Source organism: Lithobates pipiens, unplaced genomic scaffold, assembly GCF_037356315.1.
Source record: "Lithobates pipiens isolate NorthernLeopardFrog02 unplaced genomic scaffold, aLitPip1_a1.2 Scaffold_25, whole genome shotgun sequence".
In the NCBI taxonomy this organism is placed as follows: domain Eukaryota; kingdom Metazoa; phylum Chordata; class Amphibia; order Anura; family Ranidae; genus Lithobates; species Lithobates pipiens.
This window is the reverse complement of record NW_027507787.1, coordinates 104013742-104085830: the sequence shown is the minus strand read 5'-3', so window position 1 is coordinate 104085830 and position 72089 is coordinate 104013742. Positions and strand designations below refer to the sequence as shown.

The 72089-nt window shown below is 45.4% G+C and overlaps 5 pseudogenes; all 5 read left to right on the top strand.

The window, feature by feature from the left end:
• Window positions 1-43091: 43091 nt before the first annotated feature.
• Window positions 43092-43210, top strand: LOC143931713 (5S ribosomal RNA; annotated as a pseudogene).
• Window positions 43211-43968: 758 nt separating this feature from the next.
• LOC143931186 (5S ribosomal RNA) lies at window positions 43969-44087 on the top strand (annotated as a pseudogene).
• Window positions 44088-44619: 532 nt separating this feature from the next.
• LOC143931642 (5S ribosomal RNA) lies at window positions 44620-44738 on the top strand (annotated as a pseudogene).
• A 110-nt stretch (window positions 44739-44848) lies between these two features.
• On the top strand, window positions 44849-44967 carry LOC143932163 (5S ribosomal RNA; annotated as a pseudogene).
• A 96-nt stretch (window positions 44968-45063) lies between these two features.
• LOC143931575 (5S ribosomal RNA) lies at window positions 45064-45182 on the top strand (annotated as a pseudogene).
• Window positions 45183-72089: the final 26907 nt, after the last annotated feature.

Below are 72089 nucleotides of genomic sequence, written 5' to 3'. Positions count from 1 at the left end.
CAGTCAGCGGCGCATACCGAGGGGAATATCTCCTAAACCGTACAGGTTTAGGAGATATTTTTTTTTACCTACAGGTAAGCCTTATTATAGGCTTTCCTGTAGGTAAAAGTAAAAAAATTGATCATACAACCACTTTAAGTGGTTAAATAGATATGATGGTTTTAAAAATGTATGCCACCATCACCATGTGCATTGCTGCTGGAAATGACAAAGGGCCATGTAACTTTGTTAAAAAAAAAAAAAAAAATAGCCCACATTCACATTGAGTCGATTTGACTATTGCCGGAAATGGCACCGTCCAAATTGGTGCAATGCCGACTTTGTGGCAATGCACTGATTACCAAAAGTAATGCCTGTACTACTTTTGGCGAATTCAAGGGTGATTTGTAGGGATTTATTTGTATGAACCCACATAAATGTCTGTAAAATCACCCCAAAGTCTGACTGCATGCAGTTCCGTGCACTTTTTTTATGCAATATATGCATACACAGTGTTTTCCATGTATTCCAATGGCTCTAGTTCACACCAGTGCAGTCAGTTCCAGTCAGTTTACCATGCAGAAATTGACGAACTGACTGCATTGGTGTGAACTAGAGCCATTGGAATACATGGAAAATGTATTAGATAAATATGCTTTTTTAGCGCCGAGAAAATCACACGGAACGGCATCTGGTGTGAACTGGCCCTAAGCCTATGTTCACACTGCTGCAATGTAGGAACAAGTGCAATTCCAGCATTTGTTCCCACATCGCTCCTCTCCCACAGGCAGTTCACACTGGCTTCTGCAAACCACGGCAGATGTCATTACATTGTTATTGACACCACCGGATTGGTTCACAGATCGCAGTGTGAACTGTGAACTTGCATAGGTAAGAACACCTATGCCATCCGATTTTCAGTGTGGGAGGGAGTCCCATTACTTTTGTTTTTCCATGTGAATTTAATGTGAGTTCAGACATACAACTGTGTGCCTGTACTGGCATTACATAGAAATCGCATGTGATCGACACCTGCAGTGCGGGTGCGAATCACATGCTATGTCTGAGATCGCAGCAGTGTGAAACTGGGCTAAAACTTACAATTACAGGTACTAAGGCAGAAAACTAAAACGACATCTATTAAAATGAGTTCTATGATTTGCATATTTGGGGAGAATTGTTTTTGCGCGTAAAGAGATTAGACTTTTATAAAGTGACAATTATGAAGCAATTTGAGACTCAGATGTCTGTTTCAGTAGAACGTATACATCAACATTGAAGAGCAATACTGAACAGGTGTGATATATATATTTTTTTATGCTAATGAGGCATGATGTCCCGAACTTGTCACAGACAAAGGTGGAGACGAGAAATCAAAAAAAAAGATAGACTCAGACCTTAAGGCTCCTCATTTTCAGACATCAGTGTAAAAAGGGCTTAGCCAATCATTGGTAGTATATAAAAAAAGAAAAAGTCCTATTGGTTGTCCGCAATTCCAAACCTCTATAAATTCTACAGACACAGCCATTTCAAGCAGAACTCCCGATCCTGAGATCGCTTGCGATATTGGATTGCCATTTTGCAGATTGCCTCTTTTGAAAATCTTTGATTTTTATCCTTTTAATATTCACATTTGCATAGATTTATCTTGTCTTTGTCTATCCCTTTTTATAGTTATAGATATTGATTAGTTTATTATTACTGTTTATTATTGCCAGATACGGTGTACTGCATTAATACTGGTTAATATTTTTTATTTCCATTTGAACTTCTGTTTGTACTATAACCTGTTTTTGTATTTTAGGATTTCTAAAAAATCTACCATGGCATCAGAGGGGTAAGTGCATTTGATTTTATACTGTTCTTTGAATCTTCATTTAAGCCATTTATCTTCTATGCTAGCCATCATTGTTTTGTCCATGACATTTGATTGAGGAACATTTTCTGCACTATTGAGCTGCAGCCACATATACATGGACATGATTTGTGGGTCCCATAATTTTTTTTTAATATATATATATATCTTATTTCATGTGTATTTTATATTGGGTTAGATACACTTATGCGCTGGTGGGTATTTGTATTTTATATTTGGTATATTTTTAATTGGGCCATATTTATATATTGAGCAACTTGTGGATCATGTGTTTTTTTTCCCCTTTCCTTGTTCCCCCATAGACATATCTGTATTGATGGGGAATTCCATCCACAGCACTATTGCAGTCTGCCGGCTGGAAAGGATCCCTGCCAACAGAGCACAACTGGGTTGATTTATTAAAACTGGACAGTGTAAAATACAGTAGACAATCTGCTTTATAACTTTCGCTTGTTCAATCAAACTGACAAACCTAGAAGCAGATTGGTTTCTGTACAGAGCTCCACCAGATTTTGTGCTCTCCAATTTCAGTAAATAAACCCCAATGATTACTGCTAGCTGCTATAGACTATAGCTGCTATAAATTGCATGTAAAAACTCTGAAAGGCTAATTGCCCCAAGTCGATCAATGGATAGGCTTGGGTACAGCCAGCCTGCCCATCGATGAATTGAATCTCAACTGGTCTCTGCTGAACCGTTAACTTATGTGCCATGGATGGATTTTAATTTGAGTGTTTGTTTGTTTTTTTGTTTTTTTTTATTCTCATTGATGGGTTGAAAGGAGGAAAGTGGACGGTTCGGCAGGGATCAGCTGAGATTTTAACCACTTGCCGACCGCCGCACGCCGATGTACGTCGGCAGAATGGCACGGGCAGGCATAAGCACATACATGTACGTCCTTTGCCTCCCGCGGGTCGGGGGCCCGATCGGGCCCCCGCCCGGTGCCTGCGGCGGTCGGTTTTCGTTCGGGAGCGATCCCGGACGAGGGGACGGCCATTCATTCATGGCCACCCCCTCGCGATCGCTCCCGACGAATGGAAATCCCCGGTGACATCACTTCCTCTCCTGTAATGTAAACACAGGAGAGGAAGTGATGTATTCTCTCCTCCGTGTCGGTATTTTTCGTTCCGACACGGAGGAGAGCGGATCAGTGAGTTGCACCAACACATCCCACACACAGTAGAACATGCCAGGCACACTCACACCCCCCCTTTACCCCCCGATCACCCCCCCAATTACCCCTGCCCCCCAGTCACAGTGACACCAATGTCATTTTTTTTTTTTTTTTTTTTTTTTTTGCATTGGTGTCATTTGTGACTGTAATAACTGTTAGGGCAGTTAGGGTTAGCCCCCTTTAGTTCTAATGTACCCCCCTAACCCCCCCAATAAAGGTTTAACCCCGTGATCACCCCCCGTCGCCAGTGTCACTAAGGCTGGGTTCACATTGCAGCGGTTTATGAGAACGAATGTGATTCGCACCGCACTGCAGTGCAAATCACATCCGATCTCTGTGCGATTCGAGTTCAGCCATTCGCCGCACCCGCCGCACCCGCCACACCCGCCGCACCCGCCGCAAATTCGCACGGGACCCTTTTTTTGGCCCGCAGCAGAATCGGATCGCATGGGTGTTCACACCATGCGATCCGAGTTTGCAGATCGCACTGCGATATGCGAACTGATCTGGGGGTGTCAGTAACATTTCACTGACACTCCCAGCAGTTCGCATAGGGCAGTGTGAACTGCCGCCGGGAGGCATGCGATGCGGGAACCCGCCGCGGATTCGCGGCGTTTCCGCATCGCTCCAGTGTGAACCCAGCCTAATAAGCGATCATTTTTCTGATCGCCGTATTAGTGTCACAGGTGACGCTAGTTAGGCAGGTAGGTATTTAGGTTCGCCGCAGCTTTTTATAGCGCTAGGGACCCCCATATACTACCGCATAAAGCCCCCTGATTGCCCCCTAGTTAACCCTTTCACCAGTGATCACCATATAACTGTTACAGGTGACGCTGGTTGGTTAGTTATTTTTTTATAGTTTCAGGGCACCCGCCATTTATTACCTAATAAAGGTTTAACCCCCTGATCACCCGGCAGGTGTCATTTGTGACTAATAACTGTTAGGGCAGTTAGGGTTAGCCCCCTTTAGTTCTAAGGTACCCCCCTAACCCCCCCAATAAAGGTTTAACCCCGTGATCACCCCCCGTCGCCAGTGTCACTAAGGCTGGGTTCACATTGCAGCGGTTTATGAGAACGGATGTGATTCGCACCGCACTGCAGTGCAAATCACATCCGATCTCTGTGCGATTCGAGTTCAGCTATACAGATAGTATGGCTGAATTCGTGTCGCACCCGCCGCACCCGCCGCAAACTCGCACGGGACCCTTTTTTTGGTCCGCAGCAGAATCGGATCGCATGGGTGTTCACACCATGCGATCCAAGTTTGCAGATCGCACTGCGATATGCGAACTGATCTGGGGGTGTCATTAACATTTCACTGACACTCCCAGCAGTTCGCATAGGGCAGTGTGAACTGCCGCCGGGAGGCATGCGATGCGGGAACCCGCCGCGCATTCGTGGCGTTCCCGCATCGCTCCAGTGTGAACCCAGCCTAATAAGCGATCGTTTTTCTGATCGCTGTATTAGTGTCACAGGTGACGCTAGTTAGGCAGGTAGGTATTTAGGTTCGCCGCAGCTTTTTATAGCGCCAGGGACCCCCATATACTACCGCATAAAGCCCCCTGATTGCCCCCTAGTTAACCCTTTCACCAGTGATCACCATATAACTGTTACAGGTGACGCTGGTTGGTTAGTTATTTTTTTATAGTTTCAGGGCACCCGCCATTTATTACCTAGTCTCACTAGTGTACCCCTAAATTTAGGGGTGTCTACTTTCTAAAATGGGGTCATTTGGGGGGGGGGGGGTTTGTGCCATCTTGGCATTTTATGGCCTTCAAAACTGTAACGCCCTTAGAAAGCCTGAAGGCGGTGCTTGGTTTTTGGGGCCCCGTACGCGGCTAGGCTCCCAAAAAGTCCCACATATGTGGTATCCCCGTACTCAGGAGAAGCAGCAGAATTTATTTTGGGGTGTCATTTCACATATGCCCATGGCATGCGTGAGCAATATATCATTTAGTGACAACTTTGTGAAAAAAAAAAAAAGTTTGTAATTTTCCCGCAACTTGTGGCAAAATATAAAATATTCCATGGACTCAACATGCCTCTCAGCAAATAGCTTGGGGTGTCTACTTTCTAAAATGGGGTCATTTGTGGGGGTTTTGTGCCATCTTGGCATTTTATGGCCTTCAAAACTGTAATAGGTAGTGAGAAGTGAACTCAAAAAATTACGCCCTTAGAAAGCCTGAAGGCGGTGCTTGGTTTTCGGGGCCCCGTACGCGGCTAGGCTCCCAAAAAGTCCCACATATGTGGTATCCCCGTACTCAGGAGAAGCAGCAGAATTTATTTTGGGGTGTCATTTCACATATGCCCATGGCATGCATGAGCAATATATCATTTAGTGACAACTTTGTGAAAAAAAAAAAAAAAAAAAAAAAGTTTGTAATTTTCCCGCAACTTGTGGCAAAATATAAAATATTCCATGGACTCAACATGCCTCTCAGCAAATAGCTTGGGGTGTCTACTTTCTAAAATGGGGTCATTTGTGGGGGTTTTGTGCCATCTTGGCATTTTATGGCCTTCAAAACTGTAATAGGTAGTGAGGCGTGAAATCAAAAATTTACGCCCTTAGAAAGCCTGAAGGCGGTGCTTGGTTTTCGGGGCCCTGTACGCGGCTAGGCTCCCAAAAAGTCCCACATATGTGGTATCCCCGTACTCAGGAGAAGCAGCAGAATTTATTTTGGGGTGTCATTTCACATACGCCCATAGCATGTGTGAGCAATATATCATTTAGTGACAACTTTGTGTAAAAAAAAAAAAAAAATTTTTTTTTTGTCATTATTCAATCGCTTGAGGCAAAAAAATAAAATATTCAATGGGCTCAACATGCCTCTTATCAATTTCCTTAGGGGGTCTACTTTCCAAAATGGGGTCATTTGGGGGGGTTTTGTACTGCCCTGTCATTTTAGCACCTCAAGAAATGAGATAGGCAGTCGTAAACTAAAAGCTGCGTAAATTCCAGAAAACGTACCTTAGTTTGTAGATGTGACAACTTTTGCGCAAACCAATAAATATACAATTATTGACTTTTTTTTTACCAAAGACATGTGGCTGAATACATTTTGGCCTAAATGTATGACTAAAATTGAGTTTATTGGATTTTTCTAATAACAAAAAGTAGAAAATATCATTTTTTTTCAAAATTTGCGGTCTTTTTACGTTTATATCGCAAAAAATAAAAATCGCAGAGGCAATCAAATACCATCAAAAGAAAGCTCTATTTGTGGGAAGAAAAGGACGCAAATTTTGTTTGGGTACAACATTGCATGACCGCGCAATTACCAGTTAAAGCAGCGCAGTGCCAAAGTGTAAAAAGACCTCTGGTCATTTACCAGCAAAATGGTCCGGTCTGAAAGTGGTTAATGAATTCAATGCACTCTGGCTGCACTATTGTATTCTGAAAGTGGGGGGTTCCCTGTCAGTAATATAATCACTGCAGTGACCATAAATGCTTTCTGTACCAAAGTTGATTGACAACTGGTTGTACTGAAATCAATCGCTTTCATTACAAATGGCTGAGTTGCAATAGTCTGTGGATAGCTTTAACATATTTATCCCCAGCTGCTCAAATGTTCCACTGGGATAAATTATACCCCACCTTACCAGCCCCTTAACTCTAGGAATTGCAAACGATTTTACTCAATCTGATTCAAGGGTGGATTTGATTTGAAGAGCAACTGTCTTCTCTATCCTACAGCAGCTTCTCCTCTGACCCGCTGTTGAATCACCGCCAGTCCCATTCACTTCAATGGGATGGCTGGTGATGCAGCAGACACGGGACATGGTGGCAGCAGGTGAGTGGATGCCTGCTAACAGGTGCTGCCATGATGGATCTAAATGACAGGTTCTCTTTAAATGTCTTGTTCTTGCTGGTAGTTAAAATCTTTAATATCTGCAAACAAATTTAAAGGTGTTGTAAACCCTTGTGTGTTTGTTATTTAAAAAAACAAAAAAATCATGCTTGCCTCCACTGTGCAGTTTGTTTTGCACAGTGTGGCCCCAATCCTCATCTTCTGGGGTCCCCGGCAGTACTCACGGCTCCTTTTTCGCATTAGTAAATCCCCTGGGAGAAGCGCTCTCCCTGGGGGTTACCTTGCAGGCATGCTCCCAAGTGCAGCATTTGCACGCATAGACAAAATTCCAGACTCGGCACCAGCGCCTGCATCATTGGATTTGATTGACAGCAGCGGGAGATGATGGCTACGCTGCTATCAATCTATCAAATCAAGAGCCAAGAACCCCAGGCAGAGAGGTACAGCGCATCTCCACCGAGGGTATGAATGGGCTTAGGTGAGTAAAACAGGAGTCTAGGGGGCCGGTCAGTGTCCCTTTTTTTATTTTTTATTTGTTTTTGGCTGCATTAAGGTGAAAAAACAGGAGGGGTTACAACCCCTTTAAGGTTTCCAATCAGGTCTGCCTGTCAGTTTTTCAGATGGACCTCAATGGAGCCTCCATTCACTACTATGGAGCAACAGATTTCAGTGGTGCTTAAACATATTGTAGAAAATATCTCATATCAATATCATTAATATTCCATCAACCCCTTATATACATAAAATGACAAATGGCACTTCCTCGTAAACTATGTGCTATGATTCAAACTTGTGTCAGTGTTTAGGGCCCTTCACTCTTAAAAACAATGTGCTTCACTGCGAAAAGCTTCCAAATCGCTGTTGTGCTTCACTGCAAAAAGCTTCCAAATCGCTGTCGTGCTTCACTGCGAAAAGCTTCCAAATAGTATTAAATTAGTATAACGCCTATTTGGAAGCTTTTCGCAGTGAAGCGCATAGCTTTTAAGGGTGAAGGGACCTAAACACTGACCCTTGTTTAAACCTGTAGAACATTTAAGAGGGAGTGCTACTTTCAATCCATTGATGATTTTCGTGTTTTGGAAGCACCTGTGTGGTGGTGGAACACATAGTTTGTAAGGGTGAGGAGCCCTCAATACTTGCACCTTCCTTTTTTTTTCTTTTTTTCTTTTTTACTTGCTGTCATGTTTTTTGGATTTTTTTTTTATATGTCATTAAGTGTAGGGCTTGATGTCCCGTGAATATGATTTTGATATAAAAGATTTTCTGTAATATGTTTAAGCACCAATGATTATACCAGAGGTTGGTCATACAATTAGGCAATCTGTTTTAAGCAGCGCAAAATACACATTTTTTTTTTCAATCAGCACTTACCATTGTGGGAACAGAAATAAATTTGTATTTGTAGCAGCTTAGAGGTCAATTTTAAATAAGGTCACTGCATTTTATGTATCGTTTTGGCAGCATGCAGCTCCAATTTTCTTTTATGCGACATGTCCGCTAACACCCGCTGCTGTCCAATCCTGTCCATGAAATCCAGAGGGATGGTGACCTATTTTCGATCCATCCATCTGGCGGATCAGCTGAAAACAGACGGGTGATCCATTTTCATCTGATCTCCCCATAGAGTAGAGCAGGGCTCTGACAGGTCCATCTCTGTACAGTGAGCCGAGATGGACCTTTTCATCCACCTGCTCAGCGAAGCGATTCTCCCGCTAAGCAAAGTGGAGTCTGCCGGGTGGAGTGGCTGTGTGAAAGGGCCCTTTTTAGAATGAGTTGTCAGGTTAGTAAAACCACAATATCGTAACCAATTCAACCATACAGTTTGTAGTGCACATAGACTTGCAAAACAATAGGATAAAGGAATGTTCCCGAGCTTTTATCTCATGGTTGCTTTTAAATTGTGTTAGTGCATGTCATCTCAGCTTGCATAGCTTTGATTTATTGAATGAGTTTACCAAAAATTTAAATATTGAAGAATATACAGCCTCATGCTACATAACTAAGCTTCATTACATGCTGAATAAACTCAATTATTAATGTATCTAAAATAATCTTTACATAGCTTTTTTTTTTCTTCAAAAATATTAAACTTTTATGAAAATAAAAGCTACTTTTTAAAATTAAAACTTTTTTAATATTGTGTATGTGTGTATATATATATATATATATATATATATATATATATATATATATATATATATATATATATATATATATATATGATGTCCTCTCGGGGCATCTTTGGCGAGTGTGTAGGAAAAATGATAGTGAGGACGAGATCAAGAGGACCTGGTTGGGAACCTCGGTATTGTCCAGTGTGCTGATCTCGACCATGCTAGCAGTTCTAGCACACCGCCGGATTTTTTGGCACACTTTCTTGAGTCCAAGGGAAGTGTTGTTATACGTCAACCTGCAGGAAGACAGCGATAAGTGGTCAACATTTTAAATGGTTATAACGTTATTTTAACCTGTGACCCTATAATGGCATTAAGACCCCTTTCACACCAGGGCGTTTTGCAGGCGCTATAGCGTTAGAAATAGCGCCTGCAAAACGCCCTAAAGAAGCTGCAGCATTGTGTGTAGTGTGAAAGCCCTGCTCCTCCACCGCTGCTCCCCATTGAAATCAATGGGGCAGCGCTGTAATACCGTCGGCAAAACGCCACTATTGCGGCGTATTGCCGCCGGTTTTAACCCTTTTGCGGCCGCTAGCGGGAGGGTAAAATCGCCCCGCTAGCGGCTGAAATGTGCCGCAAATCCGGCGTTAAAACGCCGCTAAAAATAGCGGCGTTTTACCGCCCACGCTATCGGCAGTGTGGTGTGAAAGGGGTCTAAAAAGTAAACCTCAAGCCTCTGTTTTTGGCACCAATTTATTCAACTTTGGTGAAAAATGCCCGATTTGGAGCTATGCTAAAGGCGCTACAGCTTGAAGTTATAATTATTCAGTTCAGACCCAAATGGGCTATAGCCTACCTCAACTGTAATTACCGTTATAATTGTTTTTACATTACAGCTATATTTATCAGACATTTGCTCACCTTTTGCGAGTTCATGGATCTTTCTGTACTGATACTATTTTTATCCCAAGAAATTTGTAAAACTTTGCAATAAAAAAGTTTGCAAACAAGTTAAACCTCTCCTAAACTATATTCTAGATCTCAAGTTCCAGTGGAGGAAGTCCAGGACGATCCCACCGGAGGGGATGAAGCTCTGGAAGGGAGAAGACATCCAGGGTAAATTTGCTGTGGTTTAAATAGGAAGTTCTAGTTGTGCAAATAAAAAATAAAATTCAGAAGCTACAAATGTAGCTGCTGACTTTTGATAGGACGCTTGCTTGTCCAGGGATCCAGCATCATCCTCACCCTGGCTAGTTCTTCACTAGCCTACAGGTTCCTGGCACCCTAACTGTGGGCAGGCACTTATGCAGCTTTTGGCTTCAAAGCTAACTGTACACTGCACTCTGTGAATGGTCCTGCAGTCTTTGGTAATGTGTCCCAGAAGTCTGCAGGGAGGGTGGAGGGGAAGGAGCACTTCTTTATTGCCAATACTGGGTACCTGTAATCCCCCCCCCCCCACAAAACAAAAAAAATAAGATGCCAAATATGGGAGAGGAGGGCTCCAAAGCAAAATTTCCTCTTGGGTGCCATGTCCACTTTAAGGAGTGATGAATATAAACTAGCTTGTTTTTGATTGGATTACAGAGCTCAAGGTCTGGCAGAGGTAGTCAATTTTTTTTCCTATATTTTGTAGCCTGCCTATTTGGGTGGCATCCCGTTTGCTGGGACCTCAGTAAATTTCAATCTGTCTACGAGTCCGGATATTATAAAATCAAAAGATGGCAAAAATGTCAATATCCAAAAAGGAGGACTCCACTCAAATCCAATTGAGGTTTCGTCCAAAAAATACAGCACTGGACTCCATGGAGTGAGGGATTTCTTAAGTGTCAGTAGCTATTGTACATGTAGCCAATTTGATTTTAATTTTCAAACCTTGGGTGAAGGTATATTTATAGGGCTGGCCATACATTATAATTTTTTTTTTTTTCTGTCAATCAAACCGGAATCTACCTAATTGCTAAAATGTTTTCTCCCCAGAACCACAAGGATCCCCTTGGTCTGCAAGGTGTGCTTGAAGATTCAAACCACGCTTTCAACACACCTGAGAAGAGTTTGCGTAAAGAATGCGGATGAGGCTGAGATCAACCAACTTGTCGAGGAGGCCCGGTCGAAGATGCGACACGTGACCAGACGCCTTAGTATTGTCGCATACGAAGACCTGGAGCATCCAAGTGTGGTCAGGCCTTGTCGGTTTTGCGTAGGTTTTCTCGAGGCCAGGGGAAGCATCGTCCTTACGGAGTCAGGAAGACAGCAGTACGTATTAAACCAAGCTTTATTTAAAGAACGTTTTATAATGCCATAAAACTACATAGCCTCATTCCTGGCTCTATTAGCAGACCTGAAGAAGCACAGGAAATGGAGATAGAAGAGGAGCAGCCAAGGTAAAAAAAAAAAAAAAAATATATATATATATATATATATATATATATATGTACAGTAATGCATCTTCTCATTTCATATGCCTGATGTACAAACCTTTATTGTACATCCTCTTTCCCATCCCCTAGCACATCCACTCGTCGGTGCTTAGAAGAGGCAGGACTCTACAAGCAACATTCGGTGGATTCTCCCTTGATCCGAGGATTTCAGAAGTATTTGGAGACATCGGGATCAAAGGAATTCATCAGACGGCAGGTAAAAATGTCAAACGTTACACACTGCAAGGTTAGTTAAAGCGGAGCTCCACCCTAAAGTGGAGCTTCCGCTCATTGGAACCATCCCCCCCTCCGGCGCCACAATTGGCACCTTTCAGGGGGGAGGGGGGTGCAGGTACCTGTACAGTACAGGTATCTGCACCCACTTCCGGCATAGATATCCGCAGAATCTACGGATATTTACGCCCCTTTCCACAGGTCCCCCGCTGTCTGATGGGAAACACGCGGATCCCAGAGACAGCAGGGACCATCCTTATTGTGCAGCGCGACTCGCGCATGCGCAGTAGGGAACCGGGAAATGAAGCCGCAAGGCACCACTTCCTGATTCCCATACCCAAGATGGCGACGGCAGCACCCGAGAGATGATCGAGAGATCGGCTTCGGGTGCCGACATCGCGGGCGCGCTGGGCGGGTAAGTGTCCTTATTTTAAAAGTCAGCAGCTGCTGGCTTTAAAAAAAAAAAAACGGCGGAACTCCCGCTTTAATCTAGATACTTTATTAAGACTGCCAATTTTAAGTTTCTGATCTTAATCAATTTTAACCCCCATTTGTAATAACAAACATGTCATACTTACCTGCTCTGTGCACAGAGCAGTCTTGATGCACTAGTCAGGTTCCCCTGACGCTTGTGACTCCCTCCTTCACCGACTGCCCATCATGGCAAGCTGCTTGCTGTGTGGACGCTCCCGCAGACTCTATTCCAAGCCAGCTCTGTGTGTCTATAGCTACAGCACATGGCTGGGCACCATCCCACTCCTCAGTGGCTGTGATTGACTGTAGCCTTAGCCAAAAGGTTCCCACTTCTGTCACTGAGCCTAAAAGAAGGGAGAGAGCCAACGTGCACAGCGCTGGATCTAGATGGGGCTCATGTAATTTTAGGAGTGGCTGGGGGGAGCTACACATGTTGTTTACTTCAATGCAGAGAAAGCATTATGGTAAAAACAAAATTCAGCCTTTGAAAGCACTTTAAGATGTTTTTATTATCCATTTTTAGGTGAACTTTGTGACCAGGTACCTGTACTTCGTGGACAGCCAGGAGGTCTCGTTGAAGTGTCTTGACCAGCCAGAAAGGACCGTCGATTTCTTCAATCAACTGGAAGCCTCCGGAGTCAGCCAATCCACTGCGATCAACCATCTGGATAGCATCCAGAAGTTTGCAAGGCATATCTCCATGGAACCAAGATGCATGGACGATCCTTCTGCCAATCAAGCCATATCAAGATTTGTAGGACTTCTGAATGACATCCGTAAGAAGATCAACAAGAAAGCTGCCAAGGGCAGAAAGGAAATGGGGTTTGGCAATATTGATGGTAGTAAATATTGTATTGCCTTTATCCATTTTATTTATTTTTTAATGCATTTTATTTTGCTAAATATGCATGCAATCATTTTTTTTTCTCTTCCCCATAGAGATTGGGCTCAGGATCCAGAGGTAAGCCAAAGGATTCTGTCTCTTGCAAAACCTAATTTTCTTACCTTGATAGGTAGGGCAAATGATGGACTGGAGCTGGAAGACCAAGATCGGATGACCGTCATGTATTACCTTGAAGCTCTACTCACACTGGAGCATCTTCAGCGACCAACCGTCATTCAAAACATGACTGTGAGTGTTTACATGAGTCAATAGTGTTTTACACCAATGTGAGTGACACTTGCAACAACATCTGTTTTGTTATCCTTCAACAGGTAAATGAATGGCTGCTGAAGACCCACAAGACCATCCACGTTGATGCAGAGGCTGTGGATGCAATGATCATTGAGGTGGATGTCGGAAGTGCGGAAGCTCCTTCACAGATGGCTAAGGTGGTCTTGGAAGGATCTGAGGAAATGTGGTTACCACCTATTTCCGAAAGATAAGACCTTCAACAAAGGGGATGCCTTCTTTGTCACCAGCGAGGGAGGGAAACGCTTGATATCTGATGACCTCACTCAGTTCCATAAGAGGCAAGTAAAATATAAAATTGGTCATACAGCTATGCCACAAATGTAAAATTACTCATCAGTGCTAACCAAAAACTTTTTTTTCAGTTGTACAACCATAACAGACCAAAAACTAACAAAAATCTCTCACCCTTTAGATTTAACCTTCCTGCAGTTACTTACCAGCAGGCAAGGAAGGCTTTTGAGCAGTGTGGTTTATCCCACTGCAATGACGAAGTGAAGGATCTTGTGAAGGAATACTTCAGCAGATCAATGGAAGGTGAAGACGTCGAGGGCAAGATTGTGAAGGGTGCCGTGATGGTGAAGAGGATTCAGAGAGACTGGATGCCTTCTACTTCAGGGTAGGTTGTATATTGCTGATCGGAATCTAGAAAGTCGCCAAGTAAAAAATATTGATCGTGTTACTGTTGCCAACAAAAATGTCTACAGAGTAGATGAGCACTCATTCAATCCAGTGCTATGCACATCTACAGCTCTTCTCTCCCCTCACTCACTCGGCTCATAGGCTTTGCCAAGGCACCAGAAGCCATTGGCTCCCACTGCTGTCCATCAAATCCAGAGATGGAGTGAGGGGCAGGGCAGAGTCCTGCTTTCTATAGACATCAGTGCTCAGGTGCAAGCCTGCATAAGTGCCCCCTTAGGAATCTGCTTCTCATGCGGGCACTGGACATATGAGGAGCCAGTAATGCCAGTGGGGTACCCAAGAAAAGGAGGTTCAGTTAGGAAAGTGGGAACTTTTTTTTCTTTTTTTGGTGTGTGTGTGTCTGTTTTTTGTGTGGGTTTTTTTTTTGTGTTTTTGTTTATTTTTCTTCAATGTTACATTGATAAGCAAGTTAATGGCTAAACACCCATTTTGATTTCTGGAGACCCGAGGACGAGACAGGAAGACAAGGAGATGGCCTTCAGAAGAGTATAAGATGCCTTTCCGGTGGGAACCGACGCAAAACCGCCAGGTTTGAAGACATGCCGAATCTTTACAACGGCACACGAGGCATACTGCTACAAGAGGTGGAGGCAACAGCAGTACGTGATGTGCGTCAATGAGGTCGTCGGTGAGTATTTTATAGTTTTCCTAGCATCTGTGAATTAACCACTTAACAACCGCCCATAGCCGATTAACGGCTTCAGGGCGATTGTTTAACTCTGAGAGGCCGTTATTTAACGGCCTCCCAGAATTCTGCTCCTGGGGCCCGCACACGAGAGCATCCTTGAATGCCGGGTTCAGTGGACCCGGCGCATCACGGATCACGGTAAACAGCCGCTCGTCGCGGCCGTTCACCGCGTGATCGCTCCGTCAAATGACGGAGTGATCACTTGTAAAAAAAACGGCGTCATGTTATGATGCCGGTTCCTCCCTCCCCTCTCTGTACCGATCGGTACAGCGGAGGAGAAAGAGATCGGTGTTAGCAGCGCTGTGGGCTGCATCTGCAGTGCCCACATCGCTGCTCACCGAATTTAACCCCTCAATTCCCTGCCATTACTCTGCAATACCAGCCAATACTCTGCAGTACCCTGCCATTACTCTGCAGTACCCTGCCATTACTCTGCAGTACCCCCCAATACTCTGTAATACCCCCCAATACTCTGCAATACCCCCAATACTCTGCAATACCCCCCAATACCCACCAATACTCTGCAATAATCCCCAATACTCTGCAATACCCGCCAATACTCTGCAATACCCGCCAATACCATGCCATAAATTGCCATATAAATTGCCTTGTAATAGGAATAAAAGTGATCAAAAAATTTTTTGGGGGGAAAAAAATGTAAAACTAAAATAAAGAAAGTAAAATGAACAATAAAAAAAAAAAAATTTAAGCGCCCCTGTCCCCATGTGCTCGCATACAGAAGCGAACGCATACGTAAGCCCCGCCCACATATGAAAACGGTGTTCAAACCACACATGTGAGGTATCGCCGTGAACGTTAGAGCGAGAGCAATAATTCTAGCCCTAAACCTCCTCTGTAACTCAAAACATGTAACCAGTAAAAAAAAAATTAAAGCGTCGCCTATTGGGATTTTTAAGTAGCAACGTTTGGCTGACATTCCACGGGCATGTGCAATTTTGAAGAGTGACATGTTCGATATCCATTTACTCAGCGTAACTTCATCTTTCACTTTATGCAAAAATTGGGCTAACTTTACTGTTTTTTGAATCTGCTTAGCCTCTGAGATCAGACGCTTTCAGGGTGATGAGTCCATAGACAATCTCTTTGGGCACCCTCAACCCTCTTGATAAACGCCAAGATTGCCACCATGGAAAACAAAGTAAAAACAAGTAAAAAAAAAAAAAAAAGACGCCTAGAGCACCTGGTATTCCCAGGCGGTCTCCCATCCAAGTACTAACCAGGACCGCCACTGCTTAGTCTCCGAGATCAGATGACATGGTGCGCTTTCAGGGTGATGTGGCCGTAGGCAATCTCTTTGGGCACCTTCAACCCTCTTTTTTTTATTTTTTTCAGTTTAGTTTTTATTAGAAATATTTTCAGAACATAACAGAAGTATACATTTCCATACATATTTGTTACAAGAGGTCGTTATAGGTGTATAAAATTCCAGAATGTCGTGATAGTATCAACAATCAGCAGTAAATCTTGAGACAGTATACATATATCACACATGGAACATTTGGATCAATAGTCAACAGCATTGATTCAAAAATTTTACAGGTTATTAATGTAGTACGTAACAGTTGCAGACTTTTCTTTACACGTAAAAGGATATATACGCCTCTAAGTTAGGAAAGCAGATATATAGAAAAGGTGAAAGAAAAGGAAGACCATAGAAAAAAAAAAAAGAAAAAGAGAACTGAGAAAAACCAAGACCAGGATTTAAGTGGTCTGGCAACAAATCCTCTAACAAAATATAATCTGAAGAGTATTATATTACCAATTTGGACCTCCAGTATGGACCTATAGGTATGTATCCGCTATGGTACAGCATAAATAACTTCCTGCCTTATCTCTTGAAAGTAATGGACTCACCCTTTTGGGCAAACTTCAGTATTTACCAGTATAATCTCACGACTACTGTGGAAATTTTTCCAGCCAGCATTTCCACCTACCATCAATTTGTCTCTTGGAACCTGATTTTACAGCCCATGAGGCTTCCCATTTGTAGTGTGTTTGTATGATAGGATATATGTCCAAAATGTTTTTGGGAACATCACTTTTCCACTTCCTAGTAATAAGTAATCTAGCCGCAATCAGTATATGTGTAACCACCGTGCGGAAATCTGGCGGAAATACCTCAATTCCCAGGTTCAATAGAGCCAAGCTATTCTTTGGATATGTAATCAACCCGGTAATAGAGGAAATTAATCGAAACAGCATTCCAAAAACTAGTTATATGTTTACAGGTCCACATGATGTGCATAATGTTACCCACCTCTCCACATTCCCTCCAGCATAAAGAGGAATGACCTGGAAAAAACGTATGAAGACGGTATGGAGTCAAGTACCATCTCAACGTGATTTTCTGAGTCAATTCCCAGTGATTCACACACTTTGATGATTTATACACAGTGTTTAGGGCTTTTTGCCATTGTTGAGATGTGAATGTGGTCTGCATTTTTGTCTCCCATTTCTGAAATGGCACTGATTTAATAAAGGTGGTTTTACGTTGAAAAAGTGTGTAAAAAATGGAGATCCCTTTTGGGGTAGCAGCAGAGACTGAAAAATTTCCACGCAGCTTCTTGAATATATAAATGATGAACCCCTAATGGTTTTAAGAGATGGGAGATCTGATCATATGTGTAACGTTCACTACTTGGAAGACCGTATTGTTCTTGCAGCTGTGGGAATGTTTTTAGGAAGTCGTTATGGAACATATCACTTAACTGGGTAATCCCCCTGGACGTCCAATTAATAAGTCTAATGTTTGGAATAGCACCTTCAATTGTAACCAGGGGTATTGGTATTTCTATTTGTTTATCCGACGGGGTTAAGGCACCACATAGATCCCTCCAAGCTTTTAATGAGGCCCGGAGGGTCATGGGTAAGTTTTGTAAAGGAACATGGCTCCAACTATCAAGTAAAAGAAGGTGAGAAAGATCTCTGGTGGGGCTTAGGGTCTGTTCTAGTTTGTGCCACGGAATGTCCGCTCCACATAGGAACCATGTTCTAAGTTGAGTGAGCAGAGATGCACTCTAGTAGTCCAGCAGGACTGGGAACCCTATACCCCCTGCCCCTCTTTGTTTAGCTAATATGACTGTGGTACATCTCAGTTTTTTTGAGTTAGATATATTTTGTCAGAATGGAATCTAGTGCTTTTAAATGGGTGGTCTTGAGGGGTATTGGGAGGGTGTGGAAGATGTATAAGATTTGGGGAAGAAGTAACATCTTAAAAGACGCTAGGCGTCCAGACCATGTTAATTCGGATTTGGCAAGTCGAACGGTTTGTAAGGTTAATATCTGTATAAGGGCATGATAGTTAGTATCTGCTAATTTAGAGGGGTCTTTGGTAATTTGGAGGCCAAGATAAGTTATTTGTTCTGCAGTCCATGAGTAGGGGAATTGGAGTTGTAGTCGATTTTGAAGAGCAGGTGGGACATGTATAGGGAGAATTAGCGATTTGGTGAAATAAACTTTATAATAGGAGATTTTACTAAATTCGTTAAGGACTGTGTGGGCATTGATTAAGGAATGTGACGGGGAGGTTAGGAATAAAATAACATCGTCAGCAAATATGTTTATTTTATGAGTATGATTGGGGAAAGAGAAACCTGTGATATTTGGGTGGGACCTAATTTTTTCCGCTAAGGGCTCCATAAGGAGATTGAAAATAAAAGGGGAGAGGGGGCACCCCTGTCTAGTCCCGTTGGAGATTGTAAAGGATCGCGATAGTGTATTGGATGTGTATACTTGTGAGGAAGGTGAGGAGTATAAGGCTAATATGGCTGACAATATAGGTCCCCCAAGGCCAAACTTTTTAAGGGTATGGACCATGTATTCCCAGTGTATCCTGTCAAACGCCTTCTCCACATCCAAAGATAGGAGCAGAGAAGGCGTCCGACAGGAATTTTTACAGTGGAGGATATCCACCACCCTGCGAGTTGCGTCCGATGGCTGCCTACCAGGTGTGAAACCTGATTGGTCAGGATTAATCAAAAGAGGAATAAACTGGGCTAGTCTCTGGGCAATTATTTTAGCGTATAATTTAACATCTGTATTTAAAAGAGAAATCGGACGGAAATTGGTGGGTTCATCAGGGCTTTTCCCCGGTTTGGGTATAGTGACAATGTATCCTTTAAGCATTTCAGGGGGGGAACAAAAAAGTCTGTATTGCATGAGTAAATGTATCTTTTAGAGGAGACACAAGAGTGGAGGCGAATGTTTTGTAATAATCATTGGGTAGCCCATCTGGGCCTGGGGATTTGCCAATCGGTTGAGAGTGGATTGCTTTCTGTATTTCTAGTGGTGAGGTTGGTGCATTTAAAGATTTTAGTTGTTCCCGGGAAAGGGCCGGGAGAGCTATCTCCTCCAAAAAACCTTGTATGTCTGATTCTGAGGGTTGATAGGCGTTTCCATCCTGCTGGAGGTTGTACAGGGTAGAATAATAATTAGCGAAGGCATCAGCAATACCCTTAGGATCAATGATCCTGCCGTTGCCCACAGAGCATTTAATATAAGGGATTCTGGTACAGGCTCTGTGTTCTTTTACAATATAGGCCAGTAATTTACTTTCTCTATTGCCCAGAGCATAATGATTAACCTTAATAGCTGTGATATATTTATCATAGCATTCTAAAAGCATACGTCTAAGATCACAACGGAGTTTGGTCAATTTATCTGCCAGAGAAACCATGGGTGCGACCTTATTCTGGATTTCAAGTGATTTAATCTCTTGTAATAGGAGATCTAGTTGTTTAGTTTTTTGTTTATTAATTCTCAAATTTAGTTGTATCATTATGCCCCTTATGTTATGTATGCCTTATGGGCACACCACAGAACTGACGGGTCAGAGACTGAGGATGAATTAATTTCAAAATATTCCTTTAATTTGTTTGATATGAAGGTCGCATGTTCGGGTACCCTGAGCAGATTAGAATTGGCCCTCCACTCAAAATCTCCCAAATAAGCATTCCCCTCCGCCACCGTGACTGACACTAAAGCGTGGTCAGACCATGAGAGGTCATGGATGGCAGAGGAGGACAGCTGTTGCAACAAAACTCTATCTACTAAAATCATGTCAATACGAGAGTAGGAATTATGTCTGGCAGAGTGGAATGAAAAGTCCCTTTCTCCTGGGTGCTGACACCTCCAGGCGTCGTAGAGCTCTTCCGAATGAAAGAGCGTTTGTAGGGAAGACAAAGGGCGTCTGGACTTAGTGGTAGTGTCGATTGCATAGTCGGCGGTAAGATTGAAATCTCCAAAAACCACCAAGGCCCCTTTCTTAACAGTGGATATCCTCTTTAATAGCCGTTTTAGGAAACGCATCTGGTGGGAGTTTGGAGCATAGAGACAAACGATCGTGTAGCTTTTGTTGTTTATATCTCCTATTAAGATCAAATACCTCCCTTCCTTATCCGGGATTGTCTCCAGTACTTTAAAAGAAACAGTATCTCTAATGGCGATGGTAACTCCTCTGGTTTTTTGTGCAGCAGAAGCAAAAAAGATTTGGGGATATCTGGGATGTTTTAATTGAAACTGATCAGCAGTAGCGGTAGCAGATGGGACTCCTGGATGCATAAAATATCAGCCTGCAGTTTCAGAGCTTCCTTACATAGAGCAGTTCTTTTCATAGGGTGATTTAAGCCGTGAGTGTTAAAAGAGATTATGTTCAACATTTTACCATACTATCGGATGATAGGTAGTTGCGTTTGTATTGGACGTGGTTACGTCTATAAAAGATCCACGAGTCCATATTCGAGGGTTCAGTTCCGCAGATGACAAGAAGTAAACATGCTTGGTACTGAGGTCCATCCTGGAGACAGTAGAGGAGTAAAAGCAAACCAAAACTAGCAAAAATAAACATAGGTAAAGGTCTGTATCCCAAACAGTAGGAGTAAAAAGAGGGATTACGAATTGAATCCTGAGGCAGTAGGACTGCCCAACAATATTTGGGGTGAAGTATAATGTCTTAGCCATCTAAGTGGCCATGGGAACTAAAACGTTGCGTTAAGTGGTAGCATAGGGTGTTCAACCAGTGTATTTGAATTTCTTAGATTTGTGCTTGCGAGAAACTGTTTGGCCAGGAGTTATCGGTGTAGCAGTGGAAGCTGGGGTAACTGTTGAAGATTCTGGAATGATATCACATGTCCGTAATAGAGCCAGCCCTTCTTCTAACATAGTCACTACTTCAGTGTGATCATCTCTTGAAATAGTTAGCTTTGAAGGGTATCCCCAGCGATATACAATGGCATGGGATCTGTGTTTTGTTCCTGGATCCGTACACTGGTTGTTCCCACGTCTGTACACCTGCTGGCTGCTGTGCCCATTATGAGTGGTACATACCATCCCTCTGCTGAGCTCTTGAGTCTGTAAATACAAGTCCCTGGCATATTCCCTAATCTGTAGTGTCTTAAAGTGGTTGTATACTCATTTTTTTAACTTTTACCTACAGGAAAGCCTATAATAAGGCTTACCTGTAGGTAAAAAAAATATCTCCTAAACCTGTACGGTTTAGGACACATTCCCCTCGGTATGCACCGCTGACTGCAGCGGCGCATGCGCACAAGGGGATTCTCGGTCTGAAAATCCGGCAGTGGCCGACCGGCCGGAATGAAATCTCCCACGCACATGCGTGGGAGTGACGACATCGCGGCTCCGGCCACTCACAGCGCCGGAGCCGCGATACCCGGAAGAAACACAGAGGGAGCATGTCAGCTCCCTCGGCGTGGATCGGGCCAGATGTCGGGGCCTCGTTCTAAGGTAAGTATTTCATAATGAGCTAGTATGCGGTGCATACTAGCTCATTATGCCTTTTGATTTGCAGGTGTTAAAAAAAATAGCGGGTTTACTACCGCTTTAATACAGTAAACATAAGGAACACAGCAAATCAATTTCCCTCATGCTTCATTCACAAATAGAACATAATCGCCAACTTACAGTAAACTGAAAGATACACTTGGGTATCTGCACTTCAAAATAAGCCCCTCTATCACCTGGACTGTTATTGACAAGAGACACTAAAATCTTTTGCATTTTCAGCTGGCCATACAAGAGACAATCTGATTGTACAGAGGTTGTGCTTTAGAGTTAGGCCGCGTACACACGGGCGGATTGTCTGCCCAACTAAGTTCGTCAGACAATCCGACAGACAGTCCGTTCAAAATTTGAATGAACGGACTTGACCACACACGATGAGCAGACAGTCCGCTGAAAGCATGCGTGATGACGTGTACAGCACGTACGACGGGACTAGAAAAACGACGTCCTATACACTGCAATGCAACCTTCGGCCGTGTAAATCCTTTCTGAGCATGCGCCATACTTAGTCCGTCCAACTTGCCTACACACGAGCGGACTGTCCGCTGAAACAAAGTTTGGACGGACAAAACCAAGTTTGAACGGACAAAACCAAGTTTGAACGGACAAAATTACGGAAATTCCGTAAGACTTTGTTCGTCAGACAGTCCGCTGAAAAAGTCCACTGAAGCCCACACACGAGCGGATTGTCCGCTGAAACACGGTTCAGCGGACTAAGTTGGACAGACAATCCGCCCGTGTGTACGCGGCCTTAGCCTGGCTGTACATGGAGTCAAAAAATTTTGCTTGTTTAGCAGGAATGGCTGAATTTTGATCCATGTACAGGCTGGCTGGTTGTACAGAAGTTGATCTATTGGATGACTTGTGTACAACCAGACAATTTTCCCCAATGATCAGTGTGGCTATAGCTGACAACACTAGTAATTTGAAAACAGCCCACTGTCATACTGCAATGCCACAGTAGGAAAGATTACCCCATCCAAAGAGAAATGTGGGAAGGGGGGGGGGGGGGATCCGCTTTTCCCTCCTTCAACCTGCATGTTAAAGTAAATAAAAAAAAATAAAAACCACCATGTGTATGGCTTGAATAAAACTATGCGAAAGAACACAAATGGACAGTCACTTGCACCGTATAGTTTCTGGTAGTTCTAAAGAAGGTTGTAAAATCACATTGTACAGTGTATGGCAAGCTTAAATGTGCTTACAATACAGAAAAACTACAGAATGCAAGATGTTTGCATTACATATCACATACTACACAATATAGAGTATACAGCAGTATGCTCTACCCTTGCATTCTAAGTATATAACATTGAAAAATAAAAAAGGAAGAAGAAACCCTGCAAACCAACTTTCCAGATAAATCCCTCATTCACCAATAGACAGCATCACGCAAGTTTACAAAAGCAGCAAACTGCACTTCAAAAATAAGCCCATATGTCACCTCTCTAGTGACTGACAAACTTCACAACATGAAAGTGGTGTACATACCTGAATGTGACTTGATATTCACTTCTTCCAACGCACTGGATGATCTGGTCACAGACTCTGATAAATTCAATCCACTCTAGATAAAATCCAAAATGCAAAGGAAGAAACAGCACAGAGTCACCTGAGTTTAAAAGTCCAATACATGTCCTGATAGGAGGATACAACATTGTAACAAGTTAGGCCGCGTACACACGGGCGGACTATCCGTCCAACTAAGTCCGTCAGACAATCCGACAGACAGTCCGTCCTACTTTTGAATGAACGGACTTGACCACACACGATGAACAGACAGTCCGCTGAAAGCTTGCGCGATGACGTGTACAGCACGTACGACGGGACTAGAAATACGACGTCCAATACACTGCAATGCAACCTTCGGCCGTGTAAATCCTTTCTGAGCATGCGCCATACTTAGTCCGTCCAACTTGCCTACTCACGAGCGGACTGTCCGCTGAAACCAAGTTTGGACGGACAATATTACCGAAATTCCGAAAGACTTAGTCCGCCAGACTGTCCGCTGAAAAAGTCCGCTGAAGCCCACACACGAGCGGACTGTCCGCTGAAACACGTTTCAGCGGACCAAGTCCGTCAGACAGTCCGCCCGTGTGTACGCGGCCTTAGGGTTCACTGTCTGGTCACAAGCAAAGGCCAGTGCTCCAAATTTTAAAAAAATGCTGGCAATCTCTTGTCTGAAAAACTGGCATCCTGGGAGACAGAAGAAAGCTTTTGCAAGCAAAACCTATACATAAAAAAAGGTAAGGGTTTTTCCTTGGATAGTTTTTTCTTCATAAGCTATAAGGCTTGATTCACACCCATGCATTTTTTGTGATTTTTGCATTCTGCAGATTTTCACTACAGCCCACTTAACATGTTTTCATATGGAACACATTCTGTAGTACAAATCTCCAAAATGCACAGGCGTGAATCCAGCCTAAGTGCCCATGCACACTGCAGCTTCTAAATCTGTCCAAGGTCTGATTCACACTTGTGCAGTTTGCATATTGCAGGTGTATTTAGCATTTTTCAATGCACATCTTTAGACCATTTAAACCATCTAATGTAACCAAAAAACAGAAAATCCCTGGCCCTTTCCAAAAAATGCACAGATGTGAACTACATCCATAGCATGTTAAATGGACTGTAGGGTGTTTATGCAAAACTGAAAATGCACAAAAAAAAAAAAAAGCATAGGTGTGCTTTTTTATGCATTTTACACCACACTATTGACTATTAGGCCTCATTTACACTGGCCTTGACGGCTGCATCTATAGTCATTTAGAGGAAATTTCTAAATAAAATATAATGGATTTTAAGGCTGGATTCACACTAACGCGTTTTTTGATGCATTTTGCAGAGATGCAGGGACATTTTTTTTAACATGGGTTCCTATGGAACATGTTCACATCAATGCATTTTTGTGCCTCTGCATTTTTGGAAAGGGCGGGGCATTTTTTCCATGCAAAAATGCAGCGTTTTTTCATGTAATAGAAGTGAATGGAGCTGCATCGAAAAACGCAAGCACTGCATTTTTACTGCGATTTGCAGTTTTTTTTTGTTTTTTTTCACTGTATATAGCTGGTTGGCAAGCAACCACAGTGAAGAAAAAAAAAAAAAAACGTGGCAAAAATGCATGTCCAAAAACGCAACAAGAACTGCAAAAACGCTCAAAAGCAACATGCATAGATGTGAATCGAGCCTAAGGCCCCCTTCACACTGGGGTGGTTTTCAGGCGCTACAGCGCTAAAAATAGCACTTATGTAGCGCCTGAAAAAAACAGCCCCTTTCACTCCAGTGTGAAAGCCGGAAGGCTTTCACACTGGAGTGGTGCGCTAGCAGGGCAGTGAAAAAAGTCCTGCTAGCCACATCTTTGGAGCGGTTTATTCACCGCTCCTACCCATTGAAATCAATAAGGCAGTGCGGCTATACTGCCGGCAAAGCTCCGTTGCAGCGGTGCTTTGTAGGTGGTTTTAACCCTTTTTTTGGCCGCTAGCGGGGGTTAAAACTGCAGCACTAGTGGCCGCATACCGTCGCTAAAACGACGGTAAAGCCCCGCTAAAAATAGCAGCACTTTACCGCCGACGCCAGCACCGCCCTAGTGTTAAAAAAGTCCATGAATATAGGTTCCCATACAAGAGTTCTTCAACACCAAAACATGAACTGGAGAAAATGCTAGCCAACCTGGCTATGCTTCCATAGTCCTGCTGCTATGCATACCAGTCCCTCAGACCAGCGGCTGTTCAGACTCGCTTAGCCTTGAAGATTGCTGCACCTTGCTGCACAGTAGAGCTGCACAATTATTCGTTCAAAAATTGTGATCTTGATTCAACCCCCCCTCCCGATCTCTATGCGCATTTCCCTGATTCATTCCCGTAACAAGTGCAGAAAGTTCTCTGCTCACTCAGCTGTCAAAAAAACAGGTAGCTTGCCACATTTTTCACAAAATTGTCAGCGCTGGGAGATAACTATAAACATTGTAAGATTTAGTACTTTTAGAGATGAAAGGGATGAACTTTGTGTAAATGAGGTCAGTTTAACCACTTAAAGATTAAACCTTTTTCTGACACTTGTTGCTTACAAGTTAAAATCAGTATTTTTTGCTAGAAAATTACTTAGAACTTCCAAACATTACATATATTTTTTTTAACAGAGCCTAGACAATAAAATGGCGGTTGTTGCAATATTTTATGTCACATTGTATTTGTGCAGGGGTCTTTCAAGCACAGTTTTTTGGGAAAAAATACACTTCAACAAATAAAAAATAAATAAAAAAACAGTGACGTTAGCCTGATTTTTTTATATATTGTAAAAGATGATGTTACGCAGCGAGAATCGTGATCTTTATTTTAAGCAAAAAAAAATCATGATTCTCATTTTAGCCAGAATCGTTCAGCTTTACTGCACAGATACACACTCTCCTTCAACCTGCATGTTAAAGTAAATAAAAAAAATAAAAAAATAAAAACCACCATGTGTATGGCTTGAATAAAACTATGCGAAAGAACACAAATGGACAGTCACTTGCACCGTATAGTTTCTGGTAGTTCTAAAGAAGGTTGTAAAATCACATTGTACAGTGTATGGCAAGCTTAAATGTGCTTACAATACAGAAAAACTACAGAATGCAAGATGTTTGCATTACATATCACATACTACACAATATAGAGTATACAGCAGTATGCTCTACCCTTGCATTCTAAGTATATAACATTGAAAAATAAAAAAGGAAGAAGAAACCCTGCAAACCAACTTTCCAGATAAATCCCTCATTCACCAATAGACAGCATCACGCAAGTTTACAAAAGCGGCAAACTGCACTTCAAAAATAAGCCCATATGTCACCTCTCTAGTGACTGACAAACTTCACAACATGAAAGTGGTGTACATACCTGAATGTGACTTGATATTCACTTCTTCCAACGCACTGGATGATCTGGTCACAGACTCTGATAATTTCAATCCACTCTAGATAAAATCAAAAATGCAAAGGAAGAAACAGCACAGAGTCACCTGAGTTTAAAAGTCCAAAACATGTCCTGATAGGAGGATACAACATTGTAACAAGTTAGGCCGCGTACACACGGGCGGACTATCCGTCCAACTAAGTCCGTCAGACAATCCGACAGACAGTCCGTCCTACTTTTGAATGAACGGACTTGACCACACACGATGAACAGACAGTCCGCTGAAAGCTTGCGCGATGACGTGTACAGCACGTACGACGGGACTAGAAATACGACGTCCAATACACTGCAATGCAACCTTCGGCCGTGTAAATCCTTTCTGAGCATGCGCCATACTTAGTCCGTCCAACTTGCCTACTCACGAGCGGACTGTCCGCTGAAACCAAGTTTGGACGGACAATATTACGGAAATTCCGAAAGACTTAGTCCGCCAGACTGTCCGCTGAAAAAGTCAGCTGAAGCCCACACACGAGCGGACTGTCCGCTGAAACACGTTTCAGCGGACCAAGTCCATCAGACAGTCCGCCCGTGTGTACGCGGCCTTAGGGTTCACTGTCTGGTCACAAGCAAAGGCCAGTGCTCCAAATTTTAAAAAAATGCTGCCAATCTCTTGTCTGAAAAACTGGCATCCTGGGAGACAGAAGAAAGCTTTTGCAAGCAAAACCTATACATAAAAAAAGGTAGGGGTTTTTCCTTGGATAGTTTTTTCTTCATAAGCTATAAGGCTTGATTCACACCCATGCATTTTTTGTGATTTTTGCATTCTGCAGATTTTCACTACAGCCCACTTAACATGTTTTCATATGGAACACATTCTGTAGTACAAATCTCCAAAATGCACAGGCGTGAATCCAGCCTAAGTGCCCATGCACACTGCAGCTTCTAAATCTGTCCAAGGTCTGATTCACACTTGTGCAGTTTGCATATTGCAGGTGTATTTAGCATTTTTCAATGCACATCTTTAGACCATTTAAACCATCTAATGTAACCAAAAAACAGAAAATCCCTGGCCCTTTCCAAAAAATGCACAGATGTGAACTACATCCATAGGAAACCATGTTAAATGGACTGTAGGGTGTTTATGCAAAACTGAAAATGCACAAAAAAAAAAAAAAAAAAGAAAGCATAGGTGTGCTTTTTTATGCATTTTACACCAGACTATTGACTATTAGGCCTCATTTACACTGGCCTTGACGGCTGCATCTAGAGTCATTTAGAGGAAATTTCTAAATAAAATATAATGCATTTTAAGGCTGGATTCACACTAACGCGTTTTTTGATGCATTTTGCAGAGATGCAGGGACATTTTTTTTAACATGGGTTCCTATGGAACATGTTCACATCAATGCATTTTTGTGCCTCTGCATTTTTGGAAAGGGCGGGGCATTTTTTTCATGCAAAAATGCAGCGTTTTTTCATGTAATAGAAGTGAATGGAGCTGCATCGAAAAACGCAAGCACTGCATTTTTACTGCGATTTGCAGTTTTTTTTTTCACTGTATATAGCTGGTTGGCAAGCAACCACAGTGAAGAAAAAAAAAAAAAACGTGGCAAAAATGCATGTCCAAAAACGCAACAAGAACTGCAAAAACGCTCAAAAGCAACATGCATAGATGTGAATCGAGCCTAAGGCCCCCTTCACACTGGGGTGGTTTTCAGGCGCTACAGCGCTAAAAATAGCACTTATGTAGCGCCTGAAAAAAACAGCCCCTTTCACTCCAGTGTGAAAGCCGGAAGGCTTTCACACTGGAGTGGTGCGCTAGCAGGGCAGTGAAAAAAGTCCTGCTAGCCACATCTTTGGAGCGGTTTATTCACCGCTCCTACCCATTGAAATCAATAAGGCAGTGCAGCTATACTGCCGGCAAAGCTCCGTTGCAGCGGTGCTTTGTGGGCAGTTTTAACCCTTTTTTGGCCGCTAGCGGGGGTTAAAACTGCAGCACTAGTGGCCGCATACCGTCGCTAAAACGACGGTAAAGCCCCGCTAAAAATAGCAGCACTTTACCGCCGACGCCAGCACCGCCCTAGTGTTAAAAAAGTCCATGAATATAGGTTCCCATACAAGAGTTCTTCAACATCAAAACATGAACTGGAGAAAATGCTAGCCAACCTGGCTATGCTTCCATAGTCCTGCTGCTATGCATACCAGTCCCTCAGACCAGCGGCTGTTCAGACTCGCTTAGCCTTGAAGATTGCTGCACCTTGCTGCACAGTAGAGCTGCACAATTATTTGTTCAAAAATTGTGATCTTGATTCAACCCCCCCTCCCGATCTCTATGCGCATTTCCCTGATTCATTCCCGTAACAAGTGCAGAAAGTTCTCTGCTCACTCAGCTGTCAAAAAAACAGGTAGCTTGCCACATTTTTCACAAAATTGTCAGCGCTGGGAGATAACTATAAACATTGTAACATTTAGTACTTTTAGAGATGAAAGGGATGAACTTTGTGTAAATGAGGTCAGTTTAACCACTTAAAGATTAAACCTTTTTCTGACACTTGTTGCTTACAAGTTAAAATCAGTATTTTTTGCTAGAAAATTACTTAGAACTTCCAAACATTACATATATTTTTTTTAACAGAGCCTAGACAATAAAATGGCGGTTGTTGCAATATTTTATGTCACATTGTATTTGTGCAGGGGTCTTTCAAGCACAGTTTTTTGGGAAAAAATACACTTCAACAAATAAAAAATAAATAAAAAAACAGTGACGTTAGCCTGATTTTTTTATATATTGTAAAAGATGATGTTACGCAGCGAGAATCGTGATCTTTATTTTAAGCAAAAAAAAATCATGATTCTCATTTTAGCCAGAATCGTTCAGCTTTACTGCACAGATACACACTCTCCTTCAACCTGCATGTTAAAGTAAATAAAAAAAATAAAAAAATAAAAACCACCATGTGTATGGCTTGAATAAAACTATGCGAAAGAACACAAATGGACAGTCACTTGCACCGTATAGTTTCTGGTAGTTCTAAAGAAGGTTGTAAAATCACATTGTACAGTGTATGGCAAGCTTAAATGTGCTTACAATACAGAAAAACTACAGAATGCAAGATGTTTGCATTACATATCACATACTACACAATATAGAGTATACAGCAGTATGCTCTACCCTTGCATTCTAAGTATATAACATTGAAAAATAAAAAAGGAAGAAGAAACCCTGCAAACCAACTTTCCAGATAAATCCCTCATTCACCAATAGACAGCATCACGCAAGTTTACAAAAGCGGCAAACTGCACTTCAAAAATAAGCCCATATGTCACCTCTCTAGTGACTGACAAACTTCACAACATGAAAGTGGTGTACATACCTGAATGTGACTTGATATTCACTTCTTCCAACGCACTGGATGATCTGGTCACAGACTCTGATAATTTCAATCCACTCTAGATAAAATCAAAAATGCAAAGGAAGAAACAGCACAGAGTCACCTGAGTTTAAAAGTCCAAAACATGTCCTGATAGGAGGATACAACATTGTAACAAGTTAGGCCGCGTACACACGGGCGGACTATCCGTCCAACTAAGTCCGTCAGACAATCCGACAGACAGTCCGTCCTACTTTTGAATGAACGGACTTGACCACACACGATGAACAGACAGTCCGCTGAAAGCTTGCGCGATGACGTGTACAGCACGTACGACGGGACTAGAAATACGACGTCCAATACACTGCAATGCAACCTTCGGCCGTGTAAATCCTTTCTGAGCATGCGCCATACTTAGTCCGTCCAACTTGCCTACTCACGAGCGGACTGTCCGCTGAAACCAAGTTTGGACGGACAATATTACGGAAATTCCGAAAGACTTAGTCCGCCAGACTGTCCGCTGAAAAAGTCCGCTGAAGCCCACACACGAGCGGACTGTCCGCTGAAACACGTTTCAGCGGACCAAGTCCGTCAGACAGTCCGCCCGTGTGTACGTGGCCTTAGGGTTCACTGTCTGGTCACAAGCAAAGGCCAGTGCTCCAAATTTTAAAAAAATGCTGCCAATCTCTTGTCTGAAAAACTGGCATCCTGGGAGACAGAAGAAAGCTTTTGCAAGCAAAACCTATACATAAAAAAAGGTAAGGGTTTTTCCTTGGATAGTTTTTTCTTCATAAGCTATAAGGCTTGATTCACACCCATGCATTTTTTGTGATTTTTGCATTCTGCAGATTTTCACTACAGCCCACTTAACATGTTTTCATATGGAACACATTCTGTAGTACAAATCTCCAAAATGCACAGGCGTGAATCCAGCCTAAGTGCCCATGCACACTGCAGCTTCTAAATCTGTCCAAGGTCTGATTCACACTTGTGCAGTTTGCATATTGCAGGTGTATTTAGCATTTTTCAATGCACATCTTTAGACCATTTAAACCATCTAATGTAACCAAAAAACAGAAAATCCCTGGCCCTTTCCAAAAAATGCACAGATGTGAACTACATCCATAGGAAACCATGTTAAATGGACTGTAGGGTGTTTATGCAAAACTGAAAATGCACAAAAAAAAAAAAAAAAAAGAAAGCATAGGTGTGCTTTTTTATGCATTTTACACCAGACTATTGACTATTAGGCCTCATTTACACTGGCCTTGACGGCTGCATCTAGAGTCATTTAGAGGAAATTTCTAAATAAAATATAATGCATTTTAAGGCTGGATTCACACTAACGCGTTTTTTGATGCATTTTGCAGAGATGCAGGGACATTTTTTTTAACATGGGTTCCTATGGAACATGTTCACATCAATGCATTTTTGTGCCTCTGCATTTTTGGAAAGGGCGGGGCATTTTTTCCATGCAAAAATGCAGCGTTTTTTCATGTAATAGAAGTCAATGGAGCTGCATCGAAAAACGCAAGCACTGCATTTTTACTGAGATTTGCAGTTTTTTTTTTTTTTTTCACTGTATATAGCTGGTTGGCAAGCAACCACAGTGAAGAAAAAAAAAAAAAACGTGGCAAAAATGCATGTCCAAAAACGCAACAAGAGCTGCAAAAACGCTCAAAAGCAACATGCATAGATGTGAATCGAGCCTAAGGCCCCCTTCACACTGGGGTGGTTTTCAGGCGCTACAGCGCTAAAAATAGCACTTATGTAGCGCCTGAAAAAAACAGCCCCTTTCACTCCAGTGTGAAAGCCGGAAGGCTTTCACACTGGAGTGGTGCGCTAGCAGGGCAGTGAAAAAAGTCCTGCTAGCCACATCTTTGGAGCGGTTTATTCACCGCTCCTACCCATTGAAATCAATAAGGCAGTGCGGCTATACTGCCGGCAAAGCTCCGTTACAGCGGTGCTTTGTGGGCGGTTTTAACCCTTTTTTGGCCGCTAGCGGGGGTTAAAACTGCAGCACTAGTGGCCGCATACCGTCGCTAAAACGACGGTAAAGCCCCGCTAAAAATAGCAGCACTTTACCGCCGACGCCAGCACCGCCCTAGTGTTAAAAAAGTCCATGAATATAGGTTCCCATACAAGAGTTCTTCAACATCAAAACATGAACTGGAGAAAATGCTAGCCAACCTGGCTATGCTTCCATAGTCCTGCTGCTATGCATACCAGTCCCTCAGACCAGCGGCTGTTCAGACTCGCTTAGCCTTGAAGATTGCTGCACCTTGCTGCACAGTAGAGCTGCACAATTATTCGTTCAAAAATTGTGATCTTGATTCAACCCCCCCTCCCGATCTCTATGCGCATTTCCCTGATTCATTCCCGTAACAAGTGCAGAAAGTTCTCTGCTCACTCAGCTGTCAAAAAAACAGGTAGCTTGCCACATTTTTCACAAAATTGTCAGCGCTGGGAGATAACTATAAACATTGTAACATTTAGTACTTTTAGAGATGAAAGGGATGAACTTTGTGTAAATGAGGTCAGTTTAACCACTTAAAGATTAAACCTTTTTCTGACACTTGTTGCTTACAAGTTAAAATCAGTATTTTTTGCTAGAAAATTACTTAGAACTTCCAAACATTACATATATTTTTTTTAACAGAGCCTAGACAATAAAATGGCGGTTGTTGCAATATTTTATGTCACATTGTATTTGTGCAGGGGTCTTTCAAGCACAGTTTTTTGGGAAAAAATACACTTCAACAAATAAAAAATAAATAAAAAAACAGTGACGTTAGCCCGATTTTTTTATATATTGTAAAAGATGATGTTACGCAGCGAGAATCGTGATCTTTATTTTAAGCAAAAAAAAATCATGATTCTCATTTTAGCCAGAATCGTTCAGCTTTACTGCACAGATACACACTCTCCTTCAACCTGCATGTTAAAGTAAATAAAAAAAATAAAAAACTAAAAACCACCATGTGTATGGCTTGAATAAAACTATGCGAAAGAACACAAATGGACAGTCACTTGCACCGTATAGTTTCTGGTAGTTCTAAAGAAGGTTGTAAAATCACATTGTACAGTGTATGGCAAGCTTAAATGTGCTTACAATACAGAAAAACTACAGAATGCAAGATGTTTGCATTACATATCACATACTACACAATATAGAGTATACAGCAGTATGCTCTACCCTTGCATTCTAAGTATATAACATTGAAAAATAAAAAAGGAAGAAGAAACCCTGCAAACCAACTTTCCAGATAAATCCCTCATTCACCAATAGACAGCATCACGCAAGTTTACAAAAGCGGCAAACTGCACTTCAAAAATAAGCCCATATGTCACCTCTCTAGTGACTGACAAACTTCACAACATGAAAGTGGTGTACATACCTGAATGTGACTTGATATTCACTTCTTCCAACGCACTGGATGATCTGGTCACAGACTCTGATAAATTCAATCCACTCTAGATAAAATCCAAAATGCAAAGGAAGAAACAGCACAGAGTCACCTGAGTTTAAAAGTCCAAAACATGTCCTGATAGGAGGATACAACATTGTAACAAGTTAGGCCGCGTACACACGGGCGGACTATCCGTCCAACTAAGTCCGTCAGACAATCCGACAGACAGTCCGTCCTACTTTTGAATGAACGGACTTGACCACACACGATGAACAGACAGTCCGCTGAAAGCTTGCGCGATGACGTGTACAGCACGTACGACGGGACTAGAAATACGACGTCCAATACACTGCAATGCAACCTTCGGCCGTGTAAATCCTTTCTGAGCATGCGCCATACTTAGTCCGTCCAACTTGCCTACTCACGAGCGGACTGTCCGCTGAAACCAAGTTTGGACGGACAATATTACGGAAATTCCGAAAGACTTAGTCCGCCAGACTGTCCGCTGAAAAAGTCAGCTGAAGCCCACACACGAGCGGACTGTCCGCTGAAACACGTTTCAGCGGACCAAGTCCATCAGACAGTCCGCCCATGTGTACGCGGCCTTAGGGTTCACTGTCTGGTCACAAGCAAAGGCCAGTGCTCCAAATTTTAAAAAAATGCTGCCAATCTCTTGTCTGAAAAACTGGCATCCTGGGAGACAGAAGAAAGCTTTTGCAAGCAAAACCTATACATAAAAAAAGGTAGGGGTTTTTCCTTGGATAGTTTTTTCTTCATAAGCTATAAGGCTTGATTCACACCCATGCATTTTTTGTGATTTTTGCATTCTGCAGATTTTCACTACAGCCCACTTAACATGTTTTCATATGGAACACATTCTGTAGTACAAATCTCCAAAATGCACAGGCGTGAATCCAGCCTAAGTGCCCATGCACACTGCAGCTTCTAAATCTGTCCAAGGTCTGATTCACACTTGTGCAGTTTGCATATTGCAGGTGTATTTAGCATTTTTCAATGCACATCTTTAGACCATTTAAACCATCTAATGTAACCAAAAAACAGAAAATCCCTGGCCCTTTCCAAAAAATGCACAGATGTGAACTACATCCATAGGAAACCATGTTAAATGGACTGTAGGGTGTTTATGCAAAACTGAAAATGCACAAAAAAAAAAAAAGCATAGGTGTGCTTTTTTATGCATTTTACACCAGACTATTGACTATTAGGCCTCATTTACACTGGCCACACTAACGCGTTTTTTGATGCATTTTGCAGAGATGCAGGGACATTTTTTTTAACATGGGTTCCTATGGAACATGTTCACATCAATGCATTTTTGTGCCTCTGCATTTTTGGAAAGGGCGGGGCATTTTTTCCATGCAAAAATGCAGCGTTTTTTCATGTAATAGAAGTCAATGGAGCTGCATCAAAAAACGCAAGCACTGCATTTTTACTGTGATTTGCAGTTTTTTTTTTCACTGTATATAGCTGGTTGGCAAGCAACCACAGTGAAGAAAAAAAAAAAAAACGTGGCAAAAATGCATGTCCAAAAACGCAACAAGAACTGCAAAAACGCTCAAAAGCAACATGCATAGATGTGAATCGAGCCTAAGGCCCCCTTCACACTGGGGTGGTTTTCAGGCGCTACAGCGCTAAAAATAGCACTTATGTAGCGCCTGAAAAAAACAGCCCCTTTCACTCCAGTGTGAAAGCCGGAAGGCTTTCACACTGGAGTGGTGCGCTAGCAGGGCAGTGAAAAAAGTCCTGCTAGCCACATCTTTGGAGCGGTTTATTCACCGCTCCTACCCATTGAAATCAATAAGGCAGTGCAGCTATACTGCCGGCAAAGCTCTGTTGCAGCGGTGCTTTGTGGGCGGTTTTAACCCTTTTTTGGCCGCTAGCGGGGGTTAAAACTGCAGCACTAGTGGCCGCATACCGTCGCTAAAACGACGGTAAAGCCCCGCTAAAAATAGCAGCACTTTACCGCCGACGCCAGCACCGCCCTAGTGTTAAAAAAGTCCATGAATATAGGTTCCCATACAAGAGTTCTTCAACATCAAAACATGAACTGGAGAAAATGCTAGCCAACCTGGCTATGCTTCCATAGTCCTGCTGCTATGCATACCAGTCCCTCAGACCAGCGGCTGTTCAGACTCGCTTAGCCTTGAAGATTGCTGCACCTTGCTGCACAGTAGAGCTGCACAATTATTCGTTCAAAAATTGTGATCTTGATTCAACCCCCCCTCCCGATCTCTATGCGCATTTCCCTGATTCATTCCCGTAACAAGTGCAGAAAGTTCTCTGCTCACTCCGCTGTCAAAAAAACAGGTAGCTTGCCACATTTTTCACAAAATTGTCAGCGCTGGGAGATAACTATAAACATCGTAACATTTAGTACTTTTAGAGATGAAAGGGATGAACTTTGTGTAAATGAGGTCAGTTTAACCACTTAAAGATTAAACCTTTTTCTGACACTTGTTGCTTACAAGTTAAAATCAGTATTTTTTGCTAGAAAATTACTTAGAACTTCCAAACATTACATATATTTTTTTTAACAGAGCCTAGACAATAAAATGGCGGTTGTTGCAATATTTTATGTCACATTGTATTTGTGCAGGGGTCTTTCAAGCACAGTTTTTTGGGAAAAAATACACTTCAACAAATAAAAAATAAATAAAAAAACAGTGACGTTAGCCCGATTTTTTTATATATTGTAAAAGATGATGTTACGCAGCGAGAATCGTGATCTTTATTTTAAGCAAAAAAAAATCATGATTCTCATTTTAGCCAGAATCGTTCAGCTTTACTGCACAGATACACACTCTGCCCTCTTGATAGGAGCCCACCTGACTCCTGGGATGAGAACTCAAGGCTGCAAGTTTCCAGCAAAACCCAGACACAGGATTGAAGGTTAGCAGCCATCACCGAAAATCATGCTAGATCTTATTTTCGGGGAAACAGGGTATGTGGGTTATATCGACATATCAGGTGCTGGACACTGGCACGCCCCTTAAGGCGTGAACTTCCCCCATGTAACCCCTCCCATTATTGGGAGTCCTCAGTTTTGTAGCCAAGCAATCAAAGTGTATAAGAAGAAGAAGGGAGGGACCTCTGTGTCCCCTGATGTACATCAAAGAAAAGGATTTTACAGGTAAGCTGTTTTAAAAATCCTATTTTCTTTTCTTACATCAGGGGACACAGAGCCATAGTAATAACTATGTGGGATGTCCCATAGCAATGGCAACTGAAGGGGGGAGACAGAATCAAGGAAACAGCAGGCCAGAGGACTCATACTGCAGTCTGCAGTGTATACTGTGCCCAAAGGCAATATCCTCATGACCTTTAATATCGATTTGAAAAAAACGATAAACGTCTGAACCAAAGACCAAGTTGCGGTCTTACAGATCTTAGCCATAGAGGCCTAATAATGCACCACCCAAGAGGCACTAATCGCCCTGGATGAATGTGCTCTTAATATGAGAAGGAAGAATTTTCTTCTTTAAGCTGAAGCTTGATCAATCACTTGACAAATCCATTTGGAAAATAGTGGCTATGGATGCTGCCTGTCCATATCTTGGACCCTCTGGCTGTACAAACAAAACCTGTGTTTTGCGAATCTGAGCGGTCGCCTTTAAATAGATTCTGATCGCTCTTACTACATCAAGTGACTGTAGTGCTTTCTCTTCCCCAGATTAAGGCTTCTGGGGAGAAAAAAGGAAGAATAATATCTTGGTTTAAATGAAAACCTGTTACCACCTTTGGTAAGAATTCAGGATGAGGACATCAAACCACCTCATCCTTATGCATGATGAAATATGGCTCTTACAAGACAGAGTCGTTAGTTCCAATACTCTTCTAGTAGAAGAAATGGCAAGCAAAAAAAGATTATCTTACTTGTCAAAGAACCAAGAGAATTTCTCGTAAGGTTCAAACGGCTGATTTAACAAAGCCGACAAGACCAATTTTAAATCCTAAGTATTTAGAGGTGCCTTGATATGGGGGATAAACTGTGTTACCCCCTGAATAAGCTACGCACCAAGAGTAGGAAGCAACAGGCCGTAGGAAAAGACATTGACATGGCCTGGATCTGGCTCTTGATAAAAGTCAAGGCCAGCTTCATTTCAGATCACATAGGCAGGAATCCTGCCTATTGACATACTTCCTGGGGTGCCAACTCCTGGATCCATACCAAGAAACCTATGCCTTCCAGATTCTATAGTAAGTAATTGTGGAAGCCGGCTTCCTGGCATTAGTCAAAGTAGACACTACTGAAGGAAATCACCCACGATCTTTTATAGAGTCTTATCTTTATCTTTTTATATACTCCTTATCCATAAAGTTGGATGAAATACCGGACCTTGTGCAAGAAAGGTCTGGCTATAATGGCAGAGTCCAAAGGACTCCTACTGCCATCTTTATGATCTTGAAAAATTAAGATCTTCTGGGACCTGGCTGGGGTCACCAGAATCGCCTCTTCTTGTTCCTGCTTAATCCTGCGGACAAGGCGCGGAAGTAGCAGAACTGGAGGAAAAGCATAGATCAGTGAAAACTGATCCCCTGGGAAGACTAATGCGTCTGTTCCTCCTGCTAGCGGACCCCTTGTTTGACATAAAGTTGTCGACCTTCTTTTTTTTTTTATCCAGAAAAAAAACTAGTATCCAGCCACGGCCCCCATAGTTTTTCAAATTTATCAGGGCAACCTCTATGCTGATAGACAATTTTGTCTATTCTCAGCGTATTACTAACAGTGGTGGTCCACTACCGGACCGATGGAGTCCGATTTCCAGTGGAGCATTATCAACTTGCGGGCAATAAAGAGCGCCCTGGTCAGAGCCTCTCTAGTATGCCATTCCCAGTCCAACTCATCCAGCAAGTTCAGAATGCAACACCGAGGATCCCAGGGGACTGACACCCGAAACACCGTGCTCAGGGTGCCCCTCACCCCCCTCCAATAGACATGAAGTTTGGGGCATCGCCACAGCATGTGTAGTAAGTCACCGTGATCCCTTTTTACATCTGGTACACACCGGTGTCGGTGTAAGGCCCATAGAGTGTAGCCTACGGGGAGTATAGTAAATTCTCAGTATGGTGTACAGTTGGGTAAGTCTATGCGTCACATTCAGCGAGCAGATTGCCACCGATTGCAACACCTCTTCCCACTGCTCATCTTCCAGGGGTCCCACATCTAATTCCCATTTCCTTTTAACCGCAGGGGGTGTTTCAACAAGAACCTGCTTAAAAGGGTAGCATAGCTCTGCGAGATAAATCCTTTTGCGTTGGCAGCTGATTTAAGCTGGGACACAAGAGGCAATCCCTCCAGCTGCCAGTCCGAAACCTTTGATTGGGCCAGAAAGGCGTGCCTAAGTTGCATATAATAAAAGTACATATGTGCCGGGAGTTGATATCTCGCTCTCAGAGTATCAAAGGATAACAGTTGACCATTACTGATTATCTGCGTTAGATAAAACACTCCCCTCCTCTGCCACCTTTCCTTATGCTGCAGCTTTGCTAATTCAGGATATGACTCATTAGCCCAGATAGGGCTGTATTCACTAATACTCGTAGCTCCCTGCAAATATTTGGTTTTGTTCCATACTTTCTGTATTAAGTTATATGTGGGGAAACTTTTTTGGGGGGGTTTGCCGAAGGCCTGAGCCTCCAGGGCAGTCGGAACAGATCCCCCGCCCACCGTGTACAACATGATGGCCTCAGAAGCGCTAGGGACTCTGCCAGTGGGGTCACTCTCAGGGGCCATAGTGCCTATTAAATGTTGTAGTTGAGAGGCTAAATAGTACAGCCAGGGGTTCGGCAGCGCAAGCCCCCCGTCCCACTTTGGGTGTTGGAGATGCTCTAATTTAATCCTAGGGGGTCGGCCTTTCCATATTAGCTCACGAAAGATGGAGTTCACTATCCTAAAAGTCTTCAGCGGGATCACCACAGGAGAGTTGTGCAACATGTATAACAGTTGGGGCATTAGGATCATTTTAATAAGGTTCACCTTGCCTGCAGCCAACATACACAGCAAATTCCAAGTCTTAGTCCTGGAGCGAAACCTGGTCAGCAGCGGTGCAATGTTTAACGCAACATAGTCTCTGATTTGCGGTGTCACCTGTATCCCCAGATATTTAAACTGGAGGGCGTTAGGGATCTCTCCCACTTGTCCCCCCTGCTGTGGTTGTGGCTCATCTATAGGCATAAGTGTGGATTTGGACCAGTTTATCCTAAGACCAGAGAACTCCCCAAAGCGGGTCACTGTATCTAATGTGTTATCCAGAGACTGTGCTGAGTCCCCCAGCAAAATCATAGTATCATCTGCATAAAGCATCACCTTTTCCTGTCTATCCCCATAGCAGAAAACTGTGATGCCTCTGTGCTCCCTGATCCTAATGGCCAGTGGTTCTATTGCCAGGGCAAACAGCAGGGGAGATAAAGGGCCTCGACCAAGACAGAATGACAAAGATAGCCTACCGGCCTCCCTAATGGCCGCGCTCGGGTGGTAATAAAGCAGCCATACTCAGGATATGTACCCAGCGCCAAAGCCAAAACGCCTCAGTATCTCCCAAAGATACGGCCGTTGTCGACTTTCTTAATGAATCTGGACACGAATAGCTCAATTGTCAGGATACCCCATCTGACATATTGCTAGGAAGATATCGAGGTGAAGAGATCATTCTCCCAGAAATAATTGTTGGCGTCTCAAGTAGTACACCTGAAATATTAAATTTGCCGCTAGGCAAGGAGTGTTATGTTCTGCCAAAGCTAGAACATTATTCACCTCTTTTTTTGGGTTGCACGACTCCCCTGGTGATTGATGTAAACCACCGCCGTGGCTCTGTCAGACTGAATCCTGTCAGGACAGTCCCGTTATCTGACCACCAAGATTCTATGGCCAGATGTACTGCCTGAAAACCTCCAACAAAGTTGATAGGCAAGGTCCTCTAACCTGGACCATCTCCCCTGGACAGAATCTTCTTCCAGGGCTGCTCCCCAGCCTAGAAGGCTGGCATCTGTTGTTAACACCTTGCAGGATGAAGATTTTCCCTCCTGCTGGATAACAACCACCAATTTAGGCTCTAACCTATGTCGGGAGCCAAGTCACTGCTGTGCCCTTTATTGACATAAGGGTTAAAGGGCATAGCACTAAGCACTATATGGTTGACAGAAGACGACACTCCCAGAGTGTCAGTTTCTGCATAGACATTAACTGAGGATTTCTCTTGATCAAAGCTGAGATCAATCGAGCAGGGAGCAGGAGAGTATTTACATTTCTCTTCACAGGTACAGTTTTAATTTATAAAAAAAAAAAGAAGTTTAAAGTATATGTATAGCCAAAACTTTTTTTTTGTTTTTAAAGTTTTGGATAGAGTGAGAACAGGTTAGTTTTTATTGTTGTCTGTATCCCCATAAGGAATGATAAGATGCAGCTCTCTATACTAGTGACCATTGTCAGGGGAGCAGAAAATTATGCCAAATCATAAAATTTTAAAGTACAACTGTAGGCATTTCGGATAGAGTAAGGAAGGGCTATAACACGTCCAATTTTTTCTTGTTATCTGTGCCCCATTGGAGAGATTTACCTTTATTTCCTGTCCCATAGCCTAAACAGGAAGTGAGAGGAAAGCCCTGCAAATTAGTGGAATCCATTTGGGGCCCGCCAGGTCACCAGAACGAATGTCCCCATTGGAAGATTTCCCCTCTATAACTGTTCTAGGGACTACCCAAAATTTGGCATTTTCTTTTACTGACACTTTTGATGATAATAGGAAACAGGACAAATATAAAGAATGAATATTCCTAATGGGGCATAGGTAGCAATACAAACCTAAAAGGTGTTCCAGTCCCTCTCCACTCTGTCCAAAACTTAAAAAAAAGTTTTGCATTTAGCTTTATTTTAAAAATAGTTGGTATCTACTTAGTAACCAGCAATTGTTGAGATGATTAACACTTTAGTCAGCACAGTAAAAAACGCACCCTAAATCATAGGTGGTTAGTCTTCTTCCCCATTCCCTCCCCCCACCAAGGCATTAGTAATCATTTGTAGATAGTGAAATCCTAAACTCAGAAGACCACACCAGAAGCAGACCCCCAAAGGCACCAGAAGCAGACCCCCCTAAAAGCACCAGAAGACCGAAAAAGAAGCAGACCCCTAAAGGCACCAGAAGACCACACCAGAAGCAGACCCCCAAAGGCACCAGAAGACCGCTCCAGAAGCAGACCCCCCAAAGGCACCAGAAGCAGACCCCCAAAGGCACCAGAAGCAGACCTCCAAAGGCACCAGACACCTGATGGAGGGGGGAGGAGCTGCTGACTAGGTGAGCTCCATGAGGTCGGCATGCTGACACGCTGGTGTAGGAAGCTGCTGCTGGTGCCTGTGCTGTGGCATAAAGAGATTATGGAGCCTACATATTAATATCTGCACAGAAGTTAAGCTACGTTATGGAGACTCTGAGCCGCATATGAAATCTCCCTGGAAGGACTCACTCAGGGATTGCTAACACAGCAAATTTCCAAGCTGCATAAGGGATATCCCTTTCACCCCCTCACCTGTGGCTAAGTGGATGGAGTGCCTGGCGTGATCACTGTGAGGAGGTGGAGAGCCCGTGGAACGCCGTTCTTTGGAGCCGTACGTCCGGTGGATTGGAGGACCCCGTGGAGTGCCGGTCCCTGCGCCGCCAGATCTGAAGCTGAGAGAGGCTGGGGGAGGGAGTGGATCCGAACGCCGGTCCGTGTCTAAGGCTTGAGAGACGGAGCCGACAGATGTGATCCTCCCTTCGGAAGCCTCGGAAGTGTCACAGAGGAGTCGGGCAGAGGACGGCAGAGATCGGGAGATCCCGGAAAGATTTCGGGGAACCTCGGGAGAGCTCGTGAACCTCCGAGGGGGTACGAAAAAGAACAGAGCTGGATGGTGAAAGGATGGTGAAAGGTGACAGGAGAAAGTAAAGCTGAACAAGCAAAATATGATGCTGACCACCACTCTATGGACACTGTTCAAGGTTAGTAAGGAAATAAAGTAAAAAGAAGTAAATAAAGTAAAAAAGTAAAAGGAGAAGCAATCTTGAACAAGGCGATACCGCTGAAAGCTCAGGGGGGGGGGGCGCTTTTCTCTTTGAAGCCTAAAAAGCACAGCTAACAGCGTTGGGTGTTGGGAGGGAGGGGATGTAGGGGGGTATAATGGTAATGGGTAAAAGGAAGTAAGTCGAAAAGGCAAGAAAGAGTCACTAAATTGTATGGATGTATTATATTTGATATGTCACAGGCCTTAATAGTAATAATGAATTTGTTAACAAGATTATTAAATATACACATTGGGGTTGGTTATGTTAATTTAGGGTTAATAAAACACTATTGATATGGGAGGTTAATATATAGTTTGGATATGTTAGATATGTAGTGGTATATCTAACCTTAATTAAACACTTAACAAGTCAACGGCAAAAAAAAAAAAAAAGAAGCCTATGCCACATGGTATTCCCAGGCAGTCTCCCATCCAGGTACTAGCCAGGCCTGACCCTGCTTAGCCTCCGAGATTAGGCCATTTGACCTGACCATCCGCACCAACTCTTATGGAGTTGATCTTTGCCCGAGGCAAGAGCACGTTTTTCGTGGGCTCTGTCTACGATCAGACCCAAGTACTCCAGCTTTTTTAGCAGTGTTAAGGAAGATTTCTCTAGGTTTAGAATCCGAACTCTTCAGATGGTTGTAGTGCGTATGCTTTGCTCTAAATGAGCCAACTGATTAGTAACAGATTGTCTAGGTATGCTACGACTTATGCCATGTGCCATGTGCCCTTAATCTGGCTAGAGGTGGACCCAGCACTTTAGTGAACACCTGGGGTGCTGTGGCTAGCCCAAAGGGCTACGAACTGGAAATGCTGCTGTTCCAACTCAAACCGCAGAACTCTTGATGAGTGTCAAGAGGGTTGAAGTTTCATAAAGAGCTTGCCTACGGCCACATCACCCTGAAAGCGAACCATCTCATCTGATCTCGGAGACTAAGCAGTGGCGGGCCTGGTTAGTACTTGGATGGGAGACCACCTGGGAATATCAGGTGCTATAGGCTTCTTTTTTTTTTTTTTTTTTTTTTTTTTTGACATTGACTTGTTTTTTTCCCTTGTTTCTCAAGGTGACCATCTTGGCGTTTGTCAAAAAGGGTTGAGGATACCCAAAGGGATTGCCTACAGCCATATCACCGTGAAAGCGCCCAATCTCATCTGATCTTGGAGGCTAAGCATGGTCAGGCCTAGTGGCCATCTTTGCGTTTGTCAAGAGGGATGAGGGTGCCCATAGAGATTGCCCATGGGTAGGGTCGGGCCTGGTAAGTACCTGGATGGGAGACCACCTAGGAATAGGCTTCCTTTTTTTTTTCATTTGGGGCGTTGACTTGTTTTTTCCCTTGTTTCCCAAAGTGTATTTTGGCATTTGTCAAGGGGGTTGACGGTGCCCAAAAAGATTGGCTACGGCCACATCACCTTGAAAGCGCCCCATCTTGTCTCACCTCGGAGGCTAAGCAGGGGCTGAGCCTGGTTAATACCTGGATGGCCAGGTGCCGTAGGCTTATTTATTTTTTTGCGTTTACTTGTTTTTTTCCCTTGTTTCCCAAGGTGACTATATTGGCGTTTGTCAAGATGGTTGAGGGTGTCCGAAGAAATTGCCTATGGCCACATTGCCCTGAAAATGACTAATCTCGGAGGCTAAGCATGATCAGGCCTGGTTAGTACCTGGATGAGAGACTGCCTGGGAATACCAGGTGCCATAGGCTTCTCTTTTTTTCTTTTTTGGGCTTTTTTTTCAAGAGGGTTCAGGGTGCCCAAAGCAATTGCCTACAGCCACATCTCCCTGAAAGCAACTGATCTCATCTGATCTCTGATGCTTAGCAGGGTTGGGCCTGGTTAGAACCTGGATGGGAGACCCCCTAGGAATACCAAGTGCTGTAGGTTTCTTTTTTTTTTTGTTGTTGACTTGTTTTTTTTCCCTTGTTTCCCAAGGTGACCATCTTGGCGTTTGTCAAGAGGGTTGAGGGTGCCGAAAGAGATTGCCTATGGCCACATCACCCTGAAAGCTCCTGATCTTGTCTGATCCCGGAGGTTGAGCAGCATTTGGCCTGGTTAGTAACAAATGGGAGACCTCCTGGGAATACCCAGTGCCACGGGCTTCTTTTTTTCTTTTTTTTTGGCGTTGACTTGTTTTCTCCCTTGTTTCCCAAGGTGATTATCTTGGCGTTTGTCAAGACGGTTGAGGGCGCCCAAAGAAATTTCCTATGGCCAAAACACTTTGAAAGCGACCAATCTCGTCTAATCTCGGAGGATAAGCAGGGTCAGGCCTGGTTAGTACCTGGATGGGAGACTGCCTGGGAATACCAGGTGGCATAGACTTTTTTTTTTTTTTGGGTGTTGACTTGTTATTTTCCCTTGTTTACTAAGGTGACCATCTTTGCGTTTTTTATGAGGGTTGAGAGTGCCCAAAGCAATTGAATACGGCCATATCTCCCTGAAAGCAACAAATCTCATCTGATCTCGGAGGCTTAGCAGGGTCGCGCCTGGTTAGAACCTGGATGGGAGACCCCCTGGGAATACCAGGTGCCGTAGGCTTTTTTTTTTATATGTTGTTGGCGTTGAAGACCTGTTTTAATTTTTTTGCTTGTTTGCAGAGGTGACCATCTTGCCGTTTGTCAAGAGGGTTTAGAGTGGCCAGCACGATGGTCTACGGCTACATCACCCTGAATGCGCCTGATCTCCTCTGATCTCGGATGTTAAGCAGGGTCGGGCCTGGTTAGTACCTGGATGGGAGACTGCCTGGGAATACCAGGTGGCATAGACTTTTTTTTTTTTTTGGAGTTGACTTGTTAATTTCCCTTGTTTACCAAGGTGACCATCTTGGGATTTTTCAAGAGGGTTGAGAGTCCCCAAAGCGATTGCCTACGGCCACATCTCCCTGAAAGCAACCAATCTCATCTGATCTTGGAGGCTTAGCAGAGTTGGGCCTGGTTAAAACCTGGATGGGAGACCCCCTGGGAATACCAAGTGCCGTAGGTTTCTTTTTTTTTTTTTTTGATGTTGACTTGTTTTTTTTTCAATTAAGGTGACCATCTTGGCGTTTGTCAAGAGGGTTGAGGGTGCCGAAAGAGATTGCCTACGGCCATATCACCGTGAAAGCGACCAATCTCGTCTGATCTCGGAGGCTAAGAAGGGTCGGGCTTAGTGACCATCTTTGCATTTGTCAAGAGGGATGAGGGTGCCCAAAGAGATTGCCTATGGGCAGGGTAGGGCCTGTTTAGTACCTGAATGGGAAACCGCCTGGTAATACAAGGTGATGTAGGCTTCTTTTTTGGGGGGGGGGGGGCGTTGACTTATTTTTTTCCCTTGTTTCCCAAGGTTATTATCTTGGCGTTTGTCAAGACGGTTGAGGGCACCCAAAGAGATTTCCTATGGCCACATCACCTTGAAAGCGACCAATCTCTTCTAATCTCGGAGGCTAAGCAGGCTTAGGCCTGGTTAGTACCTGGATGGGAGACTGCCTGGGAATACCAGGTAGCATAGGCTTCTTTTATTTTTTTTTGCCGTTGACTTATTTTTCCTTGTTTTCCATGGTGACTATCTTGGCATTTGTGAAGGAGGTTTAGGGTGCCCAAAGAGATTGTCTTTGGCCTCATCACCCTGAAAGCTCAAAATCTCGTCTTATCTTGGAGGCTAAGCAGGGTCGGGCCTGATTAGCATCTGGAGGGGAGACCGCCTGGGAATACCAGGAGCTGCAGTCTTCTTTTTCTTTTTTTGCGTCGACTTGTTTTTTTCCCTTGTTTCCCAAGGTGACCATCTTGAGGTTTGTCAAGAGGGTTGACGGTGCCCAAAGAGATTGCCTATGGCCACATCACCCTCAAAGCCCTAATCTCGTCTGATCTCGGAGGCTAAACAGGGTCAGGCCTGGTCAGTACCTGGATGGGAGACCGCCTGAGAATAGCATGTGCCATAGGCATCTTTTTTTTTTTGCCGTTAACTTGTTTTTTTTTTCCCTTGTTTCCCAAGATGACCATCTTGTCGTTTGTCAAGAGGGTGGAGTGTGCCCAAAGAGATTGCCTACAGCCACATCACCCTGAAAGCACCTGATCTTGGAGGCTAAGCAGAGTCGGGCCTGGTTAGTACCTGCATTAGTTGACCTGTTTTTTATTTCTGGTTTCCCAAGATGACCTTCTTGGCATTTCTCAAGAGGGTTTTGGGTGCCAGAAGAGATTGCCTATGGCCACTCCACTCTGAAAGCACCCGATCTCATCTGGTCTTGAAGACTAAGCAGAGATGGGCCTGCTTAGTACCTGGATGGGAGACCGCCTTTTTTTGTGGTTCCCCAAGGTGACCATCTTGGCATTTCTCAAGAGGGTATTCCCAGGCGGTCTCCCATCTAGGTACTAACCAGGCCCGTCCCTGCTTAGTATCAGATGCTTTCAGGGTGATGTTGCCATAGGCACTCACTTTTGGCACCCTCAACCCTCTTGACAAACACCAAGATGGTCACCTTGGGAAACAAGGGAAAAAAAGAAGTCAACTATGCCATATTAGCACCTCAAGAAATGAGATAGGCAGTCATAAACTAAAAGATGCGTAAATTCCAGAAAATGTACCATCGTTTTCAGACGCTATAACATTTGCGCAAACCAATAAATATACACTTATTAACATTACCAAAGACATGTGGCTGAATACATTTTGACCTAAAAGTATAAAATTGAGTTTATTGGATTTTTCTTATAACAAAAAGCAGAAAATATAATTTTCTTTCAATATTTTTTAGATTTTTCCGTTTATATCGCAAAAAAAAAAAAAAATTGCAGAGGCAATCAAATACCTTCAAAAAAAAAAAACCTCTCTATTTGTGGGGAAAAAAGGATGAACTACGTGACCCACACTGACCTACCTGACATACATACACTGACCTACCTGACACACACTGACCTGGTCCCTGACATACAAACTCTGATTGACCTACCTGACCAGGAGGAGATAGACTTCATGTGTTCAGGTACTACAGCAGCAGCTCATCCGTGGTGCTGGTGTGCAAGGCAGCCAGAGGAGAAGAGGAGAGCCGCCCGTCCAAGTGGGTATTGATGTGGTGTGGCCGCCGCATTGTCATTTCTGCCTTCTTCCTGCTCCAGCACAGCAAGCTGGGAGAGGACTAAGATTGCAGGAGTGTAGGCTAAGGGAGCCGCTGCGAATGCTGCTCAGGGTGGCGGCGTCATCCCTTTCTCTCCCTCCTGGGCTCTACACTCCACGCTACCATAACAGCTGCGGGACAATCCAGACCAGAAGTCGTAGGCCAGGCCCCACGAGCACTAGCGCGGAGGAGGAGGAAGTGCAATCCTCCTCTGCTTTGAATGTTGGGCAGTGTGGGCACAGTGGGCAGTGACGTTAATGGTTGCTAGCCGCCAGGCGGCTATAGCAATCAGTGACCAAGAGTAAAGTCGGGTGGAAGCGGGGCAGAGCTAAAGCTGGAGCTGGAGCCAACCAAGGCTCAGTCTGCCCCTGTTCCCTGCATTCTGGACCGAGACTCTGGGCTACTGGTCCCAGACTACGGCCACCCCCTAAAGATGCCTCTGTTTGTTCCCAAAGTAGGGACGTACATCAGAGTGCAATGGTCGGCAAGTGGTTAAAGAGACGCAGTGCCGAATCGCAAAAAGTGCTCTGGTCTTTGGCCAGCCAAATGGTCCTGCGCTGAAGTGATTAAATGCCCAAAATGGTCCTTGGTGACTAAAAAAGGCACACTCCTGACCTTTGAATGCCAAAAAGGTCCTCGGTGACCAGGGGCGAACTGACAACTAATGGGGCCCCCAGGCAATAGAAGCTCATGGGGCCCCCTTGGGCACCACACCTGCACAGGGAGACACGGGGGGAGCACACAGGGGGAAACTGGAGGAAGAACGCACACGCACACACAGGGACACACACACACAGGGACACACACACACAGGGACACACACACACAGGGGGACACACTCACACACACACACACACACACACAGGGGGACACACTTACACACACAGGGGGAACCACTCACACACAGGGACACACTGACGCACACAGGGGGACACACACACAGGGGGTCACACTCACACACAGGGGGAGAGACACACACACACACACAGGGGGAGAGACACACAGGGGAAGAAACACACACACACACAGGGGGAGACACACACACACAGGGGGAGACACACACACACAGGGGGACACACGCACTCACACCACACATAGGGGGACACGCACACTCACACAGGGGAGCACACACACTCACACGGGGGGGACACACAATCACATGGGGGGACATACACTCACACGGACACACACACACAGGGGGGACACACCACACAGGGGGACACACTCACACAGAGACACACACTCACACAGGGGGACACTCTCTCTCACACACACAGGGGGAGACACACACACACACAAAGAGGGAAGACACACACAAGGGGAGGCACACACACAGGGGGACACTCACACACACACAGGGGGACACACACACACGGGGACACTCACACACGCCGCACACAGGGGGACACACACTCACACCACACACACACACAGGGGGATACACTCTCACACACACACACACAGGGGGATACACACGCACACTCACTCACACAGGGGGCACACACACAGGTGGACACACACTCACACCACACACACACATACAGGGACACTCACACACGGGGAGACACACACAGGGGGACATTCACACAGGGGGACACTCTCACACACACACAAGCACAGGGACACACACACACACACACACACACAAACACAGGGGGACACTCACACAAGGGGAAAACACTCACACAGGGGGACACACACTCACAGGGACACACACACACACACAGGGGAAGACACACACAGGGGGACACACACACAGGGGGACACACACACAGGGGGAGAGAGACACACACACAGGGGGAGAGACACACAGGGGAAGAAATACACACACAGGGGGAGACACACACACAGGGGAAGAAACACACACACACACACACACACACACACAGGGGGGGACACACATTCACACCACACATGGGGACACGCACACTCACACGGGGGGCACACGCAATCACATGGGGACACACACTCATACGGACACACACACAAGGGGAGACACACACACAGGGGGACACACACACACACACAGGGGACACTCTCTCAAACAGGGACACACACACACGGGGACACTCACACACACCACACACAGGGGGACACACACACACTCACACCACACACACAGGGGGATACACACTCACACACAGGGGGACACGCCCACTCACTCACACAGGGGGACACACACAGGGGGACACACACACACACAGGGGGACACACACACAGATGGACACACACTCACCACACAGGGGGACACTCTCACACACACACATACAGGGACACACACACGGGGAGACGCACACACACGGGGACACTCACACACACGGGGGAACACACACGGGGAGACACACACAGGGACGCACACATAGGGGGACATACACAGGGACACACACACACAGGGGGACACTCACACACACAGGGGGACACTCACACAGGGGGACACACACATGGGGACACAAACACAGGGGGACACACTCACACGGGGGCACAGGGGGACAAACACACAGGGGGACACTCACAAACGGGGGGGCACTCACAGAGGGGGACACTGTAGGTTGGGGGATCCAGGGCCACATGCATTCTGTACTGCCGCCTCCCATCACTTGTGGCAGGCCCAGGCTTCACTTACCGGATGCCGATAATAACGGCGCAGCTCCCTGCCGGCCCCTCCACTCTTCTGCTGTGCCCGTATCACATGCCGCGATCATGCCAATTACAATAACCTCTAGCCTCCCTCTGCTGTGATTTATTACAATGTACAGTATTTAAAAAAAAATCGTATTCAGTTTGTTAGATCTTTTTTAGATCAGGTTAGATCAACTGTTGTTTGCGTTAGATCTCATACAGAAGAAGCAATATTAACAGTTATTTGCAGGGGGGGCTAACCCATCATCAGCCCGCCTTATCAAATTTTCTGGCCAAAAATCATTCAGGCTGATAAATATTTGTTAGATCCGGTAAGATCAAGTGGTTTTAATGTTAGATCTCACATAATTAGAGACTTATTAAGAGATTAATGAGGGGGGCTGCCCCCTCCCCTTATCTCCTTTCCCATCAAAATAGAGATATTAGGTGGTACATATGGACGGGTTATCCCCCCACATGCAATTTTGGCCAGAAAAAAATATTCATTAGATCCGGTAAGATCAAGTGGTTTTGACGTTCAATCTCACATAATTAGAGACTTATTAAGTGAATAATGAGGGGGGTTGCCCCCCTTATTTAATTTTCTGCCCAAAAACCATTCAGGCTAATAGATATTCCTTAGATCCGGTAAGATCTTAAGTAGTTTTAATGTTAGATCTCCCATCATTTCAGAGATATTACACATCAAAATACAGATATTACGTGGTACATATGGACGGGTTAGCCCCCCCACATGCAATTTTCTGCCCAAAAATCATTCAGGCTAATAGTGTCAGAAACCATGAATCAGACCGAGACAGAAGTACAATTAAATCACACTTGTTTATTAAATAAAAAGGTGAGTAGAGAAAGTGTAGTCAAAGCATAGCCAGACTCCAGCAACCCGATCGAGTAGTCAGCCAGGCCAGAGTTCAATAACCAGATCGGGTAATCAGCCAGGCCAGAAGTCAGGGATCCAAGTGAAACAGCAGCAAGCGGAAAAAGGAGCCAGAAGGGATGTCAGCAAGCCAGTCTTTAAACAGAACTGCAGGAGATGGTTTCTTGTGATGTGACCAAGGCGAAGGCAGAGATGAAGTCAGCTGGACAGCTTTAAGTAGGCAGGTCAGACGAGCATGATAAGGAACAGCTGGTAACTGTGGAGAGAGATGAGAGCTGGCAATTAGCCGACAGCTGAGCAGCCAACCCAGAGAAGTAAGGGCTAAACCAGCCCTGAAAAATAGATATTCATTAGATCCGGGAAGAGCAATTGGTTTTAACGTTTGATCTCACATCATTTCAGAGATATTCCACATCACAATAGAGATATTAGGTGGTACATAAGGAAGGGTTAGCCCCCCTTATCAAATTTTCTGGCCAAAAATCATTCAGGCTAATAGATATTCGTTAAATCCGGTAAGATCAAGTGGTGTTAACGTTACCTAACGGATCTCAACCAGTGTCAGTCTGCCCCAGTCAGCTCTTTAGCGCGGGCTAGGGGAGAATGAACGCAGGGGGACTCTTATGACAATACATATAAAAATACATCTAACATTTTCCACAACGTGCCACCAGAGCCAGATTTACAGTTCACACCCATGGACTCACAAAGATCCCAGCCAGTGACTGTATCTCACTCTCTACCCGTTTCTGAAGATGAAAACAGAGTATAAAGAGAAAGATTGTCTGTGGCCATCTCAAATGTCAGGGCCTGCCACCTCCCCTTTTCTTCTCCTCCCAAGGTGATTGAGGTGACTCTCAGGCCAGAGGATCCTGAGTTTGGACCTTAAAGTCCACCTTTTGAAGAGTTGGAAGATGCTCAATCTTACCTGCTGACAACAGACCCCTAAGACTTTCCATCCTTCATTGAGGAAACTGAAGCTGATATGCAGGAAGAAGAAACCAGTGTGCCTGTAACCCCAGAACCTAAAGAACAGCAAGAGCAAAGGGTTATTCACCCACCCAAAAGACTGCTCTGAGGAGGTCTTTCTCATTGTAAAAAGGACTCTTGAAGTAACTGACGCTTCCACCGCAGATTTGGTGGTGGCAGGGCTGGTGCAAGGACTTTTGAGGCACCAGAAGACCGCACCAGAAGCAGACCCCCAAAGGCACCAGAAAACCACACCAGAAGCAGACCCCCCAAAGGCACCAGAAGACCACACCAGAAGCAGACCCCCCAAATGCACTAGAAGACCGCACCAGAAGCAGACCCCCCAAAGGTACCAAAAGACCGCACCAGAAGCAGACCCCCAAAGGCACCAGAAGCAGACCCCCAAAGGCACTAGAAGACCGCACCAAAAGCAGACCCCCAAAGGCACCAGAAGACCGTACCAGGAGCAGACCCCCCAAAGACTGCACCAGAAGCAGACCCCCAAAGGCACCAGAAGACCACACCAGAAGCAGACCCCCAAAGGCACCAGAAGCAGACCCCCCAAAGGCACCAGAAGCAGACCACCAAAGGCACCAGAAGACCGCACCAGAAGCAGACCCCCAAAGACCGAAACAGAAGCAAACCCCCCAAAGGCACCAGAAGACCGCACAAGAAGCAGACCCCCAAAGGCACCAGAAGACCGCACAAGAAGCAGACCCCCCAAAGGCACCAGAAGACCGCACAAGAAGCAGACCCCCCAAAGGCACCAGAAGACCACAACAGAAGCAGACCCCCCAAAGGCACCAGAAGACTGCACCAGAAGCAGACCCCCAAAGACAGCAACAGAAGCAGACCCCCAAAGGCACCAGAAGACCGCACAAGAAGCAGACCCCCCAAAGGCACCAGAAGACCACACCAAAAGCAGACCCCCAAAGGCACCAGAAGCAGACCCCCCAAAAGCACCAGAAGACCGAAACAGAAGCAGGCCCCCAAAGAAGGCACCAGAAGACCGAAACAGAAGCAGACCCCCAAAGGCACCAGACGACCACACCAGAAGCAGACCCCCAAAGGCTCCAGAAGACCAATCCAGAAGCAGACCCCCAAAGGCACCAGAAGACCACGCCAGAAGCAGACCCCCCAAAGGCACCAGATAACCACGATCACACCAGAAGCAGACCCCCCCCCAAAGGTACCAAAAGACCGCACCAGAAGCAGACCCCCAAAGGCACCAGAAGCAGACCCCCCAAGACCGCACCAGAAGAAGACCCCCAAAGGCACTAGAAGACCGCACCAGAAGCAGACCCCCAAAGGCACCAGAAGATCGCACAAGAAGTAGACCCCCCAAAGGCACCAGAAGACCACACCAGAAGCAGACCCCCAAAGGCACCAGAAGCAGACCCCCCAAAAGCACCAGAAGACCGAAACAGAAGCAGACCCCCAAAGAAGGCACCAGAAGACTGAAACAGAAGCAGACCCCCAAAGGCACCAGAAGACCACACCAGAAGCAGAACCCCCAAAGGTACCAGAAGACCGCACCAGAAGCAGACCCCCCCAAAGGCACCAGAAGACCGCACCAGAAGCAGACCCCCAAAGACCGCACCAGAAGAAGACCCCCAAAGGCACCAGAAGACCGCACCAGAAGCAGACCCCCAAAGGCACCAGAAGACCGCACCAGAAGCAGACCCCCAAAGGCACCAGAAGACCACACCAGAAGCAGACCCCCCAAAGGCACTAGAAGACCGCACCAGAAGCAGACCCCCCAAAGGCACCAGAAGACCGCACCAGAAGCAGACCCCCAAAGGCACCAGAAGACCACACCAGAAGCAGACCCCCAAAGACTGCAACAGAAGCAGACCCCCCAAAGGCACCAGAAGACCACACCAGAAGCAGACCCCCCAAAGGCACCAGAAGACCACAACAGAAGCAGACCCCCCAAAGGCACCAGAAGACTGCACCAGAAGCAGACCCCCCAAAGGCACCAGAAGCAGACCCCCCAAAGGCACCAGAAGACCACACCAAAAGCAGACCCCCAAAGGCACCAGAGGCAGACCCCCCAAAAGCACCAGAAGACCGAAACAGAAGCAGAACCCCAAAGAAGGCACCAGAAGACCGAAACAGAAGCAGACCCCCAAAGGCACCAGAAGATCGCACAAGAAGTAGACCCCCCAAAGGCACCAGAAGACCACACCAGAAGCAGACCCCCAAAGGCACCAGAAGCAGACCCCCCAAAAGCACCAGAAGACCGAAACAGAAGCAGACCCCCAAAGAAGGCACCAGAAGACTGAAACAGAAGCAGACCCCCAAAGGCACCAGAAGACCACACCAGAAGCAGAACCCCCAAAGGTACCAGAAGACCGCACCAGAAGCAGACCCCCCCAAAGGCACCAGAAGACCGCACCAGAAGCAGACCCCCAAAGACCGCACCAGAAGAAAACCCCCAAAGGCACCAGAAGACCGCACCAGAAGCAGACCCCCAAAGGCACCAGAAGACCGCACCAGAAGCAGACCCCCAAAGGCACCAGAAGACCACACCAGAAGCAGACCCCCCAAAGGCACTAGAAGACCGCACCAGAAGCAGACCCCCCAAAGGCACCAGAAGACCGCACCAGAAGCAGACCCCCAAAGGCACCAGAAGACCACACCAGAAGCAGACCCCCAAAGACTGCAACAGAAGCAGACCCCCCAAAGGCACCAGAAGACCACACCAGAAGCAGACCCCCCAAAGGCACCAGAAGACCACAACAGAAGCAGACCCCCCAAAGGCACCAGAAGACTGCACCAGAAGCAGACCCCCCAAAGGCACCAGAAGCAGACCCCCCAAAGGCACCAGAAGACCACACCAAAAGCAGACCCCCAAAGGCACCAGAGGCAGACCCCCCAAAAGCACCAGAAGACCGAAACAGAAGCAGAACCCCAAAGAAGGCACCAGAAGACCGAAACAGAAGCAGACCCCCAAAGGCACCAGAAGACCACACCAGAAGCAGACCCCCAAAGGCACCAGAAGCAGACCCCCAAAGACCGCACCAGAAGCAGACCCCCAAAGACCGCACCAGAAGCAGACCCCCAAAGGCACCAGAAGACCACACCAGAAGCAGACCCCCCAAAGGCACCAGAAGCAGACCCCCAAAGGCACCAGAAGACCGCACCAGAAGCAGACCCCCAAAGGCACCAGAAGCAGACCCCCCAAAAGCACCAGAAGACCGAAACAGAAGCAGACCCCCAAAGAAGGCACCAGAAGACTGAAACAGAAGCAGACCCCCAAAGGCACCAGAAGACCACACCAGAAGCAGAACCCCCAAAGGTACCAGAAGACCGCACCAGAAGCAGACCCCCCCAAAGGCACCAGAAGACCGCACCAGAAGCAGACCCCCAAAGACCGCACCAGAAGAAGACCCCCAAAGGCACCAGAAGACCGCACCAGAAGCAGACCCCCAAAGGCACCAGAAGACCGCACCAGAAGCAGACCCCCAAAGGCACCAGAAGACCACACCAGAAGCAGACCCCCCAAAGGCACTAGAAGACCGCACCAGAAGCAGACCCCCCAAAGGCACCAGAAGACCGCACCAGAAGCAGACCCCCAAAGGCACCAGAAGACCACACCAGAAGCAGACCCCCAAAGACTGCAACAGAAGCAGACCCCCCAAAGGCACCAGAAGACCACACCAGAAGCAGACCCCCCAAAGGCACCAGAAGACCACAACAGAAGCAGACCCCCCAAAGGCACCAGAAGACCGCACCAGAAGCAGACCCCCCAAAGGCACCAGAAGACCGCACAAGAAGCAGACCCCCCAAAGGCACCAGAAGACCGCACCAGAAGCAGACCCCCCAAAAGGCACCAAAAATTTGGCCTCACTGGACCTAGAGTTGCCACCTCATCCCTTTAAACCCAAACACATATGAATTGCACAGGTTCTGAAACCAATTTAATGCAGATAAGGCACCAAGTGAGTTTAATTACCACCTGAATCAGCCACAGAACCCGTGAAATTCACATGTGTTTGGTTTTAAAGGGATGAGAGGGCAACTCTAAGCCCTTGTACACACGTTCGGAGATTCCGACAACGAAATCCGTCAGATTTTGTCCGACGGATTTTGTCCGAAACTGTTGTATACACACGGTTCACACATAGGTTCTTTACCACATGATCAGCTGTGTCCAATCACAACAAATGTTAGATGACATGCTAGTACATTTTTGGCAGACAACGGTCTGTTGTCAGATTTTTGCATCGTATGTACTGTATTGTTGCACAAAAGTCCAAAGTACAAGCACGCATGAGCGGAATAAATGCTCACCAAACACGACATTAGCAGAAGGTGCCCAAAGGGTGGCGCCCAAGAGCTGAAATTCCACGTAGTACATCACTGCATTCGTGTTTGTTGGCCTACAATTGTGTATAATCTTGTATGCAGGACAAGTTTACGGCACACGCCTTTCGGACAAAAGTCTGACGTTTTGTTGGCCAAAAATCCAATCATGTGTACGAGGCTTAAGGCTTGGTAGACAGATGTGGCTCGCAGCAGGGGTCCAGTTATAGTCCATTCACACAGGGGCAACATGACTTCGAGCGAGACTTTGGGAGGCAACTTGGACACGACTTGAGTATGAATCACAGCACGACTTGAGGCAACTTATAAGGCAACTTGAAGTTGCTTCCAGGACAGGGGACTTTACCAGTGGTCAATCACATAATAATCAGCTCTGTGGGAGGGAGGGGTTTGCCTATTTTTACTTCCTGGAAAGTTACTTCAGTTAAGACAGGGGATCAGACTTGGAGGCAACTTCTATTGAAATCAATGGGTACAAGTTGCCTAGAAGTCAGATTGAAGTAGTTGCCACCTGTCCAAGATGAACCCAGACAGTACGGGTTTTGAAACATGTGCCCGGGTCTCTGACCACCTGAGACCCGGGCACATTATTCCTTTCAGACCCGTCAGTGGCTCCCTTCCTGCGCGGCCGTGTCTCCTCAATTTCGGGGTCCGCAGCGGCGTAGCGCTTATTAATTTCTGCTCCTGTTTAGCTGTCTGAGACTCTGAGTACAGAACGTGAGGCGGGTGGCAGAGGCGGAGCCTCCATGGTGCTCTCCTCCAATCCCCTGGCTGGCTGCAGAAGGGACAAGGAGGTGGGCGGAGCCTCCATGGTGCTCTCCTCCAATCCTCTGGCTGGCTGTAGAAGGGACAAGGAAGTGGGCGGAGCCTCCCCATTCCCTGCTGCTCTGGAATGTGTGCAGAGATCGCGCTGGACTGCAGCCAAGCATGTAAGGTACGTTTTTTCATTGTCAGGTTTTCAAAGTACTCTCACCTCTCATTCCCCCTCTCCCCACCATACACTATACATACACCCCTCCCCCCACCATACACACCCCTCCCCCCACCATACATTATACATACACCCCCTCCCCCCACCATACATTATACATACACCCCGCCCCCCACCATACACCCCCCTCCCCCCACCATACACTATACATACACCCCTCCCCCCACCATACACCCCCCTCCCCCCACCATACACTATACATACACACCTCCCCCCACCATACACACCCCTCCCCCCACCATACATTATACATACACCCCCTCCCCCCACCATACATTATACATACACCCCCCTCCCACACCACACACCCCCTCCCCCAACATACACTATACATACACCCCCTCCCCCACCATACACCCCCCTCCCCCACCATACATTATACATACCCCCCTCCCCCCACCATACACTATACATACACCCCTTCCCCCTCCATACACTATACATGCACCCCTCCCCCACCATACACCCCCCCTCCCCCCACCATACATTATACATACACCCCCCTCCCCCCACCATACATTATACATACACCCCCCTCCCCCCACCATAAACTATACATACACCCCTCCCCCACCATACACCCCCTTCCTCCACCATACATTATTATTATTATACAGGTTTTATATAGCGCCAACATGAGGGCAGACATCACATTTACATTACAATTTGGTACAAGAGGAATCAGAGGGCCCTGCTCGCTAGAGCTCACAATCTAAAAATATACATACACCCTCTCCCCCACCATACATTATACATACACCCCCCTCCCCCCACCATACACTATACACACACCCCTCTGCCCTACTGACACCGCCCTCCTGCCCTGCTGACACCGTCCTCCTGCCCTGCTGACACCGTCCTCCTGCCCTGCTGACACCGTCCTCCTGCCCTGCTGACACCGTCCTCCTGCCCTGCTGACACCGTCCTCCTGCTCTGCTGACACCGTCCTCTGCTCTACTGACGCCGTCCTCTGCCCTACTGACGCCGTCCTCTGCCCTACTGACGCTGTCCACTGTCCTACTGACATCATTTACTGCTCTACTGACACCGTCCTCTGGTCTACTGACACCTTTTACTGCCCTACTGACACTGTTTACTGCTCTACTGACACCGTCCTCTGCCCTACTGACACCGTCCTCTGCCCTACTGACACCGTCCACTGCCCTACTGACACCGTCCACTGCCCTACTGGCACCGTTTACTGCTCTACTGACACCATTTACACACCCCTCCCCCCACCATACACTATCCAAACACCCCCCCTCCATACACTATCCATATATACAGTCCCCCCATATATACTGTTCTCCACTCCCCAGACAGCATCCATATATACAGTTCTCACCGGGTGACACCGTCCTCTGCCCTACTGACACCGTCCACTGTCCTATTGACACCATTTACTGCTCTACTGACACCGTCCTCTGGTCTACTGACACCACTTACTGCCCTACTGACACCGTTTACTGCTCTACTGACACCGTCCACTGCTCTACTGACACCATCCACTGCTCTACTGACACCGTCCACTGCCCTACTGACACCATTTACTGCTCTACTGACACCATTTACTTCTCTACTGACACCGTCCACTGCTCTACTGACACCGTCCACTGCTCTACTGACACCGTCCACTGCTCTACTGACACCATTTACTGCTCTACTGACACCATTTACTGCTCCACTGCTCTACTGACCCCGTCCACTGCTCTACTGACACCATTTACTGCCTTACTGACATTGTCTACTGCCTGCCCTACTGACACTGTCCACTGCCCTACTGACACTGTCCACTGCTCTATTGACGCCGTCCACTGCTCTACTGACGCCGTCCACTGCTCTACTGACACCGTCCACTGCTCTATTGACACCATTTACTGCCTGCTCTACTGACACTGTCCGCTGCTCTACTGACACTGTCCGCTGCTCTACTGACACTGTCCACTTCTCTTCTGACACCATTTACTGCTCTACTGACACCGTCCTCTGGTCTACTGACACCATTTACTGCCCTACTGACACCATTTACTGACCTACTGACACCGTCCACTGCTCTACTGACACCATTTACACTTTTCTACTGACACCGTCCACTGCTCTACTGACACCGTCCACTGCTCTACTGACACCGTCCACTGCTCTACTGACACCATTTACTGCTCCACTGACACCATTTACTGCTCCACTGCACTACTGACACCGTCCACTGCTCTACTGACACCATTTACTGCCCTACTGACACCGTCCACTGCTCTGACACCATTTACTGCCTTACTGACATTGTCTACTGCCTGCCCTACTGACATTGTCCAATGCTCTACTGACACCGTCCACTGCTCTACTGACACCATTAACTTCTCTACTGACACCGTCCTCTGCTCTACTGACACCATTTACTGCTCTACTGACACCATTTACTGCTCTATTGACACCGCCCACTGCTCTATTGACACCGTCCACTGCTCTACTGACACCATTTACTGCCCTACTGACACCATTTACTGCCTGCCCTACTGACACCGTCCGCTGCTCTACTGACACCATTTACTGCCCTACTGACACCATTTACTGCCCTACTGACACTGTCTACTGCCTGCCCTACTGACACCGTCCGCTGCTCTACTGACACCATCCACTGCTCTACTGGCACCGTCCACTTCTCTATTGACACCGTCCACTGCTCTACTGACACCATTTACTGCCCTACTGACACTGTCTACTGCCTGCCCTACTGACACTGTCCGCTGCTCTACTGACACTGTCCGCTGCTCTACTGACACTGTCCGCTGCTCTACTGACACCGTCCGCTGCTCTACTGACACCCTTTATTGCCCTACTGACACTGTCTACTGCCTGCCCTACTGACACTGTCCGCTGCTCTACTGACACCGTCCACTGCTCTACTGACACCGTCCACTGCTCTACTGACACCGTCCACTGCTCTACTTACACTGTCTACTGCCCCTACTGACACCATCCATTGCTTTACTGACACTGTCTACTGCCTGCCCTACTGACACTGTCTACTGCCTGCCCTACTGACACTGTCCACTGCCCTACTGACACCATTTACTGCTCTATTGACACCATCCACTGCCCTACTGACACCGTCCTCTGCTCTACTGGCTGACAGTGTCCACTTTTAAGGTAGGCTATTTTCACTGACATTTCTTTTATTAATCATATCATATTTTATGGGTACACTAAATGCTTTTGTTTTATTTAATCATGCCCCTTTAAGTCCCCCCACTTTTAATGCAATTTGGCTATAGCAACTGTTCACTGTAGCACACTTCATTACTACTCTTTTTGGGTAACCCAAGGTATTTTACAATCCTATAGCGTGTACTACAAAAAAATTGCCATGCGCCGTGAAAATGTTCAGGTTTGGCTTGAAGAAAAGGTGGCAACCCTAGATTGAAGTAGTACAGGAACTTTTACCCTTGGCTTTAACCTTTCCCTTCACCTTTCATATATTTCTTATTACCTTTTACTCTATATAACTCCCCCTCTATCCCAATAATCAGGCCACACAGGAGTTTTGGAGTATAAATGGCCATAGCAGCCTTTATTAACAACTCTTCAAACCAATAACTTAAATAACTTTATTAAATATATATATAACCACTGTTTAGTAACGGCAATTTGAAAGAACTCCCAGTCAGTTGGTCTTTGACGGTACCACTTTCCACCTTTTAAACACCTGTTTATCAGCCCGGTGACAACCACCTTTCCCGCAGTGCCACCAAATCCCGTATTCCAGCCTACCCTTCCGCTGGGATACACCAAAAGGGGGCCCATATCGCTATGAGCTCCCCCCACATTTCCATCATCTGTTTTCTTTTGCCCCAGCAAAGACCAAAAGACACCACCGCTACAGCTGCTATGATGACCCTCATCACCGAAACCTGCAAGAAAGAGCAAAACACAGACAACAAGAATGACAACAAACACATAAATACCAGCATTCCCCACAAAAACAAAATCTAGTGCCATCCACTCCAGTGCCATCCACCCCAGTGCTACCTGCCCCCAGTGCCATCTGTTGTCAGTGCTATCTGTCTCAGTGCCACCTGTTGTCAGTGCCATTTGTCCCCAGTGCCACGTATCAGTGCCATCTGTCATCAGTGCCACGTGTCATCAGTGCCACATAGTGCCATCTGTCATCAGTGCCACATATTAGTGCCATCTGTCATCAGTGCCACGTATCAGTGCCATTTGTCATCAGTGCCACCTGTCAGTGTCACGTGCCATCTGTTGTCAGTGTCACGTGTCATCAATGCCATTTATCAGTGCCATCTATCATCAGTGTCACGCGTCATCGGTGCCACGTATTAGTGCCATCTGTCATCGGTGGCACGTATTAGTGCCACGTATTGGTGCCATCTGTCATCAGTGCCACGTATTAGTGCCACGTGTCTTCAGTGCCACATATTAGTGCCATCTGTCATTAGTGCCACATATTAGTGCCATCTGTCATTAGTGCCATATATTAGTGCCATCTGTCATCAGTGCCACGTGTCATCAGTGCCACGTATAAGTGTCATCATTGCCACGTATCAGTGCCATCTGTCATCAGTGTTACGTGTCATTGTCCTGGTGCTCCAGGGCCTTCAAAAGTGTAATAAGTAGTCAACAAGTTAGATGTGTAATTTATGCTCCTAGAACACCTGATGGCGCTCCCTGCATGTTGGGCCTCTCTATGTGGCCAGGCTGTGAAAAAGTCCCACACATGTGGTATTGTAATACTCAAGAGGAGTAGCAGAATTTTTTTGGGGGTGTCATTTGTGGTATACACATGCCATGTGAGAGAAATAACCTATTACAATGACAATTTTGTGGAGAAAAATTAAAAAAATTAAAAATCTTAATTTTGCAAAGAATTGTGGGAAAAAAATGACAACATCAAAAAGCTCACTATGCCTCTTACTAAATACCTTGGGATGTCTACTTTCCAAAAAGGGGTCATTTGGGGGTTATTTGTACTTCCCTGGCTTGTTCGGGTCACAAGAAGCAAGATAGGCCACCAGTACTTTCACAAAGACCAAATAATATCCACTAATTTGGGGTATTTTTTACCAAAGATATGTAGCAGTATAAATTGTGGCCAAAATTTATTAAGAAAAATTAATAATTTGCATAATTCTGTCACAGAAACAAAGAAATATGCATTTTTTTTTCAAAATTTTCGGTCTTTTTTCATTTATAGCGCAAAAAATAAAAACCCCAGAGATGATCAAATACCACCAAAAGAAAGCTCTATTTCTGGGGAAAAAAAGGACAAAAAATTCATTTGGGTACAGTGTTGCATGACTGAGTAATTGTCATTCAAAGTGTGAGAGCACCGAAAGCTGAAAATTGGTCTTGGCAGGAAGGGTGTTTAAGTGCACAGTAAGCAAGTGGTTAATGTTAGGTGCATTTCACACATGACATGTCCATTTTGACAGACTGCCAGCTCAGCAATGATCACTCTGTTTATGCGTTGCATTTAAAAATGGAAAGGTAGAAAAAGTAAAACTCAATGGGCAGGGGCATTTTGAAAGCGCTAAATACAGTGCTTCCAAGCCCCTCAAAAAATGCTGCTTGGAGGAATTTTTCTAACATCCCGCAAGTGCACTGCCCCAGTGTGAAAACACACAATGCACAGAATGGGAGGCAGTTTCCAGGCACTTTTTAGAGGCCATTTCTAGTGCTAAAATGTCTGAAAACTGCCTCAGTGTGAAAGGGGTCTTAAGGAGATTGTATAGTGTATGACCACCCTAAATGTGCATAACAAGACAGAAAAACTAGGTCTATGCAATGCGTTTTTTGTTATGGTTGAAGTCAAGATCTCAAATAGGATACAAGTCCCTGGCATATTCCCTAATCTGTAGTGTCTTAAAGGGGTTGTAAAGGTAAATGTTTTTTCACCTTAATGCATTCTATGCATTAAGGTGAAAAAACATCTCACACTGCCGGCGCCCCCAGTCCCCCCGTTTTACTTACCTGACCCCTCGAAAATCCTGCGCTCGCCCCCGACTTCCTCTTCGCCGCTCAGCCTGGCCGCTGATTGGCTGGAGTGGATGGATTGAAAGCAGCGCAGCCATTGGCTCGCGCTGCTGTCAATCACATCCAATGATGCAGCGCGCCGGGGCCTTGTGATACAGCGAGCGGCTATAGCCGCCGGCTGTATCACGGGAGCGCGCCCGCAGTGCTTCTCACCAATGCGAGGGAGCTCGCATTAACGTGAGAAGCACCTGCGGGAGGAAGCAGAGACAGCCGCCGAGGGACCCCAGAAGAGCAGGTTCGGGGCCACTCTGTGCAAAACGAGCTGCACAGTGGAGGTAAGTATGACATGTTTGTTATTTTAAAAAAATAAAAAATTTTACTTTACAACCCCTTTAAAGTGGTTGTATATTCATTTTTTTAACTTTTACCTACAGGAAAGCCTATAATAAGGCTTACCTGTAGGTAAAAAAAATATCTCCTAAACCTGTACGGTTTAGGACATATTCCCCTCGGTATGCGCCGCTGACTGCAGCGGCGCATGCGCACAAGGGGATCCTCGGTCTGAAAATCCGGCAGTGGCCGACCGGCCGGAATGAAATCTCCGCGGCTCCGCCCACTCACAGCGCCGGAGCCGCGATACCCAGAAGATACACAGAGGGAGCATGTCAGCTCCCTCGGCGTGGATCGGGCCAGATGTCGGGGCCTCGTTCTAAGGTAAGTATTTCATAATGAGCTAGTATGCGGTGCATACTAGCTCATTATGCCTTTTGATTTGCAGGTGTTAAAAAAAAAATAGCGGGTTTACTACCGCTTTAATACAGTAAACATAAGGAACACAGCAAATCAATTTCCCTCATGCTTCATTCACAAATAGAACATAATCGCCAACTTACATTAAACTGAAAGATACACTTGGGTATCTGCACTTCAAAATAAGCCCCTCTATCACCTGGACTGTTATTGACAAGAGACACTAAAATCTTTTGCATTTTCAGCTGGCCATACAAGAGACAATCTGATTGGACAGAGGTTGTGCTTTAGAGTTAGCCTGGCTGTACATGGAGTCAAAAAATTTTGCTTGTTTAGCAGGAATGGCTGAATTTTGATCCATGTACAGGCTGGCTGGTTGTACAGAAGTTGATCTATTGGATGACTTGTGTACAACCAGACAATTTTCCCCAATGATCAGTGTGGATAGCTGACAACACTAGTAATTTGAAAACAGCCCACTGTCATACTGCAATGCCACAGTAGGAAAGATTACCCCATCCAAAGAGAAATGTGTGAATGGGGGGGGGGGATCCGCTTTTCCCTCCTTCAACCTGCATGTTAAAGTAAAAAAAAAAAACCCTAAAAACCACCATGTGTATGGCTTGAATAAAACTATGCGAAAGAACACAAATGGACAGTCACTTGCACCGTATAGTTTCTGGTAGTTCTAAAGAAGGTTGTAAAATCACATTGTACAGTGTATGGCAAGCTTAAATGTGCTTACAATACAGAAAAACTACAGAATGCAAGATGTTTGCATTACATATCACATACTACACAATATAGAGTATACGGCAGTATGCTCTACCCTTGCATTCTAAGTATATAACATTGAAAAATAAAAAAGGAAGAAGAAACCCTGCAAACCAACTTTCCAGATAAATCCCTCATTCACCAATAGACAGCATCACGCAAGTTTACAAAAGCGGCAAACTGCACTTCAAAAATAAGCCCACATGTCATCTCTCTAGTGACTGACAAACTTCACAACATGAAAGTGGTGTACATACCTGAATGTGACTTGATATTCACTTCTTCCAACGCACTGGATGATCTGGTCACAGACTCTGATAAATTCAATCCACTCTAGATAAAATCCAAAATGCAAAGGAAGAAACAGCACAGAGTCACCTGGGTTTAAAAGTCCAAAACATGTCCTGATAGGAGGATACAACATTGTAACAAGTTAGGGTTCACTGTCTGGTCACAAGCAAAGGCCAGTGCTCCAAATTTAAAAAAAATGCTGCCAATCTCTTGTCTGAAAAACTGGCATCCTGGGAGACAGAAGAAAGCTTTTGCAAGCAAAACCTATACATAAAAAAAAGGTAAGGGTTTTTCCTTGGATAGTTTTTTCTTCATAAGCTATAAGGCTTGATTCACACCCATGCATTTTTTGTGATTTTTGCATTCTGCAGATTTTCACTACAGCCCACTTAATATGTTTTCATATGGAACACATTCTGTAGTACAAATCTCCAAAATGCACAGGCGTGAATCCAGCCTAAGTGCCCATGCACACTGCAGCTTCTAAATCTGTCCAAGGTCTGATTCACACTTTTGCAGTTTGCATATTGCAGGCGTATTTAGCATTTTTCAATGCACATCTTTAGACCATTTAAACCATCTAATGTAACCAAAAAACAGAAAATCCCTGGCCCTTTCCAAAAAATGCACAGATGTGAACTACATCCATAGGAAACCATGTTAAATGGACTGTAGGGTGTTTATGCAAAACTGAAAATGCACAAAAAAAAAAAAAAAGAAAGCATAGGTGTGCTTTTTTATGCATTTTACACCAGACTATTGACTATTAGGCCTCATTTACACTGGCCTTGACGGCTGCATCTAGAGTCATTTAGAGGAAATTTCTAAATAAAATATAATGGATTTTAAGGCTGGATTCACACTAACGCTTTTTTTGATGCATTTTGCAGAGATGCAGGGACATTTTTTTTAACATGGGTTCCTATGGAACACACATCAATGCATTTTTGTGCCTCTGCATTTTTGGAAAGGGCGGGGCATTTTTTTCATGCAAAAATGCAGCGTTTTTTCATTAATAGAAGTCAATGGAGCTGCATCAAAAAACGCAAGCACTGCATTTTTACTGCGATTTGCAGTTTTGTTTTGTTTTTTTCACTGTATATAGCTGGTTGGCAAGCAACCACAGTGAAGAAAAAAAAAATAAACGCGGCAAAAACGCATGTCCAAAAACGCAACAAGCACTGCAAAAACGCTCAAATGCAACATGCATAGATGTGAATCGAGCCTAAGGCCCCCTTCACACTGGGGTGGTTTTCAGGCGCTACAGCGCTAAAAATAGCACTTATGTAGCGCCTGAAAAAAACAGCCGCTTTCACACTGGAGTGGTGCGCTAGCAGGGCAGTGAAAAAAGTCCTTCTAGCCACATCTTTGGAGCGGTTTATTCACCGCTCCTACCCATTGAAATCAATGGGGCAGTGCGGCTATACTGCCGGCAAAGCGCAGTTGCAGCGGTGCTTTGTGGGCGGTTTTAACCCTTTTTTGGCCGCTAGCGGGGGTTAAAACTGCAGCACTAGTGGCCGCATACCGTCGCTAAAACGACGGTAAAGCCCCGCTAAAAATAGCAGCACTTTACCGCCGACGCCAGCACCGCCCTAGTGTTAAAAATGTCCATGAATATAGGTTCCCATACAAGAGTTCTTCAACATCAAAACATGAACTGGAGAAAATGCTAGCCAACCTGGCTATGCTTCCATAGTCCTGCTGCTATGCATACCAGTCCCTCAGACCAGCGGCTGTTCAGACTCGCTTAGCCTTGAAGATTGCTGCACCTTGCTGCACAGTAGAGCTGCACAATTATTCGTTCAAAAATTGTGATCTTGATTCAACCCCCCCTCCCGATCTCTATGCGCATTTCCCTGATTCATTCCCGTAACAAGTGCAGAAAGTTCTCTGCTCACTCAGCTGTCAAAAAAACAGGTAGCTTGCCACATTTTTCACAAAATTGTCAGCGCTGGGAGATAACTATAAACATTGTAACATTTAGTACTTTTAGAGATGAAAGGGATGAACTTTGTGTAAATGAGGTCAGTTTAACCACTTAAAGAATAAACCTTTTTCTGACACTTGTTGCTTACAAGTTAAAATCAGTATTTTTTGCTAGAAAATTACTTGGAACTTCCAAACATTACATATATTTTTTTTAACAGAGCCTAGACAATAAAATGGCGGTTGTTGCAATATTTTATGTCACATTGTATTTGTGCAGGGGTCTTTCAAGCACAGTTTTTTGGGAAAAAATACACTTCAACAAATAAAAAATAAATAGAAAAACAGTGACGCTAGCCCGATTTTTTTATATATTGTAAAAGATGATGTTACGCAGCGAGAATCGTGATCTTTATTTTAAGCAAAAAAAATCATGATTCTCATTTTAGCCAGAATCGTTCAGCTTTACTGCACAGATACACACTCTGACCTCTTGATAGGAGCCCACCTGACTCCTGGGATGAGAACTCGAGGCTGCAAGTTTCCAGCAAAACCCAGACACAGGATTGAAGGTTAGCAGCCATCACCGAAAATCATGCTAGGTCTTATTTTCGGGGAAACAGGGTATGTGGGTTATATCGACATATCAGGTGCTGGACACTGGCACGCCCCTTAAGGCGTGAACTTCCCCCATGTAACCCCTCCCATTATTGGGAGTCCTCAGTTTTGTAGCCAAGCAAAGTGTATAAGAAGAAGAAGGGAGGGACCTCTGTGTCCCCTGATGTACATTAAAGAAAAGGATTTTACAGGTAAGCTGTTTTAAAAATCCTATTTTCTTTTCTTACATCAGGGGACACAGAGCCATAGTAATAACTATGTGGGATGTTCCATAGCAATGGCAACTGAAGGGGGGAGACAGAATCAAGGAAACAGCAGGCCAGAGGACTCATACTGCAGTCTGCAGTGTATACTGTGCCCAAAGGCAATATCCTCATGACCTTTAATATCGATTTGAAAAAAACAGATAAACGTCTGAACCAAAGACCAAGTTGCGGTCTTACAGATCTTACCCATAGAGGCCTAATAATGCACCACCCAAGAGGCACTAATCGCCCTGGATGAATGTGCTCTTAATATGAGAAGGAAGAATTTTCTTCTTTAAGCTGAAGCTTGATCAATCACTTGACAAATCCATTTGGAAAATAGTGGCTCTTGATGCTGCCTGTCCATATCTTGGACCCTCTGGCTGTACAAACAAAACCCGTGTTTTGCGAATCTCAGCGGTCGCATTTAAATAGATTCTGATCGCTCTTACTACATCAAGTGACTGTAGTGCTTTCTCTTCCCCAGATTAAGGCTTCTGGGGAGAAAAAGGGAAGAATAATATCTTGGTTTAAATGAAAACCTGTTACCACCTTTGGTAAGAATTCAGGATGAGGACATCAAACCACCTCATCCTTATGCATGATGAAATATGGCTCTTACAAGACAGAGTCGTTAGTTCCAATACTCTTCTAGTAGAAGAAATGGCAAGCAAAAAAAGATTATCTTACTTGTCAAAGAACCAAGAGAATTTCTCGTAAGGTTCAAACGGCTGATTTAACAAAGCCAACAAGACCAATTTTAAATCCTAAGTATTTAGAGGTGCCTTGATATGGGGGATAAACTGTGTTACCCCCTGAATAAGCTACGCACCAAGAGTAGGAAGCAACAGGCCGTAGGAAAAGACATTGACATGGCCTGGATCTGGCTCTTGATAAAAGTCAAGGCCAGCTTCATTTCAGATCACATAGGCAGGAATCCTGCCTATTGACATACTTCCTGGGGTGCCAACTCCTGGATCCATACCAAGAAACCTATGCCTTCCAGATTCTATAGTAAGTAATTGTGGAAGCCGGCTTCCTGGCATTAGTCAAAGTAGACACTACTGAAGGAGATCACCCACAATCTTTTATAGAGTCTTATCTTTATCTTTTTATAAACTCCTTGTCCATAAAGTTGGATGAAATACCGGACCTTGTGCAAGAAAGGTCTGGCTATAATGGCAGAGTCCAAAGGACTCCTACTGCCATCTTTATGATCTTGAAAAATTAAGATCTTCTGGGACCTGGCTGGGGTCACCAGAATCGCCTCTTCTTGTTCCTGCTTAATCCTGCGGACAAGGCGCGGAAGTATCAGAACTAGAGGAAAAGCATAGATCAGTGAAAACTGATCCCCTGGGAAGACTAATGCGTCTGTTCCTCCTGCTAGCGGACCCCTTGTTTGACATAAAGTTGTCGACCTTCTTTTTTTTTTATCCAGAAAAAAAACTAGTATCCAGCCACGGCCCCCATAGTTTTTCAAATTTATCAGGGCAACCTCTATGCTGATAGACAATGTTTTCTATTCTCAGCGTATTACCAACTGTCAGGGAAATAGGCGCAATCTCACGAGGTACGTTCGTGTTAACGCGCGTCAGCGCCTACGGAAGCGTAAGGTAGTTTCAAGACGAACGGCCGACGCTACGTCTAACCAGGCGGGCATACGCGGTGTTGATACGAACACGCAACGTACTCGACGTAGCCGTACGATCGCCTCGACGCGCTCACGACGTGACCTGGGCACCTCGCCTATTTAAACGTTCGCCTGACAGTGCTGCACCGCTGGATTATTGTCAGCTCCCCTGTGTACCTGTACCCGTGATTTCTGCTATCCGATCTCCTGTGTACCGACCCGGCTTGCTCGACCTGCTCCTGTTGTTCTCCTGGCTCTTACTGCACCCGATCCCGGCTTGGCTTGACTACTCTTCTGGACTTCTGCTGCTCCGCTCTTGGACTTCCTAGCACGGTTGCCCCCAGAGACTTGTTTACCCAGGCTCTTGTCCTCTGCTGCTGCTACCTGGCAACCTGTGCTACTGTGGGCACTGCATCCCTGTGTCATCTTCAGGGTTGTGCTGCACTCGGCCGCAAGGGGAGCCCTCTCAGCATCTCGGCCTCACTCCTGATCGTGACAGTATAATCCAGCCATGCCAGAGGCCGACAGAGGTGACTCCCCAATGGAGGCCATTTTACAAGAAGTTAAGGCCCTTACTCCAGCTATTCAGGAGCTCCAAGAAAGATATCTCTGGCTGAAGGAACACCTGCAGCACTCTTGAACCGCCCACCTCCTCTGGTCAAGTTCCTGTTTTTACAACTTCAACCTCTCCAGAACCACGAGTCCCAGCCCCAGAGCACTTTTATGGGGACCGAAGGAAATTCAGATCCTTCAAGAACTCATGTTTTCTTTACTTCTCCCTGCAACCTTAGACCTTTTCTTCAGAAGCGACCAAGGTGGGGTTCACCATTTCACTGTTGAGGGACGATCCCCAGACGTGGGCCCATGGCCTGCTGGAACAATGCAGCCCTTCTGTGAATACCTTGGATCAGTTCTTCAAGGCTATGGCACGCCTGTATGATGACCCTTTTCGGACAGCAACAGCTGAAGCAACCTTGTACGAAATGAGATAGGCAGTCATAAACTAAAAGATGCGTAAATTCCAGAAAATGTACCATCGTTTTCAGACGCTATAACATTTGCGCAAACCAATAAATATACACTTATTAACATTACCAAAGATATGTGGCTGAATACATTTTGACCTAAAAGTATGAATAAAATTGAGTTTATTGGATTTTTCTTATAACAAAAAGCAGAAAATATAATTTTCTTTCAATATTTTTTAGATTTTTCCGTTTATATCGCAAAAAAAAAAAAATTGCAGAGGCAATCAAATACCTTCAAAAAAAAAAAAACCTCTCTATTTGTGGGGAAAAAAGGATGAACTACGTGACCCACACTGACCTACCTGACACACGCTGACCTACCTGACATACATACACTGACCTACCTGACACACACTGACCTGGTCCCTGACATACAAACTCTGATTGACCTACCTGACCAGGAGGAGATAGACTTCATGTGTTCAGGTACTACAGCAGCAGCTCATCTGTGGTGCTGGTGTGCAAGGCAGCCAGAGGAGAAGAGGAGAGCCGCCCGTCCAAGTGGGTATTGATGTGGTGCGGCCGCCGCATTGTCATTTCTGCCTTCTTCCTGCTCCAGCACAGCAAGCTGGGAGAGGACTAAGATTGCAGGAGTGTAGGCTAAGGGAGCCGCTGCGAATGCTGCTCAGGGTGGCGGCGTCATCCCTTTCTCTCCCTCCTGGGCTCTAGACTCCACGCTACCATAACAGCTGCGGGACAATCCAGACCAGAAGTCGTAGGCCAGGCCCCACGAGCACTAGCGCGGAGGAGGAGGAAGTGCAATCCTCCTCTGCTTTGAATGTTGGGCAGTGTGGGCACAGTGGGCAGTGACGTTAATGGTTGCTAGCCGCCAGGCGGCTATAGCAATCAGTGACCAAGAGTAAAGTCGGGTGGAAGCGGGGCAGAGCTAAAGCTGGAGCTGGAGCCAACCAAGGCTCAGTTTGCCCCTGTTCCCTGCATTCTGGACCGAGACTCTGGGCTACTGGTCCCAGACTACGGCCACCCCCTAAAGATGCCTCTGTTTGTTCCCAAAGTAGGGACGTACATCAGAGTGCAATGGTCGGCAAGTGGTTAAAGCGACGCAGTGCCGAATCGCAAAAAGTGCTCTGGTCTTTGGCCAGCCAAATGGTCCTGCGCTGAAGTGATTAAATGCCCAAAATGGTCCTTGGTGACTAAAAAAGGCACACTCCTGACCTTTGAATGCCAAAAAGGTCCTCGGTGACCAGGGGCGGACTGACAACTAATGGGGCCCCCAGGCAATAGAAGCTCATGGGGCCCCCTTGGGCACCACACCTGCACAGGGAGACACGGGGGGAGCACACAGGGGGAAACTGGAGGAAGAACGCACACGCACACACAGGGACACACACACACAGGGACACACACACACAAGGGGACACACACACACACACACACACACACAGGGGGACACACTTACACACACAGGGGGAACCACTCACACACAGGGACACACTGACGCACACAGGGGGACACACACACAGGGGGAGACACACACAGGGGGTCACACTCACACACAGGGGGAGAGACACACACACACACAGGGGGAGAGACACACAGGGGAAGAAACACACACACGCACAGGGGGAGACACACACGCACAGGGGGAGACACACACACAGGGGGACACACACACTCACACCACACACAGGGGGACACGCACACTCACACAGGGGAGCACACACACTCACACGGGGGGGACACACAATCACATGGGGGGACATACACTCACACGGACACACACACA